The sequence below is a fragment of the Microcaecilia unicolor genome, chromosome 2, assembly GCF_901765095.1.
Source record: "Microcaecilia unicolor chromosome 2, aMicUni1.1, whole genome shotgun sequence".
Classification (NCBI taxonomy): Eukaryota; Metazoa; Chordata; class Amphibia; order Gymnophiona; family Siphonopidae; genus Microcaecilia; species Microcaecilia unicolor.
Window position 1 is genome coordinate 486,089,266 of NC_044032.1, and position 72,089 is coordinate 486,161,354.

Here is a 72,089-nt window from a genome sequence, read left to right on the forward strand (position 1 = left end):
GCCACCTCCAACATCTTCAAAAAAATTCTCTGGTAGTCTATTGGTCCCCCATCCCCATGTCCCCCAGAGATGGCCCCTCCCTGATCTCTCCCTGACACCACAAAAATTCCCTGATAGTCTAGTAGGCTACCTGATCCCTATCCCCATGCTCCACCCTCTGACCCCAGAAATGAACCTCCATTCATTGCCCCAAAATCTCTGGCAGTGTAGTGGACCCAAGACCCTCTGTCTTTTCATGCCCTCCCCCAGACCCCCACTTCCATACACTTTTAACAGGAGGCAAGAATGAAGCCCACTCCTCCTGCCTCTGTGCCATCATCTTCTAAAATGGTAGTACCTGGCCCCATGTGGTACATTCTGGGATGCACCATGTGGGGTCAATCTGCCAAATAAGGGAATTTTTGCTTTATTTGGTAGATTTCATCCAGATTACCAAATAAGGCAAAATTGGAAGATGGTGACACAGAAGCAGGATCAAGTGGGCATGTCTCCTGCTTCCTGTTAAAGATATTGCAAGGGGGGGTTGGGGCCTATGAGGGTTTCAGGGGGGGGGGGGGGGTCAGGGTTCAGTACACTACCAGAAAAGTTTTGATGGGTGTCATGGGTAGGGGATGGTAGATGGGGGTCTACTAAACTCCCTGGGATTTGGGGGGGTTGTCAGGGAGATCAGTTGGTCATATCTGAGGTTTTAGGGGTTGGAGATGGAAGATGGGAGATGGGGTACCCTAGACTACCAGAGATTTATTTTGGTGGTATTGGGGAAACTGGGCAGTTCTAGGAGGGTGGGGGATTAGAGCATTGGGGGGGGTCCTTTCTGGGGTCAGAGGTGGGGATCAGTTTTTGTTAGGGGGGAAGGACCCAGAGAAAAGTAGTTGACATTTTTTTATGTATTCTTTCCTGCCAGTGTTTGATCCAACCACTCACATACTGACAGGAAAGGAGATATTTTGCAAGCAGGAAATGATTGCATACTGTTGTGTTTGTTTGTTTGTTTGTTTGTTTTGTTTGTTTGTTTTTTGATAGTGCACACTGTAACATGATAATAATTTTCATGCCATTAGTTTACTTCATTGAGAAACACCACTAAATTTTATGCAACCTTCAATGAAAAATGTAAGGTTTAGATCTATCTGGGATCGTTCATTCTGTTATCAGAGCACTAAAATATGGAATGGAATCCCTGTTCAGATTCATCAAATTTCATTGTCCATTCTTTTTCGCAAGGCACTTAAAACATGTTTTATTTTCAAGACAACGATTATAAATCATCTTGGTTCTGTATTTGGAGATATCATTTGTTTGATTTATTGTAATTTGTTAAATGATCATTTTATATCTCTCCTAATGTGAAGTTGCTCTTGTATGTAATCCGCTTCGCATTCTTTTCGATAAAGGCAGAATATAAAACAATACAATACAAATGAGACCATGGGAAGTATACACAGAAAACATCAAATACTGTATTTCACAAATATTTTCAGAATAGCCACTCTAGCAATTTGTTTCCATCATTTTTAGTTACATTTTTACTCATTTATTTTTCACAGAAGGTCTGTGGAGTTTTGTGCATTTCTAGTTCTCACGTTAAGGAATGTTGCAGCCCACCAGGAATAGTACTGACATTCATGCCAGTGGAGTAGCCAGGAATTTGGAACAGGGGTTGCATCTCTAGCCAGGTCAGGGTTATTGCATAGTTCCTAATCAGGCTCTTGCACTCACATACAACACTATTATTGAAATGTTAGATACAATACTAATACTTTTATACCTCGTCTGTAGTTTCAATCATACTCTCTATATAAATCTTCAGTTTGTAAAGGACCATCAGAAGTGGACTTCCTAGGAGACTACTGGGGGCATAATCGAACGCGAACGCCCAACTCCATGGGCGTCTATCTCCGAGAACGGGTGCGTGAAGGGGCGGGACAAACTGTATTTTCGGAAAAAATGGGCGTCCATCTTTTTTCTGATAATATGGTTTGTGCCAGCCAAATGCATCGGATTTGTGCGGATTTGAGCTGGGCGGTTTCATTTTTCAGCGATAATGGAAGCTGAAGGCGTCCAGCTCAAAAACGACCAAATCCAAGGCATTGGGTCATGGGAGGGGCCAGGATTCATAGTGCACTGGTCCCCCTCACATGCCAGGACACCAACTGGGCACCCTAGGGGGCACTTGTAACAATTAAAAAAAAAAGTTAACTACCTCTGAAGTCCATAGCTCCTTTCCTTTGGGTGCTGAGCCCCCCAAATCCCCCCCCAAAACCCACTGCCCACAACTCTACACCATTACCATAGCACTTATGGCTGAAGGGGGGCACCTAGATGTGGGTACAGTAGGTTTTGGGGGCGGTTTGGAGGGCTCCCATTTACCACCACAAGTATAACAGGTAGGGGGGATGGGCCTGGGTCCACCTGGCTGAAGTCCACTGCACCCACTAACAACTGCTCCAGGGACCTGCATACTGCTGTCATGGAGCTGGGTATGACATTTGAGGCTGGCATACATGCTGGAAAAAAAAAGTTTTTAAAGTTGTTTTTTTTTGGGTGGGAGGGGGTTAGTGACCACTGGGGGAGTCAGGGGTGGTGATCCCCGATTCCCTCCGGTGGTCATCTGGTCATTTAGGGCACTTTTTTGGGACTTGTTCGTGAAAAAAAGGGTCCAAAAAAAGCGACCCAAATTCGCGCTAAAAATGCCTTTCTTTTTTCGATTATCGGCCGAGGACGCCCATCTCTCCTCGGCTGATAAACACACCCCAGTCCTGCCTTCACCACGCCTCCGACACGCCTCCGTCAACTTTGGCCGTTTCCGAGACAGATTGTAGTTGAAGACGCCCAAAATCGGCTTTTGATTATACCGATTTGGGCACCCATGGGAGAAAGACGCCTATCTCCCGATTTGGGTCAAAATATGGGCGTCTTTCTCTTTCAAAAATAAGGCGGTACGTCTCTCAAGTATTTTAGGAAGTAGGTGACGCGCCTATTTCGTTATCGGTCCATATGATATTATTCTTAAATTGTTCTTAACTTTTTGTAACTTTTTTGAAAATGTGTTTTTATTTATATATTCATTCCAAACTTATTAATACATATATATATATATATATATATATATATCTATATATATATATATATATATTCCACTTTGTATATATATTCATTCCATATTTATATACTGACTTCATACTTATCAAAATTTAATTGGGGGTTGATGTGCCGACATGTTTCATCTGTGCTGTTTCAAGGCAACCCCTGCAGATTTAAAACATCCACTGTTAGTTCCAATAAACACTTCTTCAATATTTTCACCCCTCCAATGTCCACATACCTTAAATTTTCTGCAATAAACTCATTGTCTTGCTAAGTTTTATAAAAATAGCTGCAGCATTTTTTTGAAAGCTCTTAAGAAACCTGGCAGTCATATGATCTAATCCTATAACCAATCCAGGTTCGTGGTTATACCAATGTCATCCATTCTATTTCTTTGTTTAACCCATGCTGTTCCACGGACTTCAATTTATATGTCCAGTTTTGCTCTTTATAATTTAATCTCTGATCTAAATTGTCACCCTCCCACCCACTCGATACTGTATCAATTATTCTCCATTTCATATATGTTATACTATTAACAGCATAACATGAAATCATGATCATATAACATGTTTGTGAATATGGACAGATAAAAACATTTAAAATTAAAATTAAGATTCATATTGAAATACACCTATCCAATAAACTGAAAAATATGTACAACATAAACCATGAAAGTATTGCAGAGTGCAGACAAAACAAGGAACATAAATTGATAAATGTAATACAAACTTATGAAAATTGTAATACAAACTTGTAAAAGATACGCAACCATCAAAGTAAACTGACTAAACTAAGTGTTACTTAATAGTGAAATGATTAAAAATAATTCATTTAAACTGACCCAACAGAGTGGACACCCTAGAGGGAGTAGACGACATAAGAAGTGATCTAAATAAATTGTGATCTAAATAATTGATCTAATGTTTGGTGGTTAAAATTGAATCCAAAGAAGTTTAGAGCGATACACGACAAACCCAAAAGAGCTGTGTTTGTTGAGAGGCTGAGGGCAAAGACCAACAAAAGCTAATTGGGTATTGTTGGTAGTCCCTGCCCGGCCCAGACAGCACACTTTCTAAATTTTTAATAGTTTACCAAATGGCCACCAGGCATCAGCTCTGTTAGCCTTTTGTTTGCTGTTTAGTTACCAGACATTAGAAATAGCTAATATAGAATATGTACTGTACCTAATGGTTAGAGCAGCAGGCTGAGAACAGTGCTCTCGTTTGACCCACATTCTTCTCAGGTAGTGGTGGGAGCTGAATGCTGAAGCAAGGAGGGAGGGAGGAGGGAAGCCAGGGCTCATTGTCAACAGCAGCAAGAAGGAATTGTGTATTCCCCAGTGCTTTATTTCCCAGTGTGTTTACCACCCAAACACTGAATATACCTTGGAAAGACTCCTGAAGAAGGCGCTACAGCACCGAAACATGGCTGTGTTGAGTCAACCACTTGAAATAAATATCATTGTGTGATTAAAATATACGTCTCCCCCATTGTTTGGATAGAGCCTATTTTCCCCACCCCTCCTTTGAGAACCAGGGAAACCAGGGTTCAGATCCCATTACCACTCCTTGGGAGATCCTGGACAAGTCACTTAACCCTCCATTGCCCCAAGTATAAAACTTAAATTGTAAGCCCTCCAGGCACAGGAAAAATACCTACTGTACCTGAATATAACTTGCCTTCAGCTACTACTGAGAAAGGTGTGATCTAAAACAAAATCCAAAATCCAGTGCTGGGCACACTGTGAAGTAATACAAACTACGACAAGTGCTACCCAGGACCTATAGAGCAATTCTATCATGCCGTAAAAACAGTAACTTCCATCATAAACACTGCGATGCGCACTAAAACATCAATACATCTAAGGAAAACTAAACAAGCCAAATTTTTATAGATGCTCAATCAGTATATATTAATTAACCACAAACTAAAAATAGAAATATATAGGCAAAAATTACACTGATCCCCCAAGAAGCCAGACTCTGCATACAGCGAACACCAGAGAAACAAGTGAGGCATGATTCCCTGTACTAGGCAAAATATAAAGAGAGCAGACATCCTGATGAACAAGACTACACACACTTCTCCAGGGCACTTGGGACCTATTCTCGCTTGGATTATCTTTTGGTTGCCAGAGAACCCTTTTCATCTATGGCTTCTGCTACTATTGGACCTGAAGAGGTGTTTGAACATGCCATGATTTGGCTTGATTTGGAAATATCAGCTGCTAGCCGTCCTGCAGGCAGCTGGTATTTTCCATCTTATTTGTAGCATAATTTAGATTTTCAAAAATATTTGCATGGCAAATAAGATGCTTCCATGCACACTAATGGGATTCACTTGGAGCAACCTTCCCTTTTTTGGTCAACTACCATAGCTCTATGTGGGGGTATCATTGCCTATGTCATCGCCTGCAACAAAAGTACAGCAGCTGGCATCCTGCACTTAGAAACCCAGTTAAAAAAAGTGAAGCAGGCATATATTCACACTCCCAATAGGCTGCTCGAGAACGGTTATACATGACACAGGTTACCCTAAATTCCATTATCCATGAACAGACTTCTAGAGCCTTACTATTCTGGATATATAGATTCCACCGCTTTAGGAACAATCCAGGCAGGTTGTTAGTGCAGGTAGTATGGACCTGGGGTGGTTCCTGGGTGCTGACCTCATTAAAAGATTCTATGGGACAGATTCAAAATAAAAATGAACATATTGCTCGAATCTTTCATTCTTATTTTACGTCTGTGTACTCCCAAGGGACTCTCCCAGATCCTGTGGCATTGCAGATATATTTGGAAGAAGCTGGTTTACCTCAGCGGACTCAGGTTGACAAGCTGCTGCTTCATGGTCCCCTCTTCTGAAAAACTACAATTAGCCATTAAGTCTCTAATGTTAAATTCAGCCCCTAGCCCAGATGGCTATATGGGAGAATTTTACGTACTTCTATCATTGCAATTATAGGTCACCTGTTGGCTCATTATTAGCCATAGTGGACGGTGGATCCTTTCCACAATATGCAAACACGTCCCTAGTTACTTTGATTCCTAAGCCCTCTCATCCTCGATAATTAGCGGACTCCTACCGTCCCTACTTAATGTTGATTTAAAGCTTTTGTCTAAGATTTTAGCAGCGAGATTGGCAGGGATTTTGCCCAGACTAGTGGGGGACGAAGAAGTAGGTTTCATCTGCCATTGTCAAGCTGCGTGTAATGTCTGGAAACTTTTACTAGTCATGGGTTATTGTCAGTTGCATCAAGTGCCTTCTCTCTGTAGTGAGTTTAGATGGCGAGAGGGCATTTGACTAAGTCAACTGGCAATATCTATTTATGGTTTTGTGTCATATGGGTTTTGGGGGTTGGTTTTTACAGGTCATCCATGCTTTTTACCATCAGCCCCAAGCCTCATTGTTGGTGAATGGGGTTTGGACGGCCCCTTTTATTATAGCTCAGGGCACGCAGAAGGGCTATACTCTATCATCTTTATTATTTGTCTTATCTTTAGAACCCTTGCTGTGTGTCCTGAAAATAGCACCTGATGTTTCAGGAGTGGAAATTGCTGGCTGGACCATCAAGTCTTTCGCATACGCTCATGACTTGCTGGTGGTTTTAACTAACCCTCAATTGGCCTTACCCCAGTTACTTGCCCGGATTCATCATTATGGTACTTTTTCAGGTTTTACCTTAAACTTGCACAATTTGAGGGCACTCCCTGTGTTTCCAGAGGTCCGAACATCTTGGAATTTTCCATTAATTTGGGTGGATGGGGCACTTATGTACTTGGCTATGTATGTTCTCTTAACTTTGTCAACTTTATATATAATCAATGTAACACGATTGTTGTCTGATACTGAAACCTGGCTGCAAGCTTGGCGGGTCTATCCCTTATCCCTGCTGGGCTGAATACACTTGTTCAACATGCTACTCGCCCCTCGCTGGCTTTACTGTTTTCAACTGCTTCCCCTCAATTTGACCGTCCAGGATGAAAAGTGCCTGCATAGCTTGCTTCAAACTTACCTCTAGCATGGCAAGAGGACACGCCTTCGTATCTCGATCATTCAGACCCCAATGAAAATTTGGGGGTGGGCTTGGACTGCTGAGTATTCGTCATGGCTAGTGGTATGAGTCATATCAATGACTGGTATCAGGGAACTCATGATTTTTCCATTTCTTCTTTGGAAACTCGTTTGGTTGAATCTGTTCTCTTCAGTTGTTTGCTCGCAGTTTCACACCTCCTGCCTACAGCTAAAGATGTATGGCGCTGGATATGTTGTCATTATCACTTCTCTGCCAAGTTTACCCCATTTCTGGCCATTTGTCATAATCCGTTTTTTTCCGCCGGGTACTCAATATGCAGCGTTCTGTCGTTAGACACAGCGGGGCATAAAATACTTTTTTCATATGGTGACAGCTGATGGTCATATAAAACCCTTTACTGATCTTCAGAGGGAGTTTGCCTTTCCTCCTTCTGATATTTTTGCTTATCTGCAACTTAAGCATTATGTGGCCAGCTTGTCGTGGGAAGATCTTAATGAGGATGTACAAGAGGAACTGGCAGATGTGTTCACCTTAGGAGCACAATTTGCCTCTCTCCTTTCATCATCATCACCTTCGAGACACTGCTGTTGAGTTGAATTATAATCGATATGCGACTGTTTGGAGCACAGACTTATCCAGAAAGGGTGCACGTTGACACGACTTGGAACAGTTGACAGGGGGTGCATATGCAACGTATGTACCATGTATGCCACTGATTTGTGTGGCACTTTGTATATAAAGGTTTTCCATCCCTGAATTATAGAGTATGAACTGGGGTTAATTGGTACTAATTAGCAGTTATGCATGTAACTACCTTTAGCTGGCATTCTACAGATTGCACACACAAAATCCATAGATTACAACTGAAACGGCAACTGTTAAATCGCAAGAGGATTGTGAAAAATTACAAGAGGACCTTACGAGACTGGGAGACTAGGCTTCTAAATGGCAGATGACGTTTAATGTGAGCAAGTGCAAAGTGATGCATGTAGGAAAGAGGAACCCGAATTATAGCTACGTCATGCAAGTTCCATGTTAGGAGTCACGACCAAGAAAGAGATCTAGGTATCGTCGTTGCTGATACGTTGAAACCTTCTGCTCCGCGTGCTGCGGCGGCTAAGAAAGCAAATAGAATTTTAGGTATTATTAGGAAATGAATGGAGAACAAAAATGAGGACATTATAATGTCTTTGTATTGGTCCATGGTGCAACCATACCTCAAAAATTGTGTTCAATTCTGGTCGCCGCATCTCAAAAAAGATATAGTGGAATTAGAAAAGGTACAGAGAAGGGCAATGAAAGTGATAAAAGGGATGGGACGACTTCCCTATGAGGAAAGGCTGAAGCGGCTAGGGCCGTACAGCTTGGAGAAAAGACGGCTGAGGAGAGATATGATAGAGGTCTATAAAATAATGAGTGGAGTGGAACGGGTAGATGTGAATCGTTTGTTTACTCTTTCCAAAAATACTAGGACTAGGGGGCATGCGATGAAGCTACAAAGTAGTAAATTTAAAATGGAGGCATTGTTTTTCACTCAACATGTAATTAAACTCACAAAAACATCCAAATTGGTATTTTCAAAACCAGTTTTTAGATGTTTTTCTATTAGAAGTGCATTCAAAACACAAGGGGGCATGTTGGGGGCATGTTAAGGGTGGGATCTGGACATTCTAAACATTTGGACGTTTTTCTGTCATAATGGAACAAAACAAAAACATCCAGGGCTATAAGTTGGACATTTTGGTCTAGACCTATTTTATTAACAAATAAGCCACAAAAAAGTGACCTAAATGACCAGATGACCACTGGAGGGAATAAGCCCTTATTCCTCCAGTAGTCACTAACCCCCTCCACCCACCCCCAAAATATGATTTAAAACATTACTTTCCAACCTCTATGCCAGCTTCAGATGTTATACTCAGGTCTATTAGAGCAACATGCAGGTCCCTGGAGTAGTCTAGTGGTGGGTGCAGTGCACTGCAGACAGGTGGACCCAGGCCCATACCTCCCTCTACCTGTTACACTTGTGGTGGAAACTGTGAGCCCTCCAAAACTCACTAAAAGCCCACTGTACCCACATATAGGTGCCCCCTTCACCCATAAGGGCTATTGTACTGGTACACAGCAGAGGCATAGATAAGTGGGTGGCCAGGGGAGCGACCACTCCCCCAAATGGACTTCCAGTGGCGACAGTGCCTATTTTTTATGTGATCTGTCATGTGTAAGATACATGCTGGTGGGAGTCCGCTGTCCGCTCCCCCTGCACCCTCAACCTGGCTACGCTACTGGTGTACAGTTGGAGGTAGTGGGTTTTGGGGTGGGGGGGTTAAGGAGCTCAGCAGACAAGATAAGGGAGCAATGGTGAGATGTGCACCTGGGAATATTTATTTGAAGTCCACTTCAGTGCCCCCTAGGGTGCCCCATTACTCTTCTGGGATGTCTTTGTGGTCAGTCTACTAAGATGCTGGCTCCTTCTACATCCCAATGGCTTGATTTTGTTTCTTTTTTACTTGGACATTTTTTTTTTTTTTTTAATGGACCAAACAGATAAACGCACAGAGCACAAAAACATCTAGCAGATAGCCATTTTTGGAAAAAAAATAGACGTTTTTCTGTTTTGAAATGGCTAGTGGAGGAGTAGACTAGTGGTTAGTGCAGTGGACTTTGATCCTGGGGAACTAAATTCAATTCCCACTGAAGCACCTTGTGACTCTGGACAGGTCACTTAACCCTCCATTGCCCCTGGTACAAAATAAGTACCTGAATATATGTAAACCGCTTTGAATGTAGTTGCAAAAACCTCAGAAAGGTGGTATATCATTTCCCTATATTCCCTACTTGAATTTTGGTTGTTTTTAGCAAAATGTCCAAAGTTGGACTTAGACATCATATCAAAAATGCCCCTCATTGTCCTACTGTGGATTAAGGACTGGTTAAAAGACAGAAAACAGAGTGTGGAGTTGCATGGCCAATTATCTCAGTGGAGGAAGGTGAATGTGGAGTGCCGCAAGGATCTCTACTAGAATAGGTGCTTTTTAATATATTTATATAAGATCTAGAAATGGGAATGATGGGTGAGGTGATCAAATTTCCAGATGACACAAAATTAATTGCTCAAGTTATTAAATCACATGCAGAGACTGTGAGAAACTGCAAGAGAACTTTGAGAGGCTGGTAAACTGGGCATTCAAATTTAATATGGACAACTGCAATTGGTAAGTTTAACCCATATTATAGCTACATAATGCTAGGTTCCAAATTAGGAGTCACCTTATGTCTGGAATCGTCGATTATGTGCTAATTATTCTATATTTCATCCTGAGTTAAAAACTGTTGATGATTTGTTAATTTAATTTTACTGTTTTAGATAATTGCTTATTATATACTCCCATGAATGTCTGCCTGCCTTGTATTGTAACCCACCTTGAACCATACTAAATGGGAATTGCTGGGATACAAGCCATCAATAACAAAACATTATATAACATAACACAATATAAGCACAAAGGAAAAGGATTTAGGTGTCATCATGGACAATACATTGAAATCTCCTCAGCAAGCAACAGCAGCCAAAAAAACAAGCTAACAGACAGTTTGGAATTCTTAAGGAAAGAATAGAGAACAAAACATATCATAGTACCTTTCTATCACTCCATGGTGAGGATGCACCTTGAATATTGTGCGCAGTTCTGGTCGCCAGATCTCAAAAAAGATATAGTAGCATTAAAAACATGCTAAGTTTAGGGTGCCCTCACATGGTCCAAATGTTCCTAAATCCGTGTCTTTAAGCTGTGTTCCAAAGCCTTGTACTTCCAATCCTCTCAACTCCTGACATTCCAGTCCAGGGGCTAGAGCTACCTTTGCTTTTGTGCAATGGAGTTGGGAGAGAAGGGGCACTATACCACCAATGATAACCCCAATAAGTGCCAAGGGGGATCAACTGCCTCTTTGGTGGGGGAGGTGATATATTATCTAAGGCTGCTGTCAGGGGAGGATTGGAAAGGATCAGGGGCAGGTCTAGTGATATTCTTGGGGGGGTATAGGTTGTCATTGGCAACTCAAGTTGTGATCTGAGGGGTTGGGGTGGTTTGTTACATGTGGATTTTTTTGTTTGTTTGATTCGACCACAGCTACCTCTTAATTATCAAAATTGCCCTGAAAAAAAAATAAAATATATAAAAACAAAACAATTTTTTTTTTTGCTTGCACATCCCTAGTTTCCATGATGTAAACTAATTTTGATTGCAAACACAAGAGAAGGAAATTTGAGAAACTTGCTTGTTTCTTCTTCCCTTATGCTTAAGGAGAAATTACCATCTGTTATGGGTCATTGTAAGTGTGGGAAGTGCTCTTTTTGTGATCAGATGATTGAAACCAAATCTCTAGTCAACCTAACACACAAGGGCAATGATTTCTGAAGCTTTTCCAACTGTAATACTACAAATGTTATTTACATGATTGTGTGTCCATGTGACTTGACATATATTGGTAAAACAAAGAGACTATTTTGTACCCAACTTCCTGAGTATAAACATTGCATTAAGAAGGGTCATCATGATGCACCACTAGCTCACCATTGTATAAATAATAATCACTGTTTTGAAGATCTCAAGTTTTATATATCACAAGTACTGCCCTGGTGAGAAGGTAACCTTGGTAAGATATGGTTACACAAAGAACAAAACATGGTTTTCTACATAAGTACTATGATTTTAGTGTTTTCTTGGGATTTTTTTCTGGAAAAGGAAAGAACATGTTCTGCTTCTTTGTTTTTATGTAACAGTGCTTATATATTACTTTTATTTTTAGTATGTTATATCTTTATTATATAAATTTTGAAATGGTTTTATATTGTCTTTCATTATTTCTTGTTGGAACATTTGTTTCTGCTGTTAATGAACCCACTATCCAAATTTTGCATAGATTTGTCTATTTTGGGGGAGTACTTACCGCCACCCATTGAGGTGGCGGTAAGGGTTCCCATACTAAGCCGGTGGAAACCGGGCAGTGCACGACACTGCCCAATTCTCGCCAGATATCCTCTGTGCTAGAAAATCGGACCGGATTTTCTGTAGCACCAGAAATGGCCAGGGCTGCCGAGAGGGGGGGCAGGGGGGACAAAATTACCCGGGCCCGGATCTCCAAGGGGGGCCCGGCACCGCAGTCCCCTCCACCCATCCCCCTCCATCCACCACCGGGCCGGGCCCCCCTGAATTAAAATCATAGCGCCTCACCTCGACCTTGCTCCATGTGAAAGAAGCGCAGCAGCGGCAGTCTGCAGATCGCCTCCCTTCGGGCCTTCCCTCCCTGTGTCCCGCCCTCATCTGACATAACTTGTGCGAGGGCGGGACACAGGGAGGGAAGGCCCGAAGGGAGGCGATCTGCAGACTGCCGCTGCTGCGCTTCTTTCACATGGAGTGAGGTCGAGGTGAGGCGCTATGATTTTAATTCAGGGGGGCCAGCCCGGTGGTGGACGGAGGGGGCGGGTGGAGGGGGGCGGCGATGACGATGACTTCGGGGGAGGAGGTGGCGGCGGGGCCCCGGGGGCGGCCTTGCCCCGGGCCCGGCCCCGTCTGTCGGCGGCCCTGGAAATGGCACACGCTGGGGGCGGAACTACCACCAGCGCCCGTATTAAGCCTGCAGTAGTTCCGGTTTGGCGTGTGCCAACCCTTTATAAAAGGACCCCTTAGATTCTTTAATTTGTATTTTCAGTTTGTATTTTGCATTTTTTCATCTTTTAATTACTTTTCATTCTTTTTTTTTAGCTCTGCATTTTGATTACAATTTGTAATCTCAATTAATCGTGACTCTGGGCAATGCAGGATTAAGGGGTCCTTTTACAAAGCTGTGGGAACAAGTGGTCTGCGGTAATATGAGTATGTCTTTTAGGTGTGTGCTAGGCAATTTGTTAATGGGCCTGGAAGTGGGCTTGTGCTAATATTAAAACTAGAACACACCTATTTACGGCCTGAGCCCTTACTGCCACCCATCGACCCAGCGGCAAGGGCTCACACGCTACTCACGTGGTAACCATGCAGTGTGCGCCAACATGGATGTGCTGCCGGTTACCACTGGGAACGTCCCCGCAGTAGAAAATAGCAAATTATCTTCTACCGTGGGATTCAGTGTATGCCAAAATCGGAATTACCACTGAGTGCACAAGCTACCCCGGCGGTAGTGCCAATTGGGCATGCGCTACCCATGTGTTAGCCCTCCCGCACTTTTGTAAACGGACCCCTTAGTGAGCTCCAGAGACACAAGGAGCTGCAATGGGAACAAAAATAAACAACATACCTTCAAGTAATCACAATTCAAATTTTAAACTAAATGCAGCCCTAAAATAAATAAATAGCTTTTTCATTATTTATTTATTGATTTGCTTCTAATCTATACATGGAAATATGTACCCCATCCATGCCCCACACAAACTCCTCCCATGTGAATACCCATGTGCAAAGTATGTACCATCTTATATTGGGACGTATTTACAAAATAGTGCATAGCTGGAAAAAGCTCATTTAGGTGCTTATATGTTCACGTATGTACAGAAATGTTTAAGATACCAGTATTTATGCACTTAATTGCCACCTAAATCTGCATAGCTCCTTATAGAATTGCCCCATATATGTGAGAGCCATAGGAGCCAACTTTTCAAAATTATTGGGGGTGCTAAGCTCAGTGGAAATAACCCTTCCTTGAACACATACAAGGAATTTTCTCAATACTGGGGGTGCTCAAGCACCCACAGCACCCACAGAGTTAGCATGGTCCCATTGACAGCTTGACAACACGCACTAATTCACTTTAAGGGGTCTTTTTACCAAACCCTGCTAAAAAAGTGGCTGGTGCTGGTGTCAGCGAGTGGGTTCTCCACATGCTGTGGCCACTTTTAGCGTGGCCCATTAGCACGTGACCATTAGCACAGAAGGCCTTGTCATCATCTACTTAGGAAGCGGTAAGGGCTCCTGTGCTATTCTCATGCTAATCAGGTAACATGCGGTAATATGAGACGCAAACAAAATGGGCAATGTGATAATAATGGGTGACTTCAATTATCCAAATATAGACTGGGTAAATGCAGGGCTTTTTTTGAGGGGGTACTCGTGGGTACTGAGTACCGGCACCTTTTCCAGTGTCTGCTAAAATTGACCATGGACCACAAGTTTTAATGAAAGAACTCAGGCTCAACACACCAATTCTGCCTTGTCATAGGTTCTATGACTGGTTGCAGGAGGCCTGGCTATTGTGGAGTGAGTCCCTCAGTGATCACCCCCAGTGGCGTAGCTAGGGTATTTGACACCCAGGGCCGGTCATTTTTTAACACCCCCCCCCCCTGCCCCCAAAATCCAGTACTAGGCATACCGAGAATACAAAACACTCAGGACCTATAGAGCAATTCTACCATACCATAAGCAGTAATTTGTACGAGTCACACAAGGAAAAGGAAAGCATCTTAAACACTACAGTGAGCACTAGAACATCAATTCATCTATTGTAAAATGAAAACAGACAGATTAGTACAGATCGTCAATCCTGCACAGTCAATGCCAACCGAAAGCCATGTCTTTTTCACAAACCCAGATACACCCTAATCCACTATAGAATAAGTAATCATGGTCAGATGATTTGGACTTTGCAGATGTATTCTATAGAACCTGGAGGTATCTGAGATTATATTGCGAGATACCATGGAATAGGTAAATACAATGAATCAGTGATCAGTCTATATATGATGATAGCCAGTTCCTGGCACAGATTCATAAAGGTCCTTTCCATGGCTGAGATATGGGTTTCCATTATGAGATAGTTGAGGTGCATTCCCAGACTATGTACTGAATCTTTGGGTTGTAAAGGAGTTCCTGATAAGGAGGGTAAAGTTGAGAAAACTTGACTTCTTGGCTTAACCAAAGGAGTCCAGATTTCAATGTGTTAAGCTTAAGTTTACTTTTAAGAGACAGTTTTTTAAAAATGGAGATGGCTTTAGCTCATTCTGTCCCTATTTTGACACGTGTTGGAAGTCGTATGCAAAGAAGTGAAATCTGATGAAGCATGATTGGATGATGTCAAAGACAGGGCAGATGTAGATTTTGAAGAGGACTGGAGAGAGAACTGAACCTTGTGCCACACTACTAGAAATGCTTTCTGACCTATTCAGAAGATGTTGTTCTTGATCACAAAAAATAAATATGAATATGGTAGGTTATAGGAAAATGCTGTAGCTTGCTCCTTTTCTAAGGAAATTAACATGAATATGGACCTTTAAATGAGAAGTTTGCATGGCATCTACTCTTTGGTTCTAGCATTCTGGTTTCACAATGTATTTCGTAGACCAGACTTCAGCCGAAATGAACATAATGGTCTCAGCTCAGTGGCAAATGACAGTCCAGCTCGAAAAAATTAGCACAAATACATTGTTAAAGTTGTGAGTCATATAATGTGAAGTTTCAATTAATTCTTCATGACTCAATGACTCAGAGAAACCCCCATCTTCCCTTCCATCATCTCCCCCTCCCACCCCCCAATCAGGTCTCTAGTTCCCTGTTTGTTCAGAGACATGAGTTTTGGTTCATGGTGTTACCAGTCCAGGAATCTCAAAAGAATTAATCAGTCAACACATTTAACAAATGCTGAAATGAAAACACTGTGGAAAAAAAAAACAGAGAGGGCTTTGTGTGATGTTCAAAACTTACAACACTGACCTGCATTCAATGAGTTACCATGCTGCTCTGGAAAATCATTAAATCTGTGTCGCTTATTAAGAAACAGAATCACTTACAACATCTGTACCTGACACCTCTAAACACTGTTTTCATCACATTTGATGATAAATGCTTAACTAGAAAATGTCTGCTGTAGAGCACTGCAGAGTCCTGGAGGCTAAATAAAATAGGGCTTGAAATGAATGTAAACAAAGGGAACTGTATTTCACCAATATATTTCCATGTAGAACAAACTTTTCTTTCACCAGATGAGAGCAGTGGGCTGAGCCACAGAAGCCAGGTTAAAAATTTTACCAACACTCCTTGTGATCTTGGACAAGCCACTTAGGTAATGATTCTATAAGTTGGTGTCTCATTTCAGGCAACACAAAGGGGCCCACTTAGGACTAGATTCTATATATCACACCTAAAAATTTGATATTGAAATAAAATTCACCTAAGCGCATCCTATAAAATATGCCTTAACTTAGGCATACTTTATAGAATAAGCCTAAATTTCTGTATGGTTTATAGAATATGAGCGCCTGTATGCGCGACTACATTTAGTCGCGGCAGTTACAACAAGTAAAACCTGGTGTAAATATTGATGCCTAAATTAGACATGGACTGGGTATATTCTATAACAATGCGCATAGATTTTAGAAACGACCATAACCCACCCGTTCCACACCCATGGCCACACCCCCTTTGCAACTATCCTGATTATTTTCGAAAGAGAAGGGCGCCCATCTTCTGACACATATCGAGAGATGGGCGTCCTTCTCCTAAGGCCGCCCAAATCAGCATAATCAAAAGCCAATTTTGGGCATCCTCAACTGCTTTCCGTCGCAGGGACGACCAAAGTTCAAGGGGGCATGTTGGCAGTGTACCGAAGACAGAACGGGGGTGTGGTTAAGAGATGGGCGTCCTTGGCCGATAAAGGAAAAAAGAAGGGCGCCCTAACGAACACTTGGCCGACTTTACTTGGTCCATTTGTTTTCACAACCAAGCCTCAAAAAGGTGCCCGAACTGACCAGATGACCACCGGAGGGAATCGGGGATCACGTCCCCTGAGTCCCCCAGTGGTCACTAAACCCCTCCCACCCTGAAAAAAACAATTGTAAAAACTTTTTTTGTCAGCCTCTATGCCAGCCTCAAATGCCATACTCTACTACTACTACTACTACTATTTAGCATTTCTATAGCGCTACAAGACGTACGCAGCACTGCACAAACATAGAAGAAAGACAGTCCCTGCTCAAAGAGCTTACAATCTAATAGACAAAAAATAAAGTAAGCAAATCAAATCAATTAATGTGCACAGGAAGGAGGAGAGGAGGGTACAAGTGGTTACAAGTGGTTACGAGTCAAAAGCAATGTACTCAGGTCCATCGCAGCAGTATACAGGTACCTGGAGCAGTTGTAGTGGGTGCAGTGTACTTCAGGCAGGCGGACCCAGGCCCACCCCCCCCCCCTCACCTGTTACAATTGTGGTGGTAAATGTGAGCCCTCCAAAACCCACCACAAACCCACTGTACCCACATCTAGATGCCCCCCTTCATCCCTAAGGGCTATGGTAGTGGTGTACAGTTGTGTGTTTTGGGGGGTAGTTGGGGGGCTCAGCACACAAGGTGAGCTATGCACCTGGGAGCAATTTTTGAAGTCCACTGCAATGTCCCCTAGGGTGCCCGGTTGGTGTCCTGGCATGTGAGGGGGACCAGTGCACTACAAATGCTGGCTCCTCCCACGACCAAAGGGCTTGGATTTGGTCGTTTTTGAGATGTTTGTCCTCGGTTTCCATTATTGGCTAAAACTGAGGTCGGCCATCTCTAAGGTCGGCGATCTCAACATTTAGGTCGACCTAAATGTCGAGATTTGGGCGTCCCCGACCGTATTATCGAAATGAAAGATGGACGCCCATCTTGTTTCGATAATACGGGATGCCCCGCCCCTTTGCCGGGACGTCCTTAGAGATGGGCGCCCTTAAAGATGGGGGCCCAGTTCGATTATGCCCCTCTATGTGACTTAGAATTTATGCACAGTGTGTTATAGAATACACCTAGACAGTTCTGCATGTAAATTCTAATTAATGCCAATTAATGTCAATAATTGCTTGTTAACTGGCAATTATCAGCACTGATTGACTTATTAAGCAATTATGTTATGCGCATTGTTGTGAAATACGTTTCAATCTCCACGCATAACTGCTGATTATTGGCGCCAATCACACGTGTAAGCGCTACTAATCTATAAACCAGGCACAGTATTGGTGACCAAATTTAGGTGTCACCTTAAAGAATTGCCTTTTTAAACATAGGACCTCCTTTACTAATCCACGCTAGTGATTCCCAGTGTGACAAATGAGAGGAAGTCCTTAGAAATTGAATGAACTTCCTCTCATTTGCCACGCGGGAATCCCTAGCGCGGGTTTGTAAAAGAAGCACTCAGATTATAAGATTTCCAGGGACAGAAAAATACCTATGTACCTGAATGCAACTCATCTTGAGCTACTACTGAAGAAAAGGTGAGCTGAATCCAAAATCCCTTTTCTTCCCCTTTGAACCAACAACTAGCCTAATGTACTATCTATTGCTCTAGCCTTGCTATTTTACTAAAGCACTCACTGGGGAGTAACAAAGCAGCAGTGATGATTTGTAAGCTTTGATTTTCTGCCAGGTCACCAACCTGGAACGTTTGTGAACTTGCTTGCTTTTCTAAATAGCAACTGGATGGAAAAGTAGAAAATCTCAATGGCCCGTACCTGCTACCCTTTTTATTTTCACAAAATAGCTTCACATTCTCAGTTTAGTCCAAACAGTTTCATATCCCCACTGGGGTCAGATGGCAATGTGATAAACTCCTGTGATACACAGATTCTTGGAATATCAATCAAGAAGCCATCAACCATCCTCAACTCACTATTCAGAGCCAGGGCCACCGAGGGGGGGGGGGGCAGGGGGGCAAGATTCTCTGGGCCCGGCCTCCAAGGGGGGCCTTCCACCGGGGTCTGTCTCCTTCTCCTCTGTGTCGGGATCCAGGTGATTGCGTTAATGTGATAACCCGGGTCCCGGCACACAGGAGCAGGAGAGTGATAGACCGAGGGAGGAGCAGATGCAGGAAGGTGGGGTGTGGCAGCTACCTGAGTAGGGGAGCAGGGGCGCTAGTGGCCCAAGTAGGGGGGGCTGCAGTGACCCTGCCCCAGGCCCGACTCTGTCTCTTGGTGTCCCTGTTCAGTGCTGCTGCTTCTTCAACAGGCTAAGGTTCTCCAAAAGGAGTAAACCACAGCCAGTGGCGTAGCTAGGGTAGTTGACACCCGGGGCCGATCATTTTTTAACACCCCCCCCCCCCCCCGAAATCCAGTACTAGGCATACCGAGAATACAAAACACTCAGGACCTATAGAGCAATTCTACCATACCATAAGCAGTAATTTGTACGAGTCACACAAGGAAAAGGAAAGCATCTTAAACACTACTGTGAGCACTAGAACATCAATTCACCTATTGTAAAACGAAAACAGACAGATTAGTACAGATCGTCGATCCTGCACAGTCAATGCCAACTGAAAGCCATGTCTTTTTCACAAATAGATACACCCTAATCCACTATAGAATAAGTAATCACAAACTTTCTATTTTGACAAAAATTAAACTGAACTCCCGATGCCAGACTCTGCATACAATGCAACACCACAGAAACAGAAAATGTCCTCTAGTACTGTGCAAAATATAAAGACAGCAGATGTAAATTTGAAAAAACTAACAAATACCAATCACCACTTTACAAATTAACAAATAGAAATAAAACAAATAATATCATTTTATTGGACTAATACATTTAGCTTTCAGAGGCCAAAACCTCCTTCCTCAGGTCAATTCAGTATAGTACTGTTACAGTGTCCTATCCTGACCTGAGGAAGGGGGTTTTGTTCTAGAAAGTAAAATGTATTAAAATTAGTCCAATAAAAAGATTACCTTATTTACATGTTCTATTATAAACATTTATTAACACAGCTACAATACTACTTTATCCTAAAGCAAAAAAAATAAAAATAAAAATATATATTTACAGTTCGTTGTCTCTGGTTTCTGCTTTCCTCATCTTTTCACTGTCTTCCTTCTATCCAGCATCTGTCTTCGCTCTCTCTCTGCCATCCAGTGTCTGCCCTCTCTCTCTGCCCCTTCCATCCACTGTCTGCCCTCTCTCCCTTCCATCCACTTCTTCCATGCACCATCTGCACCAGTCTGCCATCTCTCTCTCCCCCTTCCATCAACATCTACCCTCTATCTCTGCCCCTTCCATCCACCATTTGCCCCAGTCTGCCCTCTTTCTCTCTCCCCTTCCACCCACCATCTGCCCTTTCTCTCTGCCCCTTCAATCCGTCTGCCCTCCCTCTCCCATCCGTCCAGGGTCTGCCCTCCCTCACGTGCCCCCCTTCCATCCAGGATCTGTCCCCTCTCTCTCTGCCCCCTCTTTTCAGCCCCCAGTTCCAGTCCCCTTCATCCACCACATGCCTTGCATCCCCCCCTTTCAGCCCCAGACCCATTCTCCCACCTGCCCCAGGCATGGCCTCATTTTCCCTCCTGCCACCTTGTCAGACCCCAGTTCCAGCTTCAGACCCCTTCTCCCATCTGAGCACCCCCACCCTCCCCAATCCCCTTCTCCCCTCTGAGTCCCCCCCACAGCTGTTTTTTTCGAAGCGCCGGAGAGTGGCAGGCAGCGCGCCTCGCGTCTGCCCTGCTAGTAAAGAAGATCTCGCTGACGTCGTCGTCCTTCCCACACTGAGTCCCGCCCGCCCTCGCGGTAATAGGAAGTTGCCTCAGAGGGGGGGCGGGACTCAATGTGGGAAGGGCGATGACATCAGCGAGATCTTCTTTACTAGCAGGGCAGACGCGAGGCGCGCTGCCTGCCACTCTCCGGCGCTTCGAAAAAAAAGTTTTAAAGGCGGAGCAGCGGGAGCGGAGCACCCCCCCACCCGATGACACCCGGGGCGGACCGCCCCCACCGCCCCGCCTTTGCTACGCCACTGACCACAGCCCCATGCAAACAGAGGAGGCATTTCTATAAATTCGCATCTACAGTTACGAGCCACTTACACATGTCACTGCTAAGAAAATTGGCAGACAGGGATGTAAGTGCACTGAACACCATTTTATAAAAGCATGTATGATTGGTTTGGTGCATATATGTTAGTGGGCATGCCAAAAGGTAGAGCATGGGACGGGGTACCAATTGATTCATGTACCTTTAAGGTACACATGTGCTTGTTGCACTAGGTTACATTGTTGGCAGGCCAGTAATGGCTTGCACTAGTATTCTATAATGGAATCTTGATGCCAAGGACTTGTTACAGAACTGACACTCAAAATGCCCCAGCAGGCACTTAAATTGGTGCACAACTTTATAGAATTACCTCCAGAATGTTTATAGGCCCACAGTCCAATTTCACCCAAGCTTATGAGGTTGTGTTTTCCTCAAGTGTGAGCTCCTCTACTTTCTCACAGTTCAGTGAGTAGGCAGTGAATGACTGTGTTTATTACAATACTTGTTATATCACCTTTTTCACAATACACAGCTAGAGAATGCAAGAGAGGAATGGCAGGGAACTCCCAATAATGAGACAGGAAAGAGAAATTAGACACCAAAGAATATTGCAGGCTGCAGGTGACACCACCTATCTGACCCATCATCTACAACCCAACATCCAGGCAGTGGCATCAGTGTCAACGACTAGACTAAGAAATAGGTTTTATGATTGATTGATGGGACTAAATATAAACTTAAGTCCTCAGGCCATGTCTTGGGGGTATGGGTAGATAGCTTACTTACTATGGAAGATCAGGTAAATCGCCTTATAAAAAGTTCTTTCCTGATACTCCGGAAATTGAGAGTTATCAGGAAATTCTTCAAACCATCTATTTTCCGTTTGTTAGTTCAGGTTCTCAAACTTTCTAAGATTGATTACTGTAATATTATCTACATGGGCTGTTCAAAATCACTTTTCAAAAGGATTCAAACAGTTCAAAAGACTGCTGCTCAGCTGATATATGCAATTCTAAAATCTGAGAAAATTTCTTCTTTTATATTAAATGATACACCTACTTTAGCCCAAACTCAATTTAAACTTTGTATAACTATAAAATATTGTATGCTCTTGCACCCTGTTTATATGTTGCCTTTCATCAGACTTCCATTGTGCAGAAATGCTTATTTTACATGCTCAGAATTTTTGGACTTCAGTTTTGATATTTGTGTCTAATTTATCGGGAGCCCAATACCCTTTAAAGATGGAATATTGTCTGCTACATGCTAAGCCTAGAGGGGTGAAATCTTCAATGCATCAGCTGATTGCTTCAGCGTTTGTGGCTAGCAAATTGGTGCTGGCTGGTGCCTGGAAGCAGCCAACTATACCAGGGTTTCGGCAAATTTTGCGGAAAATGGACTATATTCACTTAATGTCAAGCTGACCGCACTACGAACTGGACATATAATACTGTATCATCGCATATGGGATCCATATACACAATGGTCCTCTGGTCCCGAACATTGCAAGTTGCTCCAATAAAAGAGATTTTAAAGCATTTTCTGTGTATAGGGGGGAACAGGGGGAGGGGGGAGGGGAGGATGGGGATATAATTTCTGTGATAATGTTGGATAAGTTATATTCTGTTTTCTGCTTTATTTTTTCTGTAATGAAAAACTGAAAAAAAAAACAGGTTTTACTTCACTTTCTTAATGTTTAGGCAATGGTCATCCTCTCTATTTTTTAGGCCCCATTTATTTGGAATTCTCTATTTCCATTAGAACGACAAAGGATTATAGGCAAATTAGGAAAGGTCTGAAGACTTGACATCTTTTTAGGAAGTTTCTTTCAGAGTAATTTAAATTGTCGAATTGTCACCTAATGTAATACGTTGCAATTCTTAGGTTATGTCCTAACTTCTTCTAATGTTTACAGGTGTCTGTGGAGTACAAGCACTTATGGGCAAATTTTACATATGATACCTAATATTAGCTGCTACTTCCATTGCCGAGAAAAGGCACCAAAATGGGGCAGAAACGGCAGAACAGCATGAAAGGTGAGTAGTGGTGTGCCTCAGGGATCGGTGCTGGGACCGATTCTGTTCAATATATTTGTGAGTGACATTGCCGAAGGGTTAGAAGGTAAAGTTTGCCTATTTGCGGATGATACTAAGATCTGTAACAGAGTGGACACCCGGGAGGGAGTGGAAAACGTGAGAAAGGATCTGAGGAAGCTAGAAGAATGGTCTACGGTTTGGCAATTAAACTTCAATGCGAAGAAATGCAAAGTGATGCACTTAGGGAATAGAAATCCTCGGGAGATGTATGTGTTAGGCAGGGAGAATCTGATAGGTACGGACGGGGAGATGGATCTTGGGGTGATAGTATCTGAGGATCTGAAGGCGACGAAACAGTGTGACAAGGCGGTGGCCGTAGCTAGAAGGTTGTTAGGCTGTATAGAGAGAGGTGTGACCAGCAGAAGAAAGGAAGTGTTGATGCCCCTGTATAAGTCGTTGGTGAGGCCCCACCTAGAGTATTGTGTTCAGTTTTGGAGGCCATACCTTGCGAAGGATGTAAAAAGAATTGAAGTGGTGCAAAGAAAAGCTACGAGAATGGTAAGGGATTTGCGTTACAAGACGTATGAGGAGAGACTTGATGACCCGAACATGTATACTCTGGAAGAAAGGAGAAACCGGGGTGATATGATACAGACGTTCAAATATTTGGAAAGTATTAATCCACAAACAAACCTTTTCCAGAGGTGCGAAGGCAGTAGAACGAGAGGACATGAAATGAGATTGAAGGGGGGCAGACTCAAGAAAAATGTCAGGAAGTATTTTTTCACGGAGAGAGTAGTGGATGCTTGGAATGCCCTCCCGCGGGAGGTGGTGGAAATGAAAACGGTAACAGAATTCAAACACGCATGGGATAAACATAAAGGAATCCTGTTCAGAAGGAATGGATCCTAAGGAGCTTAGCCGAGATTGGGTGGCAGAGCCGGTGGCGGGAGGCGGGGATAGTGCTGGGCAGACTTATATGGTCTGTGCCCTGAAGACGACAGGTACAAATCAAAGTAGGGTATACACAAAAAGTAACACATATGAATTTATCTTGTTGGGCAGACTGGATGGACCATGCAGGTCTTTTTCTGCCGTCATTTACTATGTTACTATTTATGGAATAGTGCCTGACTGTTCCCACATGGATCTGCAAAGGAGGTGTAAAGGGGGACATGGGCGAGTCAGGGGCGTTCCCTGAAGATGTGCTCAGTGTTATAGAATACTGTGAATCCACGCTCAACTTTTACGCTGGGATTCACACCTGGTTTCAGTTTTTTCTCTCTCACAAATATAGCTAATGTATTGAAGAACTTGTAGATCCATAACAACAAAGGTTATGTGAGAGGCTAACACCCTTCCATTAAATAAAATCCTGAGTGTTAAAAAGTGCCTGCTACTGATCCATTTACTGAGCAATTCAGGGCCAATTTCAGATTTCATTTATTGCATGTCCAGTGCATTTTGGGCCCCTTTTACAAAGGCACTCTAAAATTATCATGTGTTAAACTCAAGGACACCCATTATATTCCTATAAGCACCTTAGCGTTTAGCACATGTTAATTTAGCACACACTAAAGATGCTAGTGCACTGTTGTAAAAGACCCCCTTTGTTTGGCATGGTATTTTAATTGAATGCAGGCTAAGTAGGGGTAGCGGAACTAGGTGTGAGCCAAATGTAAATTTATGGTAAAGTATAGTAGGAGATGGTGAAGGGATAAACCACATGAGTGGTTTGCCTGTTGCTTTGGCTGGAGACATGTGTACCTCTAATACCTCCAGACGGGCAAGGCAATCATCACATAAAGGTAAGCACTGATCCCAGCGCTACACACTTTTCTATAATGGGGGCCCATTCTGGAATGTTTGTTATGGAATACAGTTCAGTGCTGATTTTTTTTTAGCACTGAATTTTGAGCATCATTTCTTGAATCCAGCTCTTAATGTAAGGTTGGTTTTAAATCTTTTATAAGAAGATTCCTTCTGAAGAACAATCAGAAAGGAGTTACAGAGAGATTCCCTATCATTTTAGCATTCTTACACAGGAGTTCCCTACTGCCAAAGAGCAAGAAAAATAGTCATGAAAGCCCTAAGGATTTTTTCCAGTGAATACAAAGCCTCAGCTGTACCCTGAAAAAAAAGATCTTCAAGAAACTGTTTTCCGATTTCTCTGTTAAATCAGACACATTTGTAATTCTGAACTGTGTCGCCAGCAAAATCTTCTCAGTAGGTTGTGTCCTGAGCAATCTTTGGTACTTTTACAACAGAGACCAGCCGTAGCCCACAGGCCAAAATATAAAAGTGTCAGAATGTTTCGATCCCTTGTGTGGGTGTATTTGGGCATGTTCCAAAACAAATCCTTACTAAGTTGTTTAAGCTCTTTATAGAATTTTTTTTTAATGTTTGGGAGTTGTGAGTGTTTGTAGATTCTGAAGGGGTAAAAAAAAGGAGAGAATGGAAGAAAGAAAAGCCACTCTGTTTCGGGAAGAAGTTGTATGGTGCTATATTTAACATTTCCCTGTAGAAGGAGAACAGTTTGCACAGTCTGCTCTTATAGAGCTCTGAAACAATGTTCAGTTGTGTGGATCAAAACAGAACAGAATGTCTAAGGGTTCTCCTTCCCATTCCCCTTCCCTTCCTCGCTGGAGCCAAGTTCTCAGAAATAACGCCAAGTAATAAATCACTACACACAGGAGATTAATGAAAAGGCAAAAGATTTAGGGAGTGGGTCAACAAGACTTCATAAACAGTTCTTCATGGTTGGCATTTTGATAGTAATGTCTGCTTCCAGCCCCTCTCTCCCCCCCCCCCCCCTCCCTAGTTGAGTTGAGTTCATCCATTGAAAGACATTGGCTAGTTGCTCCCATGATGTGGTGAGCTCCATAATTTAATAACATTGTAAACCAATCAGAAGAAGACAGTTGAATAATTATATTCCTTTGGGGGAACATTTATTAAGATATTCCTGCCATAGAATCACAGATAAATGGTAAGGAGGAATAGCTTTGATTTACAGCTTAACCTGGGTGAATTCACAATTAAAATTTAAGGACCCTTTTACTAAGCCGTAGCAAACTCTGGGCTTAGCATGTGTTAACACAGGACTTTCCCTTGCTCCGAGCCCAGATTTTCCTTAGCAGTACATTAAGGATTTTTTTCTATTTGTTTTCTGCTCTGGTCCTGCACTATTTTTTTTTCCATTAATGCACTGGACTTCCAAACAAAAATAACAAGGGAGCACTTAAGCACCTTCTATTTAGGAGGTGCTAAGTGCTCCCAAATTTAGCACATGATAACAGGATAACACGGACTTATCAGAATGTGCTAGGTGGATTAACATTTCCCCACCCATGAAATGCCCCTCCCAAAAGTGTTAAAAAATAACTAATGCACAATTAGTACATGCTGACAAATTACCACAAAATGCTTTAGTGTGTTTTTGGTAAGCCTTTTTTCCCTGCATTAACCCCCAAATACTATAAATGGCACCCAATTTGCTCATGCAATTTAATTGAATAATGAGCAATTTAGTGCCAATAATTGGGTCCTAACAATCAATTAATGGAGCTAATTGGCTATAACTAGAAATTGTGTGTGTAAATTTAGACACCGAGATCCATGCATAAAAAGTATGTGTGGGTCCAAAAAGTGGGCGCCGCCGTGGGAGGTTCATGGATGGATCAGGGGTGTTCCTTTAATTTATGCATATAGTTATAGAATAAAGAGTACATAAGTACATAAGTATTGCCATACTGGGAAAGACCAAAGGTCCATGAAGCCCAGCATCCTGTTTCCAACAGTGGCCAATCCAGGTCACAAATACCTGGCAAGATCCCAAAAAAGTACAAAATATTTTATGCTGCTTATCCCAGAAATAAGCAGTGGATTTTCCCCAAGTCCAATTTAATAATGGTCTATGGAGTCAAACCAGGACTGAATCAACCCTGTCAGGTGACTCAATCCAGTTGGCAACCCTAATGGTCACCTGTCTAGGGCAGTTTGGAAACATACCTCTATTGTGTGTGTGTGTGTGTCAGCACATCCACTGAGTATTGTTTGCACCCTCCCTGCCTTGAGGACCTGCCAACTCATACAAGGCTGTCATGGTCTGCTGTTGTTCTCAGTAAGGCTGTTTAGACAACAGTGCAGGAACATCACAAAGCCACTTGTAGTGGCAAGCTGCCTAAGGCCTACACCATCTCCCAGGGGAGGTGGCCAGGTTCCTGTGTCCAGGGAAATCAGGGCAGGGCATGTCCCCTCCAAATTCTGACCTCCATATCTGCCTGCAGCTACCCACAGAGGTACTTGCTGGGCTCCCTATCACAGGGGTTCTCTGTGAATACACTGGCTATTGATGAGGTACTTGAACTGTATCCTAGATCTATATTATCTGCCCGCACCAGACCTCTCCCTCTCCCCTTTGTGTGTGCCTCTGCTGATTGTGAAGTGCTGCAGCAATGATATGGACAGCACTCCTGCCTTCTCCAGCAGCTACACAGTGATAGACTGCAGGGAAACAGTAGCTGCAAAAACAGCCAGGCAACCCAAAACACACCTGCACATAGAGACACACACTCATACTTTTACTCAGGAGGGTCAGAGAGAGGAGTAGTGGGTGGGGGTAAGGGACATGAGGTGATTGGGAACAGAGAAATGGACAGAAGGGCAGGGAGAGGTCAGAAGAGTGTATGACAGAGTAGCAAGGACAGAATGCACTGAAGGCATATATCCATCTGAATTCCAAATTACATCTACAACATGGCAACACATTGTGTGAAACACAAAAGAACAAACACTGCTCCCCTTGGCTGCCATCAATTAAAAGTGCAAATTATGATACAGAATTCGATGTCATCCATTGGAGCCAACTCTGTGGGTGAGAATGCAGGGTGCTTGTCATTACTTTTCTGAGTGCATGTTCTGCGCAGGTAATACACCTGGTTTGAGGTTTGAACTCACCACCCATGAACAACTGTATTCAGCACTAGGACATCTCAGTTGTTCTGAAGCTATAGCTCACAGGCATCTGTAATAATGCCTTTTCTCTGAGTGAAGAAGTGCAGATATCTCTGAGGGAAAGGTGACTACAGTTTGCAGACTCAGACAATGAGGTTTCCAGGAAGCTTGAGGGAGCAACCAACCAACCTGTTCTACAACAGTCTATAAGTCATGGCAAAGGAGAGGTTCAATGAAGTCACTTTAGCAAAGTACCTAAGGCACCCTTCAGAAGACTAACCAACCATGTAGCCCATTCCCAATATTCAACCTTAAACACTTCTTCCCAGATCACATCAGTCTGCAAGGTCTGGTTGTCAATCCTAAAATGGTAGTAGAGGGGTCAGGGAGTAGGGCAGCTGTAGATCAGGTGGGAATTGAACTCTGGCTATCTGACCCTCAGGCCTAAGCTGTTATCATTAGGCCACTTGGTCTACACCCACTCTTTGGTATTTCAATGAAGGACCCATAGCTCTGCATAGGGTAGATATCCCAGGTCTAGAGCCAAGCACAAAACACCCTAGTAAGGGATGCAAGGTACAATACTGGTTGTAACAGCTGCTTGTACCATGGCCCAATCACAAAAAATTCCGAGCAGCACCCTAAACCTTCCAGCACATTTTAAGGTCCTCAATAATGTTGAGGCTCATATAACCAGCATTGAAAGTTTGGGAAAACCACAATATACAGAATTGCGCTTAGCACTGAACAATGTATGCGCCAGCAGTTAGGCCTGCTCAGAGCAGACCTACATATCTGCGGTCAGTTTTATGTGCGCTTAGACATAATTCTATAGCAACGTGCATACATTTTGGATGCGCCCCCTCAACGCGCGCCTTTTCCAGTTGTGCGCCTTGGAAAATTAGCACATTACTTTCTAGAATACAAGTAGAGAGATGTGCACATAAAGTTCAATTAGTGCTGATAATTGCTTGTTAGTGGTCAATTATCAGTTCTTATTGGCTTGTTAACTAATTAAATTGTTTGCACTAAGCAGCAGGGTGCACAGATTTCTGTACGCATTTTTGAATGTCATTTAGAGAATTTGGGGGATAGGCTAATAGTAACATTTAAGATGAGATGATCCACCATGTGCGTGATGAGGTTTGCAATAGCAAAATCCTGTTTCAGATTTTGAAGTTTCATTTGATTTACTGAGTAATCATCACTTACATCTTGCTTCCACTTTTACTTTTTACTTTTAACTGCAAGCACCAGAAGTAACTGAGTAAAAGTAGTAAAAATTGGTGAAATTATTACTTTGTTAAAAGTAAAAGTAACACAATGCTTCCTGTACCTCTTTACAAGTAAAAATGTCAAAACTTTCACATAAGTGCATTAATTAGTTACATTTACTTAGTTACTATACAACCCTGCAATAAATATCTACACCAGTGCCGTCGGTGACATCACCTACTTGCAAGCCTGACTCAGTCCTGCTAAACAACAGAAATGATATTTTCCATCATGTTTGAATTTATTATCTAAAGAAAGAAACTTTCTTAAATTAAATTGGTGCATCTTTGAACCAATTGGCTGGAGCTGTGAAACCATTCCACAAATACGGTCACCTGAGAATGACATCATGCCTAAGCACTAAAAGCACCTTGAGTAGAACTGGTATGTTGGAACACCTCTAATATTAGTTATGGTCATGCATTTCATATACTGCCTTTCTGTGGTACTCCCAAAGCAGTTTACATATTGTATGCAAGTACTTTTTTCTGTCCATAGTGGGTTTATAATCTAAGTTTTTGGCTCATAATCTAACTTTTTTTACATGGAGGTTTTAAGTGACTCACCCAAGTCAAAAGGAGCTGTAGTGGGAACCGAACCCATTTCTCCAGGGTCTCAGTCTACTGCACTAACCATTAGACTAGACCTTCACTCCTTGTGTACAGCTCACTTACTCTATAAATATTCTCTACCTTGAACTATTTGACCTACTGCCTATACTTCAAGGTAAGGAGAAATTTCTGAGCAAACAATCCTACAGTTACTGTGGCATTCACATGATTTATAGTTTTTCATTTAAAAAGTGATCTATGACTTACTCTTGCTGTTCTCAGTGGCAAATGTGTTGGATGATGCAATGAATTATTTTTTATACTTTGGCATTTCTCTGATACTCTAAAACAGGATTCTGTATATCAAAATTTTTCAATCCTTCCCTGAGAGTTTATATTCTAAGTGTGCACCCAAACAATAGGAGACAAGGTGACTTGTCCAAGGTCATAAGGAGTGCCATTCAAAGAGGCAGGATTTGAATGCTGGCTAGCTAGTTCCATTGTATTGACCATCAGACACCACTCTCTCTCTTCTGGGATTCTTATGGTGAGATGGCTGGGAATTTATCAGCCTTTATTACAAGAACAGCAACATGGGAAAATCAGTGGCAAAAATGGTCCATCATTGTACTAGGTAAGTACTGAAAATGATTTGGGTGGATAGAAGACATCACCACTCCCAGAGGCCCCTCCCCAAGCACAATCATCTCCCCCCCCCCCCCCCCCAACGCACACATCATTTCTCTAGTCTTTCTTCATACTATTATATATCTCCCACTCCATAATACTGTCATCTTCCTTCCCCTTATCCCTTTGAATGCTGGAGCAAACATCAGTTCTCTTCCTACCCCCATAATCCCACCTTGTGGCTCCCTTCCTATCCACACACACAGCAGGGATGCTGCAAAATAGAGACTTGCACGGGAACGGGGTTTGCGGGAATCCCGCGGAACCCCGCGGGATTCCTGCAGGGACGGAAGCAGTTCTGCGGGGATCCCGTGGGGACGGAAGCAGTTCCTGTGGGGTTCCCGTGGAAGTGTATGCTGCACTTGCGCCACCCTCTCACCTACCGTGTACCAAGTTCTTTGAGTGCTGTCTCCTCCTCCTCCTTGCTTTAACAGCACAGATGTGGAAAGCCTCCATTAAGGAGGTGGTAGAGATAGAAATGGTGACGAAATTCAAAAAGGCATGGGATGAACACAGAGGATCTCTATTTAAAAAGTGGAAGTAAAAAAAAACCTAAACTTAAATGGCTGCATGTGTGTGGATGTGTCGCGTGACACTTCCATGGTGACTCTGGCTGTGATGAACTAGGGCCGATACCGGGAGACCTGTACGGTCTGTGTCTCATATATGGCAATCTGGTTTTGGATGGGCTAGAAAGGGTTTAGACAGCAACTGTAGTGGCTGGAACATGAGGACAGTTCTGGGCAGACTTTTACGGTCTGTGTCCCGCAAATGAGAAGATGATAGGCTGGAGTGGGCTTTGAGGGCAATTCCAGCAGTTGGAACATAAGGATAGGGCTAGGCGAACTTCTATAGTCTATGTCCCAGAAACGCCACAGAAAGACCATATTCAAGTATATAATATCACATTCATTGTTGATTTAATTATGAATTGATAATGATTGTGACTATTGGGCGGACTGGATGGACCGATCTGGTTTTTATCTGCTGTCATTTACTATTACTATTAATCCTCTCTGCTTCCGGACTGATGCGCAGACCTCAGCTCTGACATAAGCATGAGCATCAGATGTCACCTGACCTACTGGCGCGTGCATGTGGTGATCTCTTAGCACACAGTGCCAGTGAATCAGAGAAGTCTTATATGTGCGCACCAGAGTGTTCCAACTTCCATTCCTTCCTTGCCTGCAGTGCTGCGGCTCAAACCCAGAGACTGAGAGAGCTGACAGGAATTTTTTTTAATGTACCATTAAATTCTTGTGGGTGAGGACAGGTTAAATTCTTGAGGGGACGGGTAAGATTCCCCGTGGGGAGGGGCGGGGATGGGTTAGATTCCTCTCCGGGGACGAATGGGGACGGGTTGGATTCCAGTGGGGACGGGTGGAGACGGGTTGGATTTCTGTCCCCGTGCAACTCTCTACTGCAAACCCATGTGAGGTAAGTGTAGTAGGTGGATGCCAATGCTTGGGTGACACTAGGCCTACACACAAGTCTTGCAGTTACCTCTTTTACATAAAATGAAAACAAAAACCAAAAATTGTGAAATAATCACCAAAAACTAAGAAATGAATCAATTCTTTTCCCTGTGAATGTTCTAATTAGCATTTATATGCATGTACACGTGGATGTGTTATATCCAAATTAGACTTTACCATGTCCAAAAGGAATGGTTTGGCAATTATGTATTTATTTTCTGCTTTATAGACCACAATCCCTGCTTTAAAGGCGTCCCAGTGTGGTATACAGATAAAATCCTAAAGCAACAAAGCAAAATAAGTAGTTTCTAAAAATGCAAAAAATTAATTTTATGTTTAATCTCAGCAGGCATCATATTCCACAATATAGGAACAATTACCAAAAATGTCATGGAATGATACTTTGATTTTGCAGTTTGCTCGTAACACCTGCTCTGCTCTTTTCCTCCCATCCCTGAGAGAGATCCAGAACTGAGCATGTGTCACAAGCAAACAGCTCGCGCGTGTGTGCGTGTGTGTGTGTGTGTGACTCGCATCCCTCTCTGAGAGACACCAACGGACACACGTATCCACTCAGGTAGGGTTCTGGTTCTTCAAAGCAAGATAATGATAAGAAACCGCTGCAGAATATATTAAGAGAGGCCACAAGTAAGGGTGTCCTGACCGATCAGGGTAATGTTAAAGAATCATGGCAGGGGAGCTTTCTTGTTTATCCCTCGGTAGCATAGAACGACTGAGGGGTCCTTTTACAAAGCGGCAGTAAGCCCAACGCGGGCTTTCCACTCGCTAAAAGGGAAGTACCGTCGGGCTGCCGCAGCAGCCCAGCGGTAGTTCCCACCCCCAGTGCACGTCATATCCAGTGCTACAAAAATAAGACAGTGCCTTGCACTGCCCAGTTACTGCTGGGTTAGCGCAGGAGCCCTTACCGCCACCTCAATGGGTGGTGGTAAGTTCTTCCCCCCCTGCGCAGCAAGTGCTTCACTTGCCACATGGCCATTTCCTGGAAAAAATAAAGACCTGCCTTTTACCCATCACAGTAAAAAGGGGCCTCGGCACACATCAAAAACACATGCTGATGCCAGCACAGCCCCCTTTTACCGCAGTTTCATAAAAGGGACCCGCAGGGAATTAATTGGTTACAGTTTCCTCTGAACTGAACTTTTTCTGTAGAAAAACGGTCTTATCTGGCAACCCAGCTACAGTCTGAGTGCCATGTGAGGATTCAGAAGTGCCATGACTGGCAGATTTTGTGCTGGTGGCAGGAAACCACCCAAAATCTGGAATGAGACCTAAAGGAAATTACCAACGAAATCAACCAAAGCTTCCAAATCATGCACTCCTGGGCGGATGCATTCCAGCTAAAACTCAATGCAGAAAAAACACAATGTCTTATACTCACATCACAACACAATACAAATAAATTCACCACCATAACCACCCCTAACTTCTCCCTCCCCATCTCAAACAATCTGAAAATCCTGGGAGTCACCATTGACCGAAATCTCACACTCGAAAACCACATGAAGTGTACAACGAAGAAGATGTTCCACTCCATGTGGAAACTCAAAAGAGTAAAACCTTTCTTCCCAAGGGCCATCTTTCGAAACCTGATACAATCCCTGGTACTAAGTCACCTGGACTACTGCAACTCACTCTACGTTGACTGTAAAGAACAGATCATCAAGAAACTCCAAACAGCCCAGAATACTGCAGCCAGACTCATATTCGGAAAAACAAAATATGAAAGTGCAAAACCCCCAAGAAAGAACCTACACTGGCTCCCACTGAAAGAACGCACCCAGAAATGCTAAACGCTCCTCTCGCACCTTTCTTAACCTACACTTCCCCAGCTGTAAAGGGGTCAAATACAAATTAACACATATGTCCAGCTTCTCCTACTTGAGCACGAAAATGTGGAATGCATTACCAACTCACTTGAAAACGATCAATGAACTAAATAGCTTCCGCAAAGCTTTGAAAACCTATCTCTTTAACAAAGCCTACCACGAGAACCAATAATGACTAGAACACAACCCCTTACACTTCTTTATCCAGAATGTCTCACTGTATAGCTGCATAACCTGATCCTCTTATCTTCTTTTATCTCTTTTTTAACACCAATTGTGTTTCTTCTCTGTTACGGCGATACCATAACAGATCTCTGAAAGCCACATTGATCCTGCAAATAGGTGGGAAAATGTGGGATACAAGTGCAATAAATAATAATAATAATAATGTCTAAGTGCCAGTTTGAGGAAGGCACTAAGATTAGGAAATTAGAAGATAAAACTCAACAAGCTCACTATATTGTTAAGTGAAAAAGAAAATTCATTCCCGGGCCATGGTTCGAGGAGGAGGTGCACATTGTAAGTGCTGCTTTGTCAGAAAACGATAACAGAATTACAGTACTATGAGGACTGTTGGGAAAAGATTTCAAGATTTCAGTGTTGTATGGCTCTAGAATGGATGTTAAATTCTAAGCTATATTGTGATCTTTACATTCTGATTCTAGTTTTCAGGGTCTTGTTCTATTTTTGTCCAACTCTAAAAGATTTTTAAATTGTCTGTATTACTACGTTTACATTTTTAACTGTTTCTCCTTTTCTACACACACTAAAGCAAATATACACTGGATGGTTGTCTGACATATTTACTGTTACAAAGCAAATTATAGAAGGAGAAGTAATGGGAACTAAATTTAAGGGGAAACTGGAGAACACTGTAAGGTGTCAAAATAGTTTTGAAATTATGTAAGAATCATCAAGAATTAACATCAAGAATTAACATCACATTTTGAATGCTCAGCATTGTTAAAGTATGATGCTTATGTACTTTATATCTTTCATACAAGTCTAATTTGTCTTCTATAAATTAAGTTATGTCCATATAATGATTTTCTTGTGGCACTTCCTGTATATAGTTGTTTAATTCAGAAAGCCACAATATCAGAGGTAGTTATGCTTTGAATTGAATGAAATGAAGCTATAAAGGAGATGGGGGACTTGGGAGTAAAACCCCCATCCTTGGGGAAAATTCTATGTTAAAGGAATTGTATAAATAGAAGCTTTTGCAGAAAATTTTATTATGGTTACAGGGCCACCAAGGGGGGAGGCAGGGGGGGGGGGGCAAAATTCTCTGGGCCCAGCTTCCAAGGGAGGGTCCGATGCCGGTAAGCTTCTTCTTGCATCCGGGTCTGTCTCTCTCCTGCTGCTTCTGTGTGCCGGGACCCGGATGATCGCATCAATGCGATAACCCTGATGACCCAGGCAGTGGCGTTCCTAGGGGGGCTGACACCCGGGGTGGATCGCCGATGCGCCCCCCCCCCGGGTGCAACACGACCCCCCCCCCCCCCGGCGAAACGCGACTATCCCCCCTCCTCTTACTCTGCTATCCCAATCCCTGGTGGTCTAGAGGTACCTCTTCGGGGCAGGAAAGAGCCCCCTCTTTCCTGCCCAGAGCTGCTAGCTGCCCTGCATCCTCCTGTCCTGTGGTGAGTCTGGCTCTCGGCGTTTCAAAATGGCCGCCGAGAGTTGAAGCAGCCTCGCGAGACTTCAACTCTCGGCGGCCATTTTGAAACGCCGAGAGCCGGACTCACCACAGGACAGGAGGATGCAGGGCAGCTAGCAGCTCCAGGCAGGAAAGAGGGGGCTCTTTCCTGCCCCAAAGACGTACCTCTAGACCACCAGGGATTGGGATAGCAGAGTAAGGGGAGGGGAGGGGAGGGGGAGGAGAGATGACAGGGGGGAGGTGAGGGCGTGGAAGGGGCGGGACAGGGGACGAGAAAGGGGCAGCTCCTCCCAGCGAAACAACCCCCCCCCCCCCCCCGGTGCATCTTTACCTGCTCGGGGGGTGGCGGCGCGCGTCTGTTAGCAACGCTCGTTCCTTGCTCCCTCTGCCCCATTACAGGAAATAACCTGTTCCGGGGCCAGAAGGAGCAGAGAACGAGAGTTGCCGACAGATGCGCAGCACCCCCCCAGCGGCGTGCACCCGGGGCGGACCGCCCCCACCGCCCCCCCTTAGTACGCCACTGGACCCAGGTTATCATGTTAATGCCATCATCCAGGTTCCGGCACACAGCAGCAGGAGATGACAGACCAAGGAGGTTTTCATCCAACCTCCTTGCGACAGACCGAGGAAGGTAAGGGGCATTGGTTACCTGTGGTACAGTGTATTGAGTTTAAGCTCCACTGGCATTGGTGCAGTGTTTGCAGACCTCTTGTCCTACAAGGGTGTTGCAGTCTCAAGATTTGGATTTATTGGTTGTTCCTTCGTTTCATCAGGTGTGTCTGGAGGAAATTCAAAACTGAGTCTTTGTGGTTACTGGCCTGAACATGCATGAGCAGCTTTCTTCTGTGTCCCGGTTTAAGAAGCAGTTGAAAACCTGGTTGTTTTGTAAAGTGGTTTCTTGAGGGAAGGGTTCTCATGTTCTTGTGGGTGATTGGGTATCTGTATGTTTTATTGCCATGTTTCACTGTAATGTTTTATGTGTTATTTTATGAGTACTTTATTGTACTCCGCTTAGATGTTTGGATATGTGGGCTATAAATGTATTAAATAAAATAAATATGTAAACTGTTAGGAGCCATGCCAATGGACTAATCTATACAAATGAAAAAATACAATATAATAAATATTGAAATATCAGACTTCAGGGGGAAAAAACTTACGGACATTTTTTGCACTCTCAGTATGATCTATTGTGCTTTTGTATCTGCAGGCTTTGTATACTTGAGAACTTGACAGGGGGTGGGGGGGGGGGGGTCAGAATATGTATGATCATTTGCACCTGCTTTTCTGCAGGTAGATGTATGCTAGTAATGTAGGCGGTGAAGAGCTGAAAATTCAATCTGCAAAAAGGCTTCCTCCCCAAAAACATGCCCCAAAGAACACCTCTTCTCCATGCAGCTAAAAGTACTCATTATCAAAACACATTCTTTAAGCTCCATTTAGATAGGATAACCTTCTGACACTTTTGCATACACAAATTGAAAGTTATCCCCCCCCCCCCCCCAACCCCCCAGATGGAGCAAGCTAACATTTTGCCTGTCCAGACCAGTCTCTCTCTGACTGTCAACCCTCTTTGCTGGGTTCCTCCCTCGCTCTCACCCTCAGGCTTCAGATGGCAGAATGAGCTGTGTGTGAAGGTTTTCCAGAAAATTCCATTTTGATGAACATGTTTTTTTTTCTTCTTTTTCAGCTCTTCTGACAATATGATTTATTTGTTTATTTATTTAACACATTTATACCCCACATTTTCCCACCAGTTGCAGGCTCAATGTGGCTTACACAAGACCATAGGCAGGCTACAGTTCAGAAAAATACATTACATTTTATTGCAAAGTAAGAGTTTGATTCCTCAGTATCTATCCATTCAGTGGTGTGTATAGTCCCAGACAAATACTTGGAGGATAGATCTCCTTGTCATATTGCATCTCAACAGAGAGGTCATAAACTGCATAGAAAAAAAGACTGAATCTTGTTCTCTCCATAAGAGTGCTGCTTCTAGAGCAGGGATGAGGTACATTAACAGGGCAATGTGATGAGCTTGCACTGCTGTTGTCCTCTGGCAACTGGTAAATTTATAAATTGGGTAAGCGAAATATGAGGGGAAGAGAGTTGAATTTTTGTTTGTTTTTACATTTTTATTAGAAATTTTAGTCAACAATACAAAAACAGCAGCACATGCCAAACAAGCTGCAACAGTCTTACAGAAAATCCCTCCCCCTCCCCTCTCACTCTCCCTCCCCTCCCCTTCCAGTTTGAAGTATAGATCTTTGTATTTGAAGTTACTTAGTTTTCCAGACCCAAGCTCAAGATGAGTTACAACCAGGTACTATAGGTACTTTCCTGCTCCAGAGGGCTTACAGTGTAACGGCCCAATTAACTAATATGCATTAATGACAGTTATGTATTTGGTTAGTAAATGTGCCCCTTGATATTTGTAAAAACTCCCCATCATGGATTGCCTAGACGATAGCTGTTCCAGTCACTCTGTTCCATCTCAGCATCTGGAATTTCCCTCAGACCGGCCTCTCTAGGAAAGCCAACTTCAGAACTGCCACATACTACCTACAGTCCATGGACCTTTTTAGTCTCTAATACCCTTTCCCACTTTCTTCTTTCCCAGTTCCTTCTATCCTATTTTATGTAATTGTAATTGTATATCCACTGGTCTGGCGATTGCCTTATCGGTACATTGTAAACCACAATAATGGACCTTGTGGATTCAGGAGCCTTTTTACTAAGTGGCAGTAATAAGGGCCCTGTGCTAGTGGCAGTGGTCATTTTTGCTGTGCGCCAGGGCCCCTTTTACCACAGCAGGTGAAAATAACCAAAAATGAAATGGCCGTGCGGTAAGTTCGCACTTGCCGTGTGGCCATTTCGGGGGCCAGCACTTACCACCACCCATTGAGGTGGCAGTAAGGACTTGCAAGATGCTGCCCTATTACTGCTGGGTAACCCCCTGCAGAAATATTTTTCAATATTTCCGCTAGCGCTGAACTACCACCAAAACCCACGTTGGGCCGGCAGTAGTTCCGGGTTGCCATGCGGCAAACCCGTAATAAAAGGGTCCCTTAGTTCATTAGCATGCTTTAAAAATATATGGGGTTGATGTTCAATGTAGTTTAAATGGGCAGGAAAGACTTCTGTTATCTTAAAACATGCTGAGCAGGCTGAGCACGGATACTCATGGGCCGATGATCAAAAGTCAACACAAGCACTAAAAGCCATTAGCGCCATTTTTGCGCACACACTCACCAACATGGGATGAACAACGGGGTTACCGCCGTAAGCAGCGAGCGCACACAGATGGCATGTAAATGTAGTCAATCTCATGTAAATAAGGATATTTCCTATTCCTCCTACATGATCAAAAACTAGCGCCGCAATGAACAGTGGTGTTGAATGGCGTCAGACAGAAAACAACGCCGCAAAATAACGCCAGGTCCTGGCTGGCGTTATTGTCGAGCAGATCCCAACAGAGCTAAAAAATAGTTATATATACGTGTAATTACAGTACATCTTTTGGGAGCACGATCACCACCCAACCTCTAAAGTTCAAAAACAGCACAAGAAGGCAAGAGGAACGCCAATGGGAGCAAAGACAGGCACCAAAAAAAATAGAAAACCAATACTTTTAAGCCCCCCACACAAACGATGGGGCTACTCAAATACACATGTCTATTCACTTACCTCAAACTGGTCTGTGATGCAACAAAAAAGCCAGAAGGAAAGGCGCTACAAGCACAGTCAAACGAGGTACAAAGCCAATGCGAACAGACTAGGGCCACCTATAGAACAACAGGGCAAGCTAACTTTTTACGGTATTTTCAGACAGAATGTTTTGTCACGCTTTACGACAGGGTTCACTTTATGCGCTGTCCTACGCAAGGACTCACACAATGATGCGCCCCACCTATGCACATGAGCTTTGTTCCTGGCTTCCTTTTAGCGCATCCGATTAGTGCGCATGCGCCCCGGCTGCGTAGCATATTTTATCACACCGTTTAGAGGGGTGACGCTACTACAGCACTGCTTATATCTGATCATGACCGCGCTGCTATTCCGCGCTACTTCGGCAGTGGAAAGGTGGTATTTTCAATGCGCTATCCTGAATAGCGCCGAGTTTTGATCATCAGCTCATCAGTAGCACTTAACTGCTCAATCTAAAAGCAGACAATACAGGTGCTGTCCAGGGACAGAGTGGGAGAGGAGCCGGCACGTATGTAGGAACAAGTCATATTTGGTGGCGGTGCCCACATAATTAAGTGGCCAGATAAGACCTTGCAAAAGGCAGTCCTATCTTTGGTTACTTTGCAACGCGGGTGCCGGCAATCAATATCTAATAATGAGAGAGGAGCGCCCTCGGAGATATAAACACCCATGTGGTAGTCACTCAAGACCACTAACGGGTGAAACGTTGCACTTCATTCGTTGGGTCAGTCATTCACTATTGTGGTGTTTTATGTGAAATAATGTGCTTTTTTTTGTGCTTAGTGCAATTGTGTGGCTCATTAATGCTAACTGAACAAATGCACTGCAATTGACCAAATCAGCCAGCATAAATGACAAATAAAACATGAAAAACGTATCACTTGCTTTATGAGCCCTGCGTCGGTGAAACCAGACGTTGAGGTCTCCGATGATTGAATTGCACAATAGTCATGAAGAAAAGACTGCTCTCCCCTGAAATGTAACAGTGCGCCCGATGCCGTGGCGTGGGTTTCAGAATAACTTTGCTCAGGGACTTGGGTTAGGGCTGTCTCTGAGGGTGCTCCTCTCTCATTATTAGATTTAGTACATTTTTCTGGTTATGTTTGTTCTATTTAATTTGTTTACCGGTAAGGCAGGGGATTTATTTGTTTTGAGTTTTGGCATTCTAGGTTCCTGCAGCTACCAAGACTACCCCTGCTCGATCTCCCAACCCCTTCCCCAGTTCTCATCCTGCCTTGCGTTCCACCCATTTGGTTTCAGTCCCTACTCAATATGATCGCCTCCATCCCTATTCCAGTCCACACCCAACCCAAACTCCCCCATCCATCCCCCCCTCAATCCAATCCCTTTGGTTCAGTTCTGCATTCACAGTTCTACTCCCCCTATGCCCCTTCTTAGCTCCCTTCATATCCAAGCGCCGGCCAGGGCTCCCTTGCTCCACCCCTGGACCCCCTAGGCACCCCTGGGACTTACTTATCGGTGATTCCTGGTGTCTAGTGGGACAGGGCTGAAGCGATCCCCTTTCCATTCCCGCCTCATCAGTTCCAGGTTTTAAAATGTATAGGGGCCCTTTACCTAAGCTGCAGTAAGCACTAATGCATGCTTACCGTAGGTTAAAATCCAGTACCACAGTGTGCGCTCAGGTGTCCTACAGTAGTTTTTGGATCTGTACACACTTCCCACACACTAAAAAATTGCTAGCACACCTTAGTAAACCGGGACCCTTCAAATGAAAAGGAATTACAATCATAAATAGAATAGGAAAAGAGCCAGGAATAGGAAAGAACACGAATGAAAAGGAGAGAGCAAAGCTGCAGCCGACCCACAACCCCATCACCCGGTCAGCTAGGGAAACTCAGAAAGGCTAGGGAGAAAAGATGCACTTTTAGTGTTATCTCAATTGTTCATATATGGAAGGCTGACCCCCCTAGTGATAGTACCATGAGACTACCACTAGAGGTCAGCGCAGCCAATGGGGCAGGAGCATTTGTGTGCTAGTATTTCTCTTACCGTAGGACTGAACTTCAGGCTATCCACCTATACTTGAACACTCTTGGGGGCCCTTTTATTAAGCAGCAGTAAACCCACCGCTGGCTTACCAATCGGCAATCTGGAGCTACCGCTGGCCCAACGCAGGCACCAGTGGTATTTCCACCCCCAGCGCACGGCATTTCCGGCGCTAGTGGAAATATTTAAAAAATATTTCCGCAGGGGGTTACCCAGTGGTAATTGGGCAGCGCCGCATGCTATCCGGTTACCTCATTGGGTGGTGGTAAGTACTCCCCCCTGCATGGCCACGCGGTAAGAGCAATCTTAAAGCATGGCCATGTCTTTTTTCGGCCTTTTTACCTGCTGCGGTAAAAAGGGTATCAGTGCATCCAAACACGGCCCCCACTGCTAGCACAGGGCCCTTTATACCACAGCTTAGTACAAGGGCCCCTTACTATGCCTATTGGCTATTATTCATTTAGAAGAAAGCAATGACAGATAACCGATAAATACATTAGAATGCTTTTCCCTTCCAAAATTTAAGCTATAACAGTAACTTACAGGGACCAATATTCAGGGGGGCTCTATCCAGGTGATGTTATCTAGGTAGCTTTAGAATAGCAATTCCAACAACCTGACTTATCCAGTTTGGACACTCTATCCCTCCCCCCCTCCCCCCCCCCAAAAAAAAAAAAATCTTGGCTCAGTTCCAGAATGTTCTTTTAGTTCTCACCTCTGCTAAATGTTATTTGGCAAAATCATGTTCCCATGCTGACTTTATGTATTCCAAACTCATGCTTACCTCCTCCCAAGCTGCTATTGCACTGATCAAGCATCATTTTAAAGATGAGACTTATGTATTTTTTCTGTCAAACTGATCTGGCCCTGCTGCTTCCTGACTGGCCCATGTCTCACAATTTTTTAAAAACAGATTCTACGCTTACCTTCTGCGACCTCTTTTCTAGAAACTCTTGCAGCAATCTGTGAGAACCATTACCTTTCTCCAGAAACAAATTTTAATAAGGATCAGATCTTCCTGTTTATGTTGAAAGCAAAATGGCATCTACATGCGTGATGATGATAATCGCTAGATGGTGGTGACATCGTTTAAGGGGCCCTTTTACTAAGCCACGTAGGTGCCTACGCACGCCCAACATGCACTAATTTGGAACTACCACCTAGCTACCACAAGACCCAGACGGTAATTTAATTTTTCACACACATCCACTACACGTGCCAGAAAATTTCTGGTGCGTGGCACTAACCGGACGGTAACTGGCAGTGTACACGCACTGATGATTATCACCAGGTTAACGCGTGGGACTTTGCCACTAAGTCAATGGGTGGCGGTAAGGTCTGAGGCCCAAAATGGACATGTGCCAATTTTTATTTTGCCTCACGTCCATTGTCAGCCAAAAAAAAAGGCCTTTTTTGCAGGTGTGCTGAAAAATGGACCTGTGCGCATCCAATACACATGTCTACACCAGTATAGGCCATTTTTCAGCACACCTTAGTAAAAGGACCCCTAAGTGAGGAGGCCGGCGTGAGTGTAGGCTTATTGCAAATTTATTCAAGATGATATATCCCAAATGTTATTGAAATTGATCAAGTTTTGCAGAATACAAACTTTGAAGAGTTTTTTTCTGAAACACAGCGCATATAAAAATGCAATAAATAGAATAAACAACAAAAGCAATTCTCAAAAATATATCATATATCAATGTACATAGGTAAAATAAAAAATTAGAATAATACAAAACGCCATATTCTAAAATATAAAAATACATTATAAATTAAAAATAGTATAGACTAATTAAAAACTAATATGCAAAATAAAAAGTATATAGAAAAGCAGTACACAATAATATATAATAAACCCACAAATAAACAATTGAATGCTTTTTCCCCCTATTTCAGATGTTGGCACTGAAGAGTAACTCTTTATTGTGGGAAAGAGGTATAGGGGTCCTTTTATAAACAGCACTAAAAGCTATGATTAGCATGTGGGATTCCCCATACGCTGAGGCTCCTTTTAGTGTGGCTGGAAAAAGGCCACATTTCTAATTTTTCCATTAATGGGCAGGTGCTAATGTCCAATTTAGCATATGAACCCTTACTGACACCTATTTAGTAGGCACAAAGAGCTTAGTTGCTAACCAGGCGCTAATCAGTTGGCATGCCATAATGTAGCTGTACTAACTGCTTAGCTCTGGGTACACCTACTGTACCCCACAAGAGTGTGTTTTAGCACACAAGAGGCACGCCTACTGCCTCTTAGTAAAAGGACCCCATATTCTATTACATTTGAAAATATATAACACAATTCTGATCAGAGTCATCCTAACACTTACACAAACGGGCTAAGATAGCTTTCCTGAGATACATAGACTCTTTAAATCAAGATTTTTGTTTTCACATAGAGTATAATTATTTCTGTTTACTGGCAGACAAAAAATTCTGCTGCAGCTTTTTTCTAAGTACATATTTTGACTGAATTGAGTTCTAAGAGGGAAAGAGCTTCTGGTGAATAGAGTTCAGGGATGTGCCATGAGTTCATGGGCGTAGTTTGACTGTTTCATTTGGGGGGGGGGGGGGCAAAATGGGGCGGAGCATATTAGCATATTCATTTGCATATATATATATATATATATATATATATATATTCAAATGAATATGCTAATATGGAGGAAGGAAGGAGGAAGGGAAAAAAAGCTGCCCGTCCTGTTTCTTTCCATCCCCTTCTCTTCCCCTCCCCTTTCTATCCAGCGTCTCCCTCCCCCTTCAAAGCATCTCCCAAACGACAATGTGGATGCAACAGCAGCAGCTCACACAGGTTTGCTTGCTGTGCTTGTGAACGGCGACGGCTGCGTGGGGAAGTGGAAATGGCTTCCTTACTTCTGTTACAGTGGACACCTATCTCCTGGCTCACTCCACTCCCGAAGCTGCAGAGGCGAACGGGCTGGTGGGAAAGCAGCAAGCAAGCAGCCACGCTGAACTCCGTCCTTCGCTTCCTGAATCCTGCCCTCTCTCTGCATCCCGCCTTCCTCTGATGTCATTTCCTTTGGGGCGGGCAGGACGCTGAGAGGGCAGGATTCAGGAAGCGAAGGACGGAGTTCAGCGTGGCTGCTTGCTTGCTGCTTTCCCACCCGCCACTGTCACCGCCACCGGGCCCCTTCCACCCGAACCCCCGCCAGCAGAAGTGCTGTCTTCTGTTCTGACTCCGGCGTGCGCGGCCCACACAGACGCGCTCCTCTCAGCTGATCTTCGCTGTACTCTGCAGGGCTTCTGTGCATCTGTGTGTCTGACATGTAGGACGTCAGACACACAGAAGCCCTGCAGAGTACAGCGAAGATCAGCTGAGAGGAGCGCATCTGTGTGGGCCGCGCACGCAGGAGTCAGAAGACAGCACTTCTGCTGGCGGGGATTTAGGTGGAATGGGCTCGGCCCGGTGGCAGAGGCGGGTGGGACTGTGGCGCCGGACCCCCCTCGGGGGGGGGGACGACAACCTGGGGGGGTGGCAGTGGGGGCGGGGCCGGGGGCCAGGGAGCGGCCTTGTCCCGGACCCGGCCCAGTCTCTCGGCGGCCCTGGTTAACTTCAGAATTTATGTTACGTATGAATGCATTTTTATGTTCCCATTAGTGCCTCTCCGCATTGGGAAACTGTGTGTGGTCACTAGGTATGTCAGTATGCAACAGTACCTGCATAATATGCACTTCACCAAGCCATACCAACAATGGCAAAGAGCTGTTGACAATAGCATGACAGCTCCATTAGAATCCTGCATAAGCACTGGAGCTCATCACTGTCAACAGATACTTAAAGTGTGGCCCCATGTCAGACCTGAGAGGAAAAATAAAGGCTATTTAAAATTCTAAAATAAAAACCACACGGATGAGCTCTCCATTAACAAGCAGCACTTCATAGTAATTTTTATTTGCACTGTTAGAGCTGTGCTCAAAAAATGTTAACAATCTTGTTTTGTCAACTACAAATAGTAGGTCGTATTTTAACATGACATATCAGGTCTTCCATGTAAAGTCAAAGCATTTCTATAAATGTTCTAGATTTTCCAGGATTTTATTTTGGAAATACAGCTTCACAGAAATCACGTCTTAGCCTTCGAGGCAGAACAGTAGAAATGGTTAGTGATAAACAAGATAGCTCCTCAATAGACATTAATCAATTTGTAGCTTTAAAGCTGAGATGCCAGTTTCTCTTCTTATTTCAGCCTTTATTGGTTCTGATGTCTATGATCTTGTTTTGTCTGTCATTTTTCCTAAACTTTTATTATGTTCATAGTATAATATTTTTAAAAGCTTTATTCTACAGGGTCGTACCTTTCCGATCATGTTTCATAGCCTATTTGTCTCTGTTTTTTCCAAATAAAATACTTAGGGAATTCTACTAGAAATACGAAAAATTCCAGAAGGGGTAGCTATATTAAGGGCCCTTTTACTAAGCTGCAGTAAAAAGGGCCCTGTGCTAGCGGTGGGGGGCATTTTTTCCGCATGCTGAGGCCCTTTTTACCGCAGTGGGTAAAAAGGCCGAAAAAAGACACAGCCATGTGGTAAGATGGAGGAGGGAGCATTTACTGCCACCCACTGAGGTGCCTGATTACTGCCAGGAAAACCCCTGCGGAAATATTTTTTTAATATTTCCACTAGCACTGGAAATGCCACGCACTGGAGGTGGAACTACCTCCAGCGCCCGCATTAGGCCGGCCAGCGGTAGCTCCAAATTGGCATGAGGTAAGCCTACAGTGGGTTTACTGCCACTTAGTAAATGGGCCCCTTAGTTTGTAGCTGTGAAAACAGCAAAGAAGCTTGTGACAATTTATTGAGGCATTAGCTTTGGAGAGCAAGTATTAACTTTGTCAGATGTGGGAATGTGAACAATAATTTTATACCAACAATAATCCCTTCAGGTTGACTGAGGATCCACCGTAATATTGCAGTGTTGCCACATTACCCAGTACTAAGTGGTAGAATTTAGACCAGTCCTGGATTTTTAACAATCCTATCCTGATGCATTATGGACCTGAAGCACTGATTTTAAATTAAGGACTGCAAATACCATATTGCACTGCTTTGGAATATAAATTAAAAGGTGGGATTGGCCCTGCAGATTTGGGTCAAAGTTACTACACTTCAGATTGTAATGTTTTAAAGACAACTCATACAAAGGTGTGTTTAGCCATCTATTAATGTGAGCTACAGACTTCGTTTTTATAGTTTTGTTTTTTTATATAATACACTTTTTTATATTTTTTTTGCAATTGTCCCCTCTTGAGGTGTTTAGCTTTGCACATTTTTGTTTTACAGTTTGCATTACTCTTATATTTGAATAACTCATTCATGGTCTTTGACATATATTGTTTTTTAGTGTTTGAAATGTCTTTCAGGCAACTTTTGATAAAATGTATACTACTGGAGTTATTTTTATATGTTATATTTTTATTCTTCATTATTATTGTGCATGTATATTTATACATTATTGTTTGTTTTTATTGTAGTCATTGTGACCCCTGAAGCAGGCATTTTTTCCGCCAAAACACAGACCCGTGTCAAGTCCCTTACTGTTCTGATGCTTAATAAAGACATTTCTGCTCTTCCTTGGTTCACCCCTACTCTTTGATTTTTGTGTTTGCTGTGCGTAGGGGTATTTTTCCTTATTGTTTGTGGTTCTGTATTTGCACAGTATTGCTCAGGGTTGGTGCTGAGGAAAACAAGCATGGAAACAGCCTGTAGTCTTGTCAGTATAAGAAGTTCTATTGGCAAAGCTGAATGTCTTCATTAAAGCTGAGCTTCAAGACACCTGACATTGGCCAGACCCACTCTTTTGTTTCTTCCCTGTCCCAGTTTGTCCAACATGAGCCCTGTGTTTGTTTATAAAGGCTACAATACAGGGTGCTTGATGCCTTCCCCAGTCACTGATGGTAATGTTTCCCTTGTAATAAACATGTTTTTACATGTATATGGAATTTTCCCCATCAATTCTTAAGGAGTAGGGCAAATATGTGTTTTTTTGTTTTATTTTTATGCATTATGAATGTGCTCTATACTCCTGCCTATAATGGTAATAACCATATCTAATGAATCTTTTAAGTAAAGATAGACCTAAATAAATATCTTGAGTATAATTTTGCTTACATAAGTTATGTTAATAGGTTGATTGTTCTGTATTTTATGTTTTATTCTTGAAAACCAATAAAGAGATTTGAAACCTAAATGAATGAACTATGCTTCAGTATTTTTCAAGTTTTATTTAAAATTTGATATACTGCCGCCCATGTGAATGACCTTCTGAGTGGTTTACAATTCAAATTATTTATTATTTATTTATTTGTTACATTTATATTCCACATTTTCCTACCTATTTGTAGGCTCGATGTGGCTTACATAGTACCTGAGAGACGTTGCAGACTCCGGTGTAAACAAATACAAAGTGATGTTGTGGTAAGATAAAGTTCATGTGGCACAGCCACACTAGGGAATCGTACAACGGAAGAGTTGTGTTATGTCCATTATGTTCTCAATTATATATGAATAGGAAAAGAATGCCAAGGCTAAAACAGAAAAGTACAACAACAACAACAAAAACTAAACACTAAAACAAACACACAACATAAATAAACCGTACCCGGAGCTGATGAATTTGCCCCAAGCGACTTAATTAGGTAGTAAGCTACAGTTTCTCTTTTAAATCTTTGACATAACTGTATAAATTCCTGTATACATATGTGAGAAAAAGGATACTGTGGTGACAAGATGGCATCCTGAGAGGGAGTACATGGTATGAGCTCTGCCCCGTTTCTCCGTAATTTCCTCAAATACTTACCTCAGCGCTTTTTCTGCAACGCCCAAAAGGAGAGGAAAGCAGCATACAATCCCTGTTACATCTGCAGACCCTGTAATGGATCTGATGGCCTACTACATTGCTCCATCTACTTCATCCAGAGTGACTGTCCCACCTATGTAGGGAGTGTCGAGGGGAACTGCTCCCCCACTTGGAGCTGACATCACATTTAGCCGCCCTGAAGTTCAGAGTCCATCCTCAATGTTGACATCGGAGATCCATGAACAGCAGTTACTCCCTGGGCCTTATGTCAGTTCAGGATGCTTCCTTGGTATCAGCTCAGATACTCGGAGGCGGAGAAGCTGAAGAGCAGTCAGGAACATAGGAGCCAACGTTTCAAAATGATTGGTGGTGCTTAATTAATTAATTTATTTTTTTTATTACAGGTGGTGCATTTGACCCCTCCCCTTGCCCCCCTCTCCCCCCTCTCCTCAGAGTTCCAGCCCCCCTCCCTCTCCTCAGAGTTCCAGCCCCCCCTCTCCTCAGAGTTCCAGCCCCCCTCTCCTCAGAGTTCCAGACCTCAATCCCTCCCTACCTCCCTCCTTCCTCAGAGTTCCAGACCCCCTCCCTCCCGCTGAGTTCCAGACTCCCCTCCCTCCCTCCCTCCCTCCGAGTTCCAGCCCCTCCCTCCCTCCGACTCGAGTTCCAGCCCGACCTCTTCTCCCACTCCCACAACAGTCCTTCGCCTGCCCTTCACCTTCCTGCATGCTGCCCATAACTTAAAAGTCATCTTACCGGGGTCCCGGCGGCAGCAGTAGTGAAAGGCGAGCACAAGCAGGCTCGGCGAGTCGGTGCTAAGTTCAACCTGCCTTCCCTTCTCGTTCCTCTCAGCTTTGCCTCTGGTCCCGCCCTCATTTCCTGTTTCCGCAAGGGCGGGACCAGAGACAGAGCTGAGAGCAACCAGAAGGGAAGGCAGGCTGAAGCGTCAACTCACCGAGCCTGCTCGTGCTCGCCTTTCATTACTGCTGCCGCCGGGACCCCGGTAAGATGACTTTTTTAAAGTTATGGGCGGCATGCAGGAAGGTGAGGAGCAGGTGAAGGACTGTTGTGGGAGTGGGAGAAGAGGTCGGGCAGCGGGCTGGCTCCTGGGGAACTTCCGGTTCCGGCAGGAAAATATTGGGGGTGCTCGAGCATCCACGGAGTCGGTGCCAATGGTCAGGAATGGCATATGTCTTAGGTGAAGACCGCTCTCAACTGCATGCTGTCCTGAGTAAGTCCCTTTTCCTCAAAAGCCAATGGATACAACTTTGCATACCTTGTGGGATGCTATGGCTGGCATGCAGGTGTCTTTGTTCTAAACACCTTTAGCAGTTTCTCAACATTTTTCTGAAGAATTAACTCAGGTCTCTACCTTGGAACATAAAACTATAGCCGCCGAACAGAGTTATTAGTTTGGAAACCAAAATGGAGGAGAGATGTAGTACATTGATAAAGGATAATAATTTATTGCATCATAAAATAGAAAATCTGAATAACATTATAAGATGAAAAACTTTGAGGTTTATACATTTTCTGAAGGTTCAAGCTGTTATTGTGCATCACCTAATTTTTGTGCAAAGTTTTTCTCTTTGTGTTGTATTAAAGGCTGATAGCATAAAAATAATGAACTAAAAAAGAAATACAAAGCATTGCCTAATTTGCTTGCATTGCTTTGCAGCTAAAGCAGAGCCGCCCTGGACCATTCCACAGCAGATTCTTAAAGAACATTCCCCATAAAACACTTTGAAAATAAAAAGGTTTATACGCACATGAACAGTTAGATAGCTAGATGGATAGATGAAGACTGTGGTCCACAGTCAATCCCAAGTCAACTTGAAAGAGTTTGAGCTAGTGAGCAAAAGCTGCACCATCCCAGTTTGCCCAAATTATGCCCCAGGAATACCTACATGCAGTAAGGACAATTTTATAACCTAGGCGCTAATGTTTATGAATGTATTATCCCCCAAATTCTATATATGGTGCTTTAACTTGTGCACGCTAATTTGGCCGCATGGTTAAAGTGCATGCACAACTTAATTGATTAACAAGCCAATTAGCGCTGATAATTGGTACTTCACAACCAATTAGCGGCACTAATTGGCTTTAATTTGAATGTACGTACACAACTTTCTAGACGTATTCTACAATACGGTGCATGTAAATTCTAATACGTGCAGTTGAAAAGGGGGTGTGGCCATGGACATGGAATGGGTGGGTTATGGGTGTTTCAAAAAACTATGCGCACTATTATGGAATACACCCGATCTGTGCCTAACTTAGGCATAGGTATTTAGGCCTGGTTTTAGGTGGCCTAAATGGGTGCACCTAAATTTTAGTCACAAGAATGGCACATCAGCATATTCAAAAAGCGTGCGAGCTGCTCGGCTGCTTCGGGAGCCTTCCTTTCCCTCTCTCAGCCCTGGTCCCGCTGAGAGAGGGAAAGGAAGGCTCCCGAAGCGCCGAGCAGCTCACACGCTTTTCACTGGTGCTGCTACCTGCCGGCCGCTGTAACCCAACGTCGACGAGGTAAACTTTTAAAATTCAGGGGAGGGATGCAGGCCTTGGAGCTGGGAGGCAGGGGGGCCTTGAAGCTGGGTGGGAAGCAGGGAGGCCTTGGAGCTGGGTGAGAGGCAGGCCTTGGAGCTGGGTGGGAAGCAGGGGTCCTTGGAGCTGGGTGGGAAGCAGGGAGGCCTTGGAGCTGGCAGGGAGGGAGGGAGGCCTTGGAGCTGGGTGGGGGGCCTTGGAGCTGGGAGGGAGGGAGGGGCCCTGGGGGAGCCCTGGAGCTGGGGGGCCCTGGGGGGAGGGGGCCGTGGAGCTCGGAGGGAGGGGTGGCCGCCCTGGAGCTCAGAGGGAGGGGTTGCCGGCCCTGGAGCTAGGGTGGGGGCGGAGCTAGGGTGGGGCGGGGCTAGGATGGGGCCCCATCAAATTGGTCTGCATAGGGCCCCGCACTTGTTAAGACCGGCCCTGAACAAAATCAAGTCAATAATCTCGAGGGGTCTTTGGAGTTAGGCAGTCATTTTCTTCGCTGTAAGAATAAAAATGTTTTTAAGACATACACAAGGCACATGTACCTGCTGCCAACCAGTTATAGAATTGTTCTACCTGTACCAACCTCAGTCTCCATTGCATACATACGTGTAAACCACTTTGGATGACCTACAGAAAAGCAATTTATCAAATCCATGACCCTTTATCCTTTTTGAAACAGTCTCAGCTCCATAGGAATCAATGCAGATACTTTCTCTGGACTGTACCTACACCACAGCTACAAAAAATAAACAAGAGGAGTGAAGTGAAATAATCTCACAAATCACAAAATATCTTCACCAAACCTATGTGAAGAGTCCAATGGATGTCACCTATTTACAATGCAACATAGACAATGGATGAAAAAGCCCCAGAACCAGAAGGGTGCCAACAATTGTGCCTAACTTTAGGCATAGTTTATAGAATCACAGTAACTGCATGTTTTGTTTTGTTTTTATAGAATTTGGCCCTATGTCCGTAAATGTTTAGAATGCTATCATTCATGCACATAAATGTGCACTTATACATATAAATGCTAATATGGTGCCTGTGGATGTGAAGCGTCTGTTCACGCTTTCCAAAAATACTAGGACTAGGGGGCATGCAATGAAACTACAGTGTAGTAAATTTAAAACAAATCGGAGAAACTTTTTCTTCACCCAACGCATAATTAAACTCTGGAATTCGTAGCCAGAGAACGTGGTGAAGGTGGTTAGCTTAGCAGAGTTTAAAAAGGGGTTAGACGGTTTCCTAAAGGACAAGTCCATAAACCACTACTAAATGGACTTGGGAAAAATCCAGAATTCCAGGAATAATATGTATAGAATGTTTGTACATTTGGGAAGCTTGCCAGGTGCCCTTGGCCTGGATTGGCCGCTGTCGTGGACAGGATGCTGGGCTCGATGGACCCTTGGTCTTTTCCCAGTGTGGCTTTACTTATGTACTTATGTACTTATACCTAAGTGCAAATTTCCTCTTAACTTGTATAGTGCATATTTGGAAGGCGATGTGGACAGGGGCGGAGCATGGGTGGGGCACTTACGTGTGTAATTTATAGAATTTATAAGTTAGGCACATAGCTGCCACACAGTAGTCTGTGCTTACACTAGCTCTATGTCTGGTATAAACACAAATGTCTAATGCCTGGTTACCCTAGTATTCTATAAAGGAGAGTAGGCACTGACTTTCCTTTATAGGATAGGCTCCTATTACATGCTCTCTGGATGCCTAATTGGAAGCACCCAATGGGCATATGCCTTTGAGTTGAACTTAGTCCTCATGACCACACAATAAGGGACCCTCCCCCTTTTTGTGGTTTTCTTGACATGATACAGGAATTGTTTTTCATTACCTTCTCCTGTACAGTGTGAGGCACCACTATGTTAATGCTGCTAAATGGAGGGGGGGGGGGGGGGGGGGAGAGTGATTACCTGCACTAGGATTGCTGCCAGAACTAGCCCAGCATTGGGCCCAAGACAAAAGAAGGTTAAGGGGCCCTTTTACTGAGGCGTGTAGGTGCCTATGTTCGTCCAACATGCGTCAGTTTGGAACTACCGCCGGGCTAATGCATGCCCCAGCGGTAATTCCATTTTTTCCGCACGTCCAACATACGTGGCAGAAAATACTTTTTGTTTTCTACCACCTGGCGCTAACCGGGCGGTAATTGGCAGTGTACATGTGCTGATGATTACCGGTTAATGCGTGAGACTTTACCACTAAGTCAATGAGTGGCGGTAAGGTCTCAGGCCCAAAATGGACGCGCGCCAATTTTTATTTTGCTGTACATCCATTTTCATTTTAAAAAAAGGTCTTTTTTGCAGGCGCGTTGAAAAATGGACCTGTGCATGTCCAATACACGTGCCTACAATAGCGCAGGCCATTTTTCGGTGCACCTTAGTAAGAGGACCCCTAAGTGACTTGCCCAATGCCACAAGATGCTGCTGTGGGATTTGAACCTAGACACTCTTCGACCCAGCCCTCTGCTCAATCCATTAGGCTAACTCCTCTGTTCCCATTTGCCTGTATACCACAGGACAATTGTTTTAAAGGCCTTTTCTGCAGGTAAAAGAACCTTTACATGTGGAAACCCCTTGATAAAAGTATCCCCCATAAGCTTTGTGAGTTATATTTTTCAGAGAGCAGAATGTGAAAAATGTAGAAGAGTGTGAAAGCTCTTGCAAAGCACTGTCCCAGTGTGCTGTCAGGTGTGCTGGGTGGGGTGGTATATCTCACAATATAAGAATGTTGCACAACATTTGTTTTATAGATTTAGTTTGCCTCCCTGCACTCCTCTTATGGTAACAGTGATCCAGCAATGGAAACATGGCATGGGTCAAAAACACATCCAGATCTGCTGGGCCAACAAGTCGGATTATCTGCCGGAATTCCCCTAACAACGGAATTGAAGGGCAATGTGACCCTGCAAGAGAGGCCAATAACAACAAGAGCCCCACCATCTGCGAAGGTAACGCTGGAGGCGATTTGGGAAGTCCTCCAGCGTTTGGACAATACTATGAAGACTTCAACAGGCAAGATTGACAAACTTTCTGAAAATTTTCAAAGTTTAAATGTTGCATTTGCAGATATGAAAAATGATTTGAATGAAAAGATAAACCTTTTGAATGTGGATTCTATTAAAATGAAGGAAATTACCTCAAAATTGATACAGGACAACACACAGATACATCATAGACTTGAATACTTTGAAAATTACAATCGGAGATTAAATCTCCGATTGATAAATTTTCCTCGAACATCTGTGTATTCGCCTATTCGCCTTTAGATATATTTAAAAGGTATCTGACTGAAAATTTAAAGTTTGCCTCTACTGATATACCACCTCTGAATAAAATTTATTATCTTCCAATAAAAAAAACAAATGGAGATTTACAGGAATCTTTGAATCTACAAGGAGACCTTAATGTTTCAGAACTGTTGGAAACTTCATTGACTACTATAACTGATAGACAAACAATGCTGGTATCGTTTGTATTCCAACAAGATTTAGATCATGTGAGAAAAATGGCCTTAAGGAATTTGCAGACTCCTTTTTATGGAGGGAAGATCTGGGTTTTCCCAGACGTCACCAAATTGACACAGGCCAGAAGAAAAGAATTCCTAGCATTACGACCAGCTACTTTGGCATTGGGCGCTACCTTTAATTTGAATTATCCATGTAAATGCAACATAAAATATTTGGGTGTTAAATATATTTTCCTTAATCCTATTCATTTGAAACAATTTATAGATCAGAAAAAGTTGTCATGAAACAGATTGGAGACGCCTAGTATTGGTTCCAGGGTTAAGATGGATAATTATATAGTGGATTAACCGTAAAGCCTTTCTTTAAGTTTTTTGTTTTCCTCATGATTTTTCTCTCTTGAGTATAATTAATCAACCCCCCTTAGATGGTGGTCTAAGACAAGACATATCATTTTTTTCTTTTCCTTTTTTATATATATAAGAATATATTCTTATGCAAATGTTTTCTTTCTGAATTCCCTATTCAAGTGTTTGATGCTTGTAATGTGATTAAAAATCATAAATAAAGATTTTTTTTTAAAAAAAACACATCCAGATTTAATCTTATTCACTACTGATTTCACCTGTTCACTATTCAGATGAGCAAAATCACTCCAATTCACTTCATCACATGAGTTTTCAACACTCCCCGAGGGAATCGCATCCAAAATTTTATAATATTAGCTACATTACCCACAAACGCTTCAGCAAAAGCTTGACTAGAAGGAGATTATTCAGAAGATTTAATATTTGATTCTAAGGTCACTAACTTCTTTACAGTAGAAAAAGGTTATCTCCATTGTGATAGAGCAGACTCAACAGCCTTATTAAAAAAAAAACCTCCCTTTTAACTCTGATGGTAGCAGAATTATACAACCCAATTTTCAAATTATATCTCCAAAGAAACACCAGATAGATACCTCCTCCATGAATGCTCTGCCCTATGAGCTTCTTTATTCAATGTCTTCAACTCATCATTAAACCAAGGCACTGAATGAGAGAGCCAAACGATACATGTTTTCAATGGTGAAATCTCATCCAGTACATCAGTCATGGAGGAATTCCAAAGGCTAACTACTTCTTCAATATTCTTTTCCTACATTCGATTAATTTAGAATTAACTACTGTTTTCATAAATAATATTTTAAAAAGTGCACACCTTTCACTGATTACCAACGGTTTTACAGTCGGCAAATTATGCGTAATATTCATTGTAAAACTAATCAGGACACAATCTGACCATGGAACCTGTACAAAGTTGTTCACAAAAAACAATCAATCAAATTCTTATCTACAAATACCAAATCGAGGATATGCCCTCCCTTGTTTTATAATTTTAGGTATGTATTTTTGTATCCCTCCTAGAACTGTAGATTGTGTGGGTTATGCATTTTTAAATAAAATAAAATTCCTCATTTCAAAAAGGGAACGCAAATTTATGTCTGCCAAGATTAACATTGGGATGTACATTGCTCCAGAGAATGTCTGGGTTATAGAAAGGTGCTCGCTATGTACAATACACTACTTGAGGGATTGGGTGAGGTTGCCCACTTGATCACCCAGTGTTTTTTGCCCCCCACCAAAGAAAAAAATACTACCAAATGATATTGGGAGTTGTGACATCTTGGGGAACCATAGACATATCTGTTTCTAAAATGGAAGACATACATGTTTATGTTCTGAAATTTCAACATACATGTGCATGTATCAGCACATTACCGTGTGTATGTTGCTATGTTGACCCCATTGATATTTTAGACATTGACATCTGCAAAATGGGTGCTGCCACCACATGTGTTTCAGAAAAGGCTCTATATCAGCATATCCTTTCCAGTATACTAGCAGACATTGACACATTCTGGGCATTTCAGTTCCAATGTATGTCTTCTTTCTAAAATCAGCCTTAATGTATACCTGTAATTCACAACAAGCATCTTATGTGATGAATATAAAATTAATTTTGCATTCACCCTCACATGTGCTTGTATAGAAACATCAAAAAAGGAAGGTACAAAAACAGAATGACATCTTTTGAAAACAGATTCTCTCATGCTGATTATGAGAAGTTGCCACATTTCAACAGCAATATAGCCTGTACTAAAACAGAATCTACTTACAAACTGTCAAAAGAGAGAAAGCCCTTTTTGTTTTTCATTCAGGCTAAACATTATAGAATATTTTTTATGTCAGGGCAAAATTATTATTTTTTTATTTGAAGGCAGATGTTCATCAAAAAGAAGTACAATAGTGTTTGACAAGCTCACTCTTGGGTGTGAACTATTCACATGACCAGTTCCCACAGAAGCAGATAGCTGCTGTCCTTGATGTAATTAATCCTAAATGTACTGCCACGTAAACAGAATATAGCACAACTGATCCCTAATTGAAGTGAACCTGCTTAGCCTTATTTAACGATTTATATGGTAGTCACGAGGACTTGGATTTGATACATGCCTTTCTCAGTAGTTCAAGGTAAACTTTATTCAGGAATGGTAGGGTTTCCTAGTCTCTAGACTTCTCAAAATCTAAGTTTTCACCTGAAGCAATGAAGGGTCAAGTGACTTGCCCAACATCACAAGGAGCAGAGTGGAATTTGAACCCTGGCTTCTCGCCTTCCTCTCTAAACACTGAAACAATCAATGGCCTATAATAGGGTCTCTCCTTACTGGAGTCTTTTGGAACCCAAGTACTAAAAGTCTTTTTCCAATTTTGTGTCCATGGGAAGAAAACGTAGGAGTCCTTTTCCTAAGGTGCACTGAAAAATGGCCTGTACTAGTGTAGGCGTGTGTTTTGGACCCACGCAGATCCATTTTTCAGTGCGCCTGCAAGAAAGACCCTTTATTTTTGCCGAAAATGGACGTGCGGTGAAATAAAAAATTGGCATATGTCCATTTTGGGTCTGAGACCTTACCGCCACCCATTCACGTAGTGGTAAGGTCTCACACGTTAACCGGGTGGTAATTGTCAGCACACTTACAATGCCGATTACTGCCCAGTTAGCGCTGAGCGATGGAAAATAACATATATTTTCCAGTGCGCATAGTGGATGGGCGTAAAAAATGAAATTACCGCCCAAGCCACACAGTAGCCAGGCAGTAGTTCTGAATTGGCACATGTTGGGTGCACATAGGCGCCTAAGCAGCTTAGGAAAAGGGTCCCTTAGTACATGGGCTCCTTTGTTTGTATTAGAAAAGTAAAGGAGATGCCTTTCAAGATATCCTTTTCCTCCACAACCCCCCTCCCCCCTCCCCCCCCCCCCTCCCCCCCCCCCCCCCCCCCCCCCCCCCACACACACACACACACACATACACAATTTGGTCAAGAGCAAACAGAGTACAGCCCTATCTTAGTTTTATGTCAGAAGACTTTTAAGGGGTTCCTGATTCCTACATTCCTCTGTGATGCAACAATTTTGCATACCAAAAGGAATCAGACACTGTCATGGTAGAGGTTGGGACTGAAACCTTTAGTGCTTTGGATAGTCTCCAAAGAAGATTAGCACTCTGGAAGAGCCTTAGACCACAATGATAATGTTCAGCAATATGAAACAGAATTCAGCTTTCTTTCATGCGCCCTTTCTGTACAACTCGGTCTGAAATGCATCCATATTTGGAAGCCAGATTTAAAGCTCTCCCTTGAGTCTCTGGCTTATAGGATCGAGGAAGCTAGGAAATTAGGTTCAGATGAAAATATATTACATGTACTGTTCATGTTCTAATATGTATTGGCAAGCTAACATCTTGCTGCCTTTCTCACATCTGACAAATCTAATTTGAAACAACCACCCATGAGGGCATTAGCTTTCCAATGCAGCAAGTGAGCAAAAAAAAAAAACCATTTCATTCATTTCCCTTTATTGTTTTACCTTTTACATCTCAGTGTATGGGACAGAGCAATCCCTTCCAGAAAGTTGCTCGCTTTTGGAACATTTTTCAAGTCCCTGCTTGTCAGCAGAATTAGGTTTGCTGCCTCAGCCTTAAAATGCCTATAATCTCTAAATTACATCATCCCTCATGATTAGCCAATAAACCCCAGAAAGGTCAGCACACGAATGCCAATGATCAGAGACAGGTGAGCACACTCCGGTATTCTATCTCACCTGGAAATGCTCAACCCATCTAAGCAAAAGTACCTGAATGCTTTGGATTGAGGATGAGAACAGGCTGGGTCGGTTCATCAGTACCTGATCACACAGGTGATTGAACCTGTAAGCCAGTATTTGCCTCATCCACTATACTGCATCATTTTGATTCCTATCTTTGGGTGCCACTTACAGAATCTAGCCCTGCGCCCGGTATTCAGATTTTATATGGCTGCTTTGGTATATTTGAAAGCAGGTCATTGTTCAAGTCTAACGATCCAAACAAATAAGCTTTAGTTTCCGTCATTTAGCTCTCTGAGGCTTCAATCTTTCTATAAGAAATTCTTTAGTTTTACGGTAGTGGTTCTATGGAACTCTTTACCATCAGATATTAGACTTACGATTCCAGAAGTTATTGAAGTCTTGACTTTTTAAAAAGTACTTGGATTTTTAGATATCTGTATTCTTGTTTTATTTTTTGTTTCATTGGCTTATTGTTTTGTTTCTGATGTAATTTTCAGGGTTATGTTCCTGTCTATAAACAGATTTTGTAAACTGTTCTGAGCTACTGATTGAAATGGTATATAAATAATTTTATATTATGGCCAACACTGGAATACACTGGGCTCAGAGTTCAATGATCAAGGTCCAGAACTGCTTTTCTGACATACACAGTACAGTATAGAGCAGAGCTTCCAAAGCAGTGGGTCAGGACCACAAGTGAGGTCACAAAACCCACATTTGGGGTTATGAATTGGGTAAACTCTCTCTAGGTGCATTATTATTTTTCATCAATGGAGGGTCACACAATTTGTTTTTGGCAGCGATTATGGGGTCACGGTCACAAAAAAATTGATAAACACAGGTGCAGAGCTATTTTACTTGTCTATGGAGAATACAAGTTTACTTAAGTATTGCCATACTGGGACAGACCAAAGGTCCATCAAGCCCAGCATCCTGTTTCCAACAGTGGTCAATCCAGGTCACAAATACCTGGCAAGATCCCAAAAAAGTACAAAACATTTTATACTGCTTATCCCAGAAATAGTGGATTTTCCCCAATTTAATAATGGCATATGGACTTTTCCTTTAGGAAGCCGTCCAAACCTTTTTTAAACTCTGCTGAGCTAACTACCTTTACCACACTCTCTGGCAATGAATTCCAGAGTTTAATTACACATTGAGTGAAGAAAATCTTTCTCCGATTCATTTTAAATGTACTACTTTGTAGTTTTATCGCATGCCCCCTAATCCTAGTATTTGGGGAAAGTGTAAACAGACGCTTCACATCTACCCGTTCCACTCCACTCATTATTTTATAGAACTCTATCATATCTCTCCTCAGCTGTCTTTTCTCCAAGCTAAAGAGCCCTAGCCGCTTTGATATATATTTCCTGTACACAGTTAATTGATGAAACATTTCAGAAGATCTTCATAATCAATCTCATCTCATGGCTGAGTGCCACCCAGTTAAGAGAGTGAAAATGTACACCTTGTTATTTGACTGTTTATGGAGCAGACTTTTTTTGGGAGCACTTCCATGGAAAAGGTCAACGTGCAGTAACTAGATATTGTGAGAGTTATTGCCTCTGGTTGTGGCCTTATTACGTGTATATCACATTGTCAGCTTTTTGTAAGATTACCCTAAAGGTTTCTTCCCCACTTAACCCATATGTCTGATGTCTCTCATTATCTGCTAAATTATGCAGGATTTCAACATCAGTTGTACTTATAATGAAGAGTAGCAACCCAAACTCTTCTGCTTGCTCAGCACAGCAGGCAGGTGCTGAAAAAACAATACCACACCCCCAGGATGAATCACTTTTTTGCTCTTTGATACACAGCCCGGGTTATTTAGCCTGTAAACCTACCCAATTTTCTGTAGCACTGCAATAAACAGAAGGCAAAGCATGACAGTTTCTATTAGTAATTATGACCTGTAATACCCTATAATTAACTTCTGATTTTAAAATGGTTCCAATGCAGTTTTTCTTTTTCCATCAGGGAAAGGAGGGATGGTATTTTTGAAGGAACTGTGTTTTTCCTGCCTGATAAGACACAGGCAGATTTGAAAAGTTCATTGCTATTGTAATCCTTGCCAGTCTGGAGTGTATAGAAAGGGTCTTCATACATTTCTTAGCAGACTGAGGGCTCACCTTCAGAGGTAATACTGATTTACAGAGTTATTCTCACTGGATACTAACTGTTGTGGAGGGAAGGGAGCCCTCTGGTAAATTAATCCACACAACTCCACCCTTTATTAGCACTCAATAATTCAATCCAGGCCAGAACTAGGGATCTGAACCAAAAGGTTTACTGAAAAATAGTCCTCAGGGAAAAGGACAATAACAGAAGGAATAGGCAGAGAGCAGAAACATAAAGCAGATATTTACAGTCACTCACCCTCCCCCCCACCCCCCCCCCCCCCCCCCCCCCGCCAGATCCTAAAAAGCTGTGCACCCAAATTTCTGACTAGCATGCAAATTTGCATGTGCAGTTTACAGAATAAGTTGTATGCGTAATTTAATGAATGAATGAATGTGCTGCTGTTTGGCCTTAACTACCAATAACTGGTGTTGATTGTTGCCAATTAGCTCTAATGGGCTGTTACAAGTGTAACTACCCTTAGTTGGTATTCTATAAGCTCTGTGCTCAAATCCCAGAGTGTGCAACTACATGAGGGACCAGGGAAGAGCAAGGGCATATCAGGGGCGGTCACCAAATGCAGGTTATAGAATCAGTGGCATAGCCAGATGGCAATTTTTGGGTGGGTCAACAGGTCGGACGGGTGAGCACTAGGGTTGCCAACTTTTTGAAAGAGAAAAATTTGCCACCTGATGTACCCCTGCCCTGCCCGAACCCATGCTCCACCGTATCCCACTCCCAATAACTTCAATGAGAGTAGCAGTGCAGGCTTCAATGGTTGCAGGCCACATTTAGGGCTAGAGAGAACTACAAGAGAAAAACTTGCCACCTGATGTACCCGTGCCCTGCCCTACCCTACCCCATGCTCCACTGTATCCCACTCCCAATAACGTCAATGAGAGTAGCTCTGCAGGCTTCAATGGCTGCAGGCCACATTGAGGGCTAGAGAGAACTACAAGAGAAAAACTTGCCACCTGATGTACCCGTGCCCTGCCCTACCCTACCCCATGCTCCACTGTATCCCACTCCCAATAACGTCAATGAGAGTAGCTCTGCAGGCTTCAATGGCTGCAGGCCACATTGAGGGCTAGAGGGAACTACAAGAGATTGTACTCTTCAGCCCCCATAGAGCCTCGGTCTCCTAACACACATACTTAGCCCGTATAGCAAGACCACACTTTTCAACACATCTCTCCAGTTACACGTTATAGAAATGATCCCAGAAAGTATAGTCTAGTATTAAATCCAAATAAATTCTGCATCCACAGAACCCCTGGCCATCCCCTCAGAACCTAGAGCAAATCTATGATGCCAGCACTAACTTCCAAAGCAAGGATCCTAGCTATGAAAAGGCAGTGCCCTACATATTACAATGGGGTTCTAAACTATCAGTACATCTATTGGGAAAACTGAACAAACTACATTACTACAGAAGGCTTCATAGAAAATTAGAACACCTCGGTTACACACATGGAACAAAAATACCAAATATAGAAAATTGACTACAAATTATAAACATAAATATAACCAAAACCCCAAGAAGCCAGACCTTGCATGTAGTACAATACCACAGAAACAGAAAGAGATGCATTTCCTCCTGTGCAAAATATAAAGAAAGTACATACTAGGGATGGTGTTAGAGGACTGCAACTAGAGCAATTGCCATTGGCCCCCTGGCCAGAGAGAGAGCCACAAGTATGACAGAAGCTGAAAGTGGTGCAGCCTGGTAATGGGCTTTGGGTTTCCCTTCTAAATTTATAGCCTGGGCCCCAGCCATGTCTAACACCAGCTCTGGGAAGAAGTATTTTCCAAATCTGACATATTCTAATCACAAAATAGAAAATAAAATTATTTTTTCTACCTTTTGTTGTCTAGCTATTTTATTTTTCAAATCAACTTGGTCCCAGTCTCTGGTTTCTGCTTCCCTCTGTCTTCTCTTAATTCACTCACCAGGGTCTCCTGTCTATTTGTCATTTATTCTCTCTCCATGTCCACCATCCCTCTCCCATTTCTGTGTCTCTATAGTTCCTTGCCCATTATCTCTGCTATGTTCATAGCATCCACCATCACCCTTCTATCCCCACCCCTGTATCCAGCACCACCCCTTTTGTCTCTATGCCCTCCCATATCCAGCATCTCCCTTCTTAGTTTCTATTCTTCCCCCATGTCTAGTATCTTCCTCCTGTGTCCATATACCCCTCCCTCCCAGTGTCCAGCATTGCCTCTCTAGTTCCATATCCCCTTCCCTCTGTGTCAGGCATTGCCCCTTTGTGTTCATATGCCATCCCCATACAGCATCTCTCTTCTGTTTCTGTATCTCCCCTCTTTCCCTCACCCACATCAATGTCTCTCTCTCCTCTCCGATCCTACCTATCCAGCTTCTCTCTAACATTTGGCACTTTCTTCTACTGTGGGTTAAGCATTTGTCTCCCTCTTCTTTTATCCCCTTGATCCGGCATTTCTCTCCCTTTCCTCTAACCTCTCTACCTGGTACAGCACCTCTCACTGTTCCCTCGAGCCCCCCTTGCAGGCCTTCCTTCCAGCCTGCCCCCCCCTCCTTTGCAGGTCCAGCAACTGTCTCCCTTCCTTTCAGCCTTCAGCCCCCCCCCTGTAGGTCCAGCACCTCTCTCCCTTGCCTCCAGTCAGCCACCCTTCTTGCAGGTCCAGAACCTTTCTTCCTTCCCTCCAGCTAGCCAGCTACCCCCCCCCCCCCCTTGCAGGTCCCAAACTTCTCTCCCTTCCCTCCAGCCAGCTAGCCATTCCCCCTCTTTTGCAGGTCCAGAAGCTCTCTCCCTTCCCTTCACTTCCCTTCTCTTCCCTTTGGCCTCCAGCCTCCCCCTCCCCTCAGGTGCAGCCACTCTCTCCCAGCCCACCCCTCTCCTACCCCACAGGTGCAGCCATTCTCTCCTAGCCTGCCCCTCTCCTGTCTCACAGGCCCAGCATTATTCCATCCTTTTCCCTACCTCAACCCCACTGCTGTACTTCCAGTTTAAATTAATGGCACTGGTCGACAGTGATTCACAGACAGAGGCCCGCTCTGGGGCCTTCCCTCTGCCACAATCTTCTATCTCTGATGCAACTTCCTGTTTCCAAGAGGGCAGACCGTGGCAGAGGGAAGGCCCTGAAGTGGGCCTCAGTGAATCACTGCCGACCAGCGCCCTTAAGTTAAACTAGATGTGTTGTGGCGAGGTTGAGGGAGGGAAAAGAAGATTCACCTTAGCCACCCACAATGATGCAATCTGCTATTTTTGGGTGGGCCTTGGGTGGAAGGCCCACCCAAATAGAATACTAGTATTTACATGCCTAGCTGCCTACAGTTAGGTATGAGCATTTATGCCACCCATTGAGACTTATGCTAGTATTCTATAACGGCAGCACTGTTTCCTTTAAGCTGAACAGGAATCTACCTACAGTCCTGCCTGTGGGGGGTGCTATTTCTCTATCACATTTTCTATAGTGAGGGATAGGCAAGCTCTGCAGGACTCCGGGGAACCTGCCTGCCCCTAGTGGTTAAAAACACAATATTGAAGCAGCACGCTCACCCCCCACCCCACCCCCATTGGCAGCAATACAGTTGGAAGACTCCTGCTCAGCTTAGAGGGCAAAGTGAATGGCTTAGCACACATCATTCTGGTGTCTAACTACAGGCAATATTCCCCAAAGGGCAATTCTATAAATATGCGCCTGCATCCTAAGTGCTGTTCTAAAGTGCTTGTGCATAACTGTAAAGGGACTATAAATATGGGCGGAGCATGGGCGTGTCCCTCCTTCATGCACTTAATTTTCAAAATAGTATAGGTTGAACATGCCTTGCCACATTGACACATCCGCAGTTACACCAGACCTATTTCACACTGATGCTGACTTATTCTAGTGGCTTCCTCCTGCTTTCTTGTACTCCAGAACTGTGTAACCTCTTCCAGCGAAGTGCAGAGGCCAAAGCAACCCCTCTGCTCCCTGTAGCACAATGGCTGGGCTACCCAATGACTCTTTCCCCTTGAAGTGTGTGTGGTGCAATGGCCAGTGAACCAAGAACCAAAGACTATGCTTTAGTTTAATGATTTGTGCAGCGCTGCGTACGCTTGTAGCGCTATAGAAATGCTAAATACTAGTAAATAGTAGTAATTATATAAAACATCAGAATTGACTAATGAGAGATATCACTAAAAACTTCATATCACTCTCCAGTGGTTGAATTGAATATTTCAGAAAGGTTCAAAGCTCTTGGTAGAATCATAAAACACAGACTGAGGGGTAATGAGATGACTGTATGAACTTCATATTTTGGATGGTTCTTTGGGTTCATCATTTGGATCCAGTAAGGCACTATAAAAACATGAATAATCAATGACCAGTTGCATCTTTATAAAAATGGCACTATTTTATTTCCTTTATAAGAAAATTACCCTGACAATCATCTCATCACCGTCACAATACTGATGGTTTCATCTCCCTTCAGCAATTAGTTCTTCCTTTAATCTCTCTCTCCCATAGAAATGTTAAACTTAGCATTTTATTGTTTTCCAAATCTATACGTTCCTTTGACTACCCAGACCTAGTACATAAGCTATGTGAGTCCTGTGGGTGCTTGAGCACTCCCAATATTGAGCAAATCCCAATAATGTGACCAGGACGCATTCACATGTGTTGAGGCTAGCACGCCCAATCTTTTTGAAAAGTTGGCCCCTATGGTCTGGTATTCAGCACATCCTTAACCATGATTGTTTTGCTAACGTAACCTCATACTGCATTATGGAAAGGTTGAGATGCAATAGAAAAGTAATGGGTAAGGGTGATCTTTCTGCAAATAGGTATGATCAAAAATATTTTATTAACATAAGGACTGCTATACTGGTCCATCAAGCCTAGTATCCTGTTCCCAACAGTGGTTAATCTAGGTCTCAAGTACCTGGCAATTTACCAAAAGAATAAAACAGATTTAATGCTGCTTATCCTCGAAAAAAGTAGTGTACTTTCCCAAGTCCATCTTAATAATGGCTTATGGACTTTTCTTTAAGGAAATTATCCAAACCTTTTTTAAACCCTGCTAAACTAACTGCTTTTACCACATTCTCTGGCAACGAATTCCAGAGTTTGATTACACGTTCAGTGAACAAATATTTTCTCTAAGTTATTCTAAATTTGCTACTTAGTAGCTTTATTGCATGCCCCCTAGTCCTTGCATTTTTGGAAAAAGTAAACAAATGATTCACATCTACCAATTGCAATCCACTCAGTATTTTATAGACTTCTGTCATACCTCCTCTCAGCCATCTCTTCTCCAAGCTTTAGAGCCCTAGCCTTTTTAATCTTTCCTCATAGGGAAGTTGTCCCATCACTTTTGTTGCCCTTCTCTGTACCTTTTCTAATCTACTATATCTTTTTTGAAATGCAGTGACCAAGTGTATCTCACCTTGTTCAAATTACAACAGTGTGATCCAACTGTTACTAAAGCCTGGTATTGTCCCCTAGTGCTTGACCTGCGGAGCAGGGGCGTAGCCACGGGTGGGCCTGGGTGGGCCTGGGCCCATCCACTTTGGGCTCAGGCCCACCCAGCGACGATGCAGAGCGAGCGACGACAAAAGAATTGATCCCCCGCCGGCACGCAGGCCTTCTTTCCCCTCCTTCCCTCCCCTTCGGGCAGCGCCGCAGTCTATCGCTACAGCTGAGCAAAGCTGCACCGCACCGGGTTCGTCTCCGTCCTGCCGCTACTTCTGCCCTCTGGCTCCGTTGTGATCTTTGTTTGCTCTTCTACAGCTTATCTGCAGCGGTTCAGGATCTGTGCACTCCCAGGGCTGTCTGTGTATGCTGCATGCGACTGTGACTGCTTCCTCTGCGCTGGGCCCCGCCTCTGCAGAAGAGTAGGCGGGGCCAGCGCAGAGGAAGCAGTCGCAGGCAGCATACAGACAGGCCTGGGAGCGCACAGATCCGGAACCGCTGCAGATAAGCTGCAGAAGAGCAAACAAAGATCACAACGGAGCCGGAGGGCAGAAGTAGAGGCAGGACGGAGACGGACCCGGTGCCGTGCAGCTTTGCTCAGCTGTAGGGATAGACTGCGGCGCTGCCCGAAGGGGAGGGGAAAGAAGGCCTGCAGCCAGGTGCCAGACTGTCGCTGGGGAAAGGGAGGGAAAAACGTGTGTGTGTGTGTGTGTGTGGTGGTGTGTGGGTGGGGGGTCGGGGAGAGACAGGAGCACTGTTGGGATGAGGGAGTGAGACAGGGTAGAGCTGGGGAGGGACGGAGAGATGCTGCAAGGGGAAAGAGAGGGAGAATTGTTGGATATGGGTGGGATGGGGAGAGGGAGAGAAAGGGCATGAGAAAAAAAAACATTTTGGACATGGAAGTGGAAGGGAGAGGTGAGAGGGGAAATGTTGAACATGGCAGTGAGGGAAAGGAAGGATGGAGAGATGATGATGATGGTGGTGGTGGGGAGCAGAGAGAGATGTCAAACAGGGGGCTCAAGGCAGGGAGAGGGAGAAAAGTTGGACATGAAGGTGGAGAAGAGGAGAGGAAAGGAGAGATGCACAAGTGAGGGAGGGGAGAAAGAGGGAAGATGGATCCAGGGAGAGAAGATAGACAGTGGATGGTAGGGAAGAGAAAGGGAAAATACTGGACAATGGGGAGGGGAGAGAGATGGGACAGGAAGATGCTGGTGGTGGGAGGTAAAAGGGATAGGGAAATATCAGGCTACAGGGTAGAAAGAGGGAACAGATGCTGGGCTGGAAAGGTGGAGGGAGGGAGACACTGGGAATGGTGGAAAGCATGGGGGAGAGGCCCAGGGAGTGGAGAGATGGCAAGAAAAAAATGAGAGAATAGTGATCACAGGAGGTAGAAATATGGTAATGGCGCGTAGATCGAAGTTAGAAGGGAATGGAAGGCTGAGAAGGAGAGAGATGGGGGAATAGGAGAGCTAGTGAGTGAAAGGAGATGGAAATGTGATAGATATCTGAAAAGTAAAAAGAAGGAAAAGATTTAGGAAGTGGATGAAATTTGAGTGTACAGAGGCAGAAAAGAAAAAAAGGAAGGAATGAGCTAAAATGGAAGGATCAAAATTTCAGAGGTAGGTGTAGTGAGGAAATGAAACGACAGGAGAAAAATGACAAATGGACAACCGCTTGAAGAATTAGCAGAATACAGACAGAAATTGGAACCAACATGATGGAAAAATAAAATGTCCAGACAATAAAGTAGGAAAATCATTTTACTTTGAATATTTTAAATGGAATATGTTAACTTTGGGAAATGTGCATAGCGGATGTCTTTTTATTGTGTTAAGTAGAAAAGGAAATGCGCTTTTGTTTTGATTTGGGGTTTTTTTCTCCAGTGTTGCAGTACATGCTGAGGTTCCCAGTTCAATTTTGTCTATATATTTTTATTTCTAATTTGAGGGTCTGTCAGTGTGACTTTAGCGGTAGATGAGGAGATTGGAGAGGAGAGGGAATTGGGGGAGGGGCTTTATTTTCTGCCCTGGTCACCAGCATGGCTAACGGCAGCCCTGACCCTTGCTGTAGCTAGTGGGGATTCCCAAGCCCTACTAGCTGGGGTCTCTTCTGAAGCTGGCCAGAGATGCCTTCTACTGAGCTTGGCAGATGGGAGCAGCATCCTGGAGTCACTGACAACTAAGAATGTATGGGGTGCTGGCATCAGTGGCTCGAGGAGTTGCTGCTGCCTACTGGGCTTGGTGGAGAGGAGTTCTGGCCATCTTTACTGGAGGCCTTCAGCTGACAGAGATTGGGGATCCTCATCTGCTAAAGGATTTATATTTTGAATTGAGAAGTGCTGGGGAAGAGAGAAAATTTTGTGCCCACCCACTTTGTGCTCAGGCCCACCCAAAATTGGCTGTCTGGCTACGCCACTGCTGCGGAGTAATGCAAAGGGAGATATTTCCCCTGGAATCAGCATGAATCCAAAGCCAATACTTTTCCACAGAGTAGCTATTAAGCCCAACACTATAGGAGGGACTGGGAGGTACTTGAGAAGTCTATACCAGGAATGCAGGAGTTCAGACCTACCACGTTGTCAGGATATCACTAACGAATTCACATGAGATATATTTGTATACTGGTACCATCCATCAGATCCCATTTCTGCATATTCATTGAAGATATCCTGAAAACCTGGCACTCGATGCTTGAACTCAATCATCCCTGATCTATACATAGTTATGGTTTTGGAGGGAAATGATCTTTTTCCTGAACCTTGACTGTGAGAAGACAGCAGTTTGACCTTGAAACTCAAGCCAACTACCTTGTCTGCCACTCCCATGTAGTCGGATCTGGGCTAGGGATACACACCATTTCATGAAAATAAGGGAAAAAAAGAAGCCTTGTTACTTACTTCTCTTAGCTGACCAGGATGCTATGACTCAGCTCTCACACCCGACTGAGTGTCACCCAGGTACTGAATGGAACCAGCCAAGAGGAAGGGTTTCTTTTCCTACTAAGTTTGCCTGAATGCTGGAAAAGTCCATCCCAGTGGGATTTCTGTGCTCGCAAGACCTGTGGCCCTGTATTTGGACAGAAAGCATAGTGGCAGGAAGCTTGCATGATTTTGACAATAATGAGCAAGACAACAGGAATTACAGAACATCATCTTCTTCTGCCTTTCGATGGGTATACTGGATCAGGGAGACCTTGTGGGTTCAGGTAGATTTCCAGAAGCTCTAGGCAGCATTGTTTTTGTTGCTATTGGGATTTTTTTTCTACTTTATTTTTATTGAAAATTTATAATAATATAAACAGGCAAAAACAGTCTTATTTGATAAGAAAAATGTGTTGTCATATAGAAAGTTATAAACAATTTTAAATAAGAAAAAAGAAGGAAAGAAACCTTCCTAATAAATTGAGAAATTAACTCCATTAGTCCCCTATAATTTGGAGGGCAGAGAAATTATATATATAATATATATAATTAATTATATATATATATTTTATAATGGAGTTATAAAAGGAAATTTATATCAATCAAAAAGAAATTACTTTAACACTCATACAGCAAGCATTTCAAAATTATCAGCCAACTGAATTCCCAATAGGAATACCAGTGGAAAAGACTAGAATTAGACTTTTTAACATCAAGAAAGCTTCTCAGCTGATCAGATAAATAAAATACATAATTGTTCCTCATACACTTGACAAGACATTTACAGAGATATCTGAGGAAAAATGAGGAGGGGCGGAGTCAAAATGGCGACTCTCTAAGCAGCTTGAAACCAGTGTCCTCTTACCTTAACGAAATTTTCTTCTATTAAAATTTTTCCTCCATGGCTCTGAAGAAAAAAGGAAAGGCTCCTGAGGCTGTACTGCTTTCGCTGTCTAAATGGTCAACGGTTATATCTTGGATTAGTTTTGTTAATGGGGAGTATCATTTATATATTATTTGAAAAGACTTCAATTAGTGCAAACCACTGCAGTCCGTCTTCTTCATTATACCCAACCGTCTTCAAGAGCAATGGTTGCCACTTTCTGCGTGAATCCAATTTAAGATCTTAGTCCTGGTATTTAAGTCATGTCTTCCTATGACCCCAGATTACCTCTCTAGTCTTTTGATACCATACACCCCATCCCCTGCACTACGTTCTTCTGACGCAGGATTACTTGCATTACCCCCTCCCTCTGTCATTCATCTAGAATCCACTAGGGCTTGTGCCATCAGTTATATTGGATCGAAGCTTTGGAATGCACTACCTTCCACTCTTCGCCTAGAATCTTCCTTCCATGTATTCAAAACTGCGCTCATCTTATTACTCTTGCTTACCCAACTTCTCGCTGAACCTTGCACTTTACACTACCCCCGCTGTACCCTAAACTCCTCCATGTACCATTGTTTATTGTACACCACTTTGAAGCCATTTCCCATGGCATATGGAGGTATATCAAGCTTCTATAAATAAATAAGTAAATAAATAAATTGATGGCTTCTTATAACCATGTACTGTGTGCACACATTTCTTGGGGACTGGTTCAGTAGTTAAAAAATGGTCACCACACCTGATGAAAAAGAAATAATTTCCAAAGTACAATGTGTTGAAATTATGAATGCAATCCTTGTAACCCTGAGCACATTGGCCAAATGGATATTAAACAAATGACATACAGTATCTGGTTAACTTCAGGAATTAACTATTGACTACCTGCCACTAATTTAATTACTTTTGAAGGGCAACATATGTACAGTAATATTCTGATGACCTAATTCCACAGAAACAGTCCCTCAGATGGTCACATAGAGGTGACTGTGCTCATCAAGAGAACAGGCAAGTTGAAAAGTGCATACTCTAACCATTGAACAAAAGTATAATTTGCTGACAGAGCACACGCTCGTGGAGTGTGAGTAAGTGAGGGACTGAGGCAGTGGATGGAGTGCTGGAGGGATTCAGTGACTGAGTGAGAGAGTAGATGGGAAATATGAGTAGCAGAGGGGTTGAGTGTGAGTGGATGGAGGACAATGGGTGGCAGAGGAGCTGAGTGACTAAGTGGATGGGGGACTATGAGTGATGGAGAGGCTGAGTTACTCAGAGAGTGGATGAGGACTATGAGTGTCCAACGGGCTGAGTGACTGAGTAAGAGACAGTATGGAGGGTTACGAGTGGCTGAGTGACTGAGTGAATGGGGGACTATGAGTGATGGAGGGGCTGAGTACTACTTACTACTTAACATTTCTAAAGCGCTACTAGGGTTACGCAGCGCTGTACAATTTAACACAGAGGGACGGTCCCTGCTCAAGGAGCTTACAATCTAAGAGACAAGTGAACGGACAGTCCGATAGGGGCGGTCAAATTGGGGCAGTCTGGATTTAGTGAACAGTAAGAGTTAGGTGCCGAATGCAGCATTGAAGAGGTGGGTTTTAAGCAAAGACTTGAAGATGGGCAGGGAGGGGGCGTAAGGGCTCAGGAAGGTTGTTCCAAGCATAGGGTGAGGCGAGGCAGAATGAGCGGAGCCTGGAGTTGGCGGTGTTGGAGAAGGGTACAGAGAGGAGGGATTTGTCCTGTGAACGGAGGTTACGGGCGGGAACATAGGGGGAGATGAGGGAAGAGAGGTAGTGAGGGGCAGCAGACTGAATGCATTTGTAGGTAAGAAGGAGAAGCTTGAATTGAATGCGGTATCTGATTGGAAGCCAGTGAAGTGACCTGAGGAGAGGGGTGATATGAGTAAATCATGTAAGAAGTAAGAAGTAAGTGAGTGAGTGCAGAGGAGTCTGAATGAGCCCCATGAGGCAGCATATGTGAATAAGAGGCAGTAATTTGATACTGCTTCAGGGAGGATTTGAGTCCCCTCTCCTCTTCCCTCCTCATCTTCACTCCCTTTTATCTCCTCGCCTCACCTCTTTCTTTCTTTCATCCTTACCTTTCCTAAACCTTCTGTCTTTTCTGCCTCACCTCACAGCACTGCTCCAGATCTGGATCTTCCCTTGCTTTTCCTGCCCGCAGGAACCTTGCCATCATTTCTCTCCTTCCACCTCCTTGTCAGCCAAACCCTCTTATGATTGCATAACCATTTCTAGAACCAGCTTCTCTCCCTGCTACTATGCCATCCGTAAAGGAAAGGTAAAAGGAGTGGGAAGTGTAACTAATCCATATGTCATCTGATGAGATGAATGGATTTTTCTTCACTTACAGATTTGTTAGAGCACATTTCATTCAATATTGCATTTTTACAAATCGAGTGCATGCAAAATAGATTTAATGTGCATTAACCTATAATTTGTATATGTGAAATTGATTTGAATGCATTAAACAGTTCTAATGTGGCTTAAATGTTTTTATTAAACTGAATGTTTGAAAAAAAACAAATCTAAAAACTGAGAAAATTTCCAAAAATTTGAAAATAAGCCAAATTCCCTAGTGTCTCTTCTTTTCCTGGTCAGCACATCAGCCTCTGTCTTTTCTTTTTGTCTTTCTCACATGCAGGAGAGTGATCATCACAGCCCTGA

General features: G+C 43.3%; 1 long non-coding RNA gene across 1 annotated transcript; it reads left to right on the top strand.

The window, feature by feature from the left end:
* Nucleotides 1–15,659: 15,659 nt before the first annotated feature.
* Nucleotides 15,660–29,126, top strand: LOC115462580. The gene is made up of 3 exons (XR_003940893.1): nt 15,660–15,670; nt 28,207–28,211; nt 29,039–29,126. It is a non-coding gene; the product is annotated as an uncharacterized LOC115462580 (long non-coding RNA).
* Nucleotides 29,127–72,089: the final 42,963 nt, after the last annotated feature.